The 72,089-nt window shown below is 43.4% G+C and overlaps 1 protein-coding gene across 1 annotated transcript; it reads right to left on the minus strand.

Annotated features, from left to right (window-relative positions):
- Positions 1–556: 556 nt before the first annotated feature.
- Positions 557–39,478, minus strand: SPTLC1 (serine palmitoyltransferase long chain base subunit 1). Its single transcript, XM_028748470.2, has 15 exons — positions 39,360–39,478; positions 36,992–37,099; positions 31,391–31,485; positions 28,804–28,897; positions 26,468–26,540; positions 19,975–20,107; positions 14,184–14,313; positions 13,412–13,501; positions 12,239–12,346; positions 10,901–10,996; positions 8,595–8,691; positions 7,001–7,055; positions 3,966–4,083; positions 2,787–2,860; positions 557–2,008 (listed from the first exon to the last, which is right to left on the minus strand). Exons 1-15 carry the CDS (start codon positions 39,420–39,422, stop codon positions 1,915–1,917), a joined length of 1,428 nt encoding a protein of 475 aa, XP_028604303.1. The 5' UTR covers positions 39,423–39,478; the 3' UTR covers positions 557–1,914.
- Positions 39,479–72,089: the final 32,611 nt, after the last annotated feature.

The following is a 72,089-nucleotide window of genomic DNA, read 5'->3' on the forward strand; positions in this document are numbered from 1 at the left end:
AAAAAAACAACCCAATTAATAAACCACATTAATAAAAAAAAAAAAAAATCAATACTAAAACACAGAGCAGCATAAAACCAAAGGCATGAAAACGATTGTGGAAAAGCAGGACACCCTGTTTTAAATGAGAAGTCCCAACCCTTTTCTGATCTCATTTGAAAGAGAGCTTGGGAGTCTACAGTCCTGAAAATATTTTCAGTTTACAATTAGCATAACTGTCGGCAGCTGATAAAGTTACACTGGACTATACCACATTTGGCCACAATCCTGAAACCGCATTTTGAAGAAAACCAGAAACTCATCAACGTAGCAAATTAAGTGGCTTGGGTACGGAAGGCAGCACAGCCTGAAGCATGATGGAAAAATTTATACCTTCAAGTACTGAGAGAGAAGCCTGATACCCACCTCAAGTTACCATGAAGCACTTTAAGCCGATTTAGCCCTACTGAGTTCAGGGACTGTAGCTCAAAATCCAATTACTTCCCCCTTAATGAGACTGTAGCTGATAGAGAAGATGGTGCAGTCGGAATATGAAGAAAGAAGGATAAAAACAGGATCAAATATATGCTTTTATTTTTTAAAAAAATTATGTGTCAAATAGAGCGCTGGAATATGTAGCAGCAACCAAAAAAGGCACAGGAGTGTAGAACAACCCAGACATAACAGAAAGTCTTTTAAAAATAGTATTCAGCAGAAATCTGAAACACTTATCATGGCAAATTCATTGAAGGGCGAAAGAGGTCCTCCTGACTCTAAGTGGCATACTGAAACTTCTACGGTATCAATGACAAGTCCCTTTTCTGCACATCTTTAGCAGAGACCTGAGTGGTGGTCTCAAGCAAGTAATTGAGAGAAAGAGAAAGAGAAAGAGAGAAAGAGAGAGAGAGAAATTGGAACTTCCTGATTACAGTAGGGATATGTGCCCATGCAACTAAATGTTAAGTATTTCTAATTTATTCATGGTTTTTAAAGGTATTCATGAGTAAACATGGACAATAAACATCATGAGTGAATTAGTTTTCCCTTTAATTTATGCATCCACCAGATTATGGTAAGAGATCGATATTTGTTTTGTTTGCTTGGCGGAAGAAATTCTACCAGCATTTCATCTGTGTGTGCATACAGATTGTACTGTACAATGCTGAACTCAATCCAATGGAGATTGAGACTGAAATTTAACTGAGAGCTCCAATGTGTGCACAGCACTGGCGATCACCGGTATAAAAGTTAAATGCGTGGTAAAATCACAGGAAAGGTCAACTTGTATAGAATAAAGGAACTGGAATGAGATAAGACATTTAATGGAAACCGGACAAATAGTTAGAAAAACAGCTCCTTCTGGGAATTTCAAAAACCAAAAGATCTTTTAAAAAAAGTGTACAAAATTCCCACATACCCAGTGTAATAAAAGCTACTTAAGTACATTATTCAAAAGCATAATTCCATAATACCGTTTAACTATCTGGTCTGACAGTAATAGGAACCTGTTTGGGGGAATGTTATTTAAAATAAGAGAGGTTAAATGAAGAATATCGTGTAAGTTTTCTCACCATTTTCATGTTCATTAGCGTTAAACACAAAACTCTCAAAAATAGCTTGGCTTCTTTTACACATTTAGAGCGCTAGGGAAAGGAATAAGGCCCTTTAAGAACAGAGGTGAAACTCATGTAAAATGCCAGTGATAACAATGATCTCCAATCGAAACAGTACTTATACAGTGAGCAGAGTTTCACATTCCCATATTTGTGACTTTTTTTTTGTTCTGGAATGACTCAGTGGAAGTTGAGCTTTCCACTCCATCAGAAGAGAAAGTCAATGAGCTTGAACCTTGGGAGCACAAGCCAATCCGCCATACAGTAGGAAAACCAGTATTCCCAGTGTTGGGTGAAGAACGAAGACTCAAGTATGCAGGCCTCAATTCAGCACTGACTCCGCAGCTTCCCTGATAAGCGAGGCAGCTTTGTCCAATTCCGGTTCTGTCTGTTCTACTGTCACTACGACTCGGATGCTGTCAGGGGCAAAAACACGGTAGTCGGTCAAAGTTGTTGTCTTTTTGTTGCGTGGCAAAATATGTGCAACCTTACAGCACAAACCAGACTCTTTAAGCTCCGGAACGCTGTTGCCAGTCAGAGAAGACATTATTGGCTTAGGCAGATCAGTGGCCTGACTTAGTAAATAAGACAGTTGCACATGTACTCAGTCTCCTAATATGTTCCTTTGCCCATCAATATTTTTTTGCTTCACATAACAGTAATGATAGCTTCCCCTGTCAATTCAGTAATAAGGATTATGAAGTCTAGATTTGGTGACTGGTATAGTTCAGTGGCTAGAAAAGGTACAGCGAGATGATGATGTTAATAATAATAATAATAATAATAATAATAATAATAATAATAATAATAATAATAATTTATTACTTATATCCCACCCATCTGGCTGGGCCTTGAGTCACTCTGTGGTTTCTAGTGACCACAGAATGTAAGTGACCTTATTCTCCCTCCCCATGCCTGATCTCAAGTAACCGTCAGACAGCATTTTATTAGCTATTCTTAAAAAAAACCTCACACATATTCCTGCCCTGAACGCTATTTAGGTATAGATGAGCAAGCCGTTTAGGACAGTCTGCCTGTTCAATAGACGAGCCCATGACTTATAAAACAACAGCGACCTTGAAAATCCAGAGGTTCCAACACAAGCTACGGCATGCTTCTCAACCCACCCATTCTGCCTGCCGTCAGAAGAACACAGTTTTGTTTTAATAGCAAGGTGAGCAAGTATCTACGAACCTGGGTGGTGGGAGAAATTTCTCTTCTTTCTCCAAATAGCGAGCCTGGGTTAATGCAATACCTCTGTTCATACACTGAGGAGAGAAACAGGAACATCAGGTGCCATGCTCACCGTGTTATCGGACTGTTAAGTAACATGTGATACCCTGCCACAAGGAGCTAAATACATTTTTAGTCCTGGTTTGTAATACTGTTCTCTCTCTTTTAGCCATCACCACGACTGCTCCTTGCTCTAGAGGGCAGTTTAATTGGCCCACAAGCCGCCCCCAAACCAAGCTGCCTGTTTGGCGAGTCCCCGTGCACTGCGCTAAACTGGTGCAGCATGGAGACTCGCTACCGCGGTGCCAGAAATCATGTTTGCATGTGTCTAGATGCCAGAAATTGTGTCTGCTCCCCCATCCCAGAACCCGGCAAGCCTTAAAAGTAGGAGAGCAAAGACAGACGGCATGTAGCAGCACCCGTAAAAGTGATGAATGAAGAAGTGAAGGAGACGGGTGTGTGTGTGTGTGGAGATTCACTCTGGACAATGCCATTATCCAAGAGGCTGGGTTCTACAGCCTCTCTCTGTAAATACTGAATAAAAAGCAGACGGTAAGAGACATTTCCTTATCTTCGTATGTTCCTGGGCAACCGACTGGGAGTCGCCTGTCATTGTGGGAGCACACGGCTCAAGAGCCAGGGAATTTAGAGACATTTGTCCAATGCTATCTTGCCCTCAATACCCATCTCCCATAGCGGGTACAATACTGCCTTTCATATGCCTTATTTTAAAAAGGGACCAATCCCAGATGATTGCTGTAGCAATCTTAGGGTTGCCATATTTCAAAGTGTGAAAATCCTTTTCGGCCAAAGTTGTTGAACTTTCCTTTTCTCTTTTTACAAAAGACAGTTCTGGAGTTATTTTTAAGGGAATCTGCCTAAATCTACACTTCTGGTATGGGCTGCCATACACCCGGATTTTCCCAGACGTTAAAGCGATTTCCACCCGGACACCATTTCCAACGGCCGAATCCCAGCTATGCCCAGGAAATTCCAGGTGTATGGCAACCCTACTTTTCAAATGTAACCTTGCAACCCAGCACATGGAGGAATTCTAGAAGGAAGTGCAACAGAGACTTCAATACAGAAGACCGCTCTTCTCATTGTTAGGCTTTGAGGACTGTAAAAAAGGACTCTTACATAATCAACAATTTCCTTCAGTAGCCTTGCATCACTCTCTCGAGAGCCAGTGCTTTCTTCTAAGCGGAGGTGTAATGCTGGAGAAATGGATTGCCCCACTACACGTAGACCAGGAATCCTAAAAAAAGAGGTCAACATATCAAAAACGCTGATATGGTCAGCAATCAAATGAAAGAAAAACTGGCAATGTGGATTAGCAGTCGCTTTGTAACAATAGTGAACTGAACGGAATGCATTCTTTGCTTTCCTGTAGGATTGCATGACTGAAACAGCCAACCACATGGTCAAGTCAGGAAGGCTGCCCCATCCAATGGAACTCCTTCCTTCCATCCATCCATTCCTATACCAACCCATGATGGATCACAAGCAGAGAGCAGAAGCAAACATCATGCATTATAGCAGGTTGCCTAAGCCAGTGTTTCCCAACCTTGGGCCTCCAGCTGTTTTTGAACTACAATTCCCATCATTCCTGACCACTGGTCTTGCTAGCTAGGGATGATGGGAGTTGTAGTCCAAAAACAGCTGGAGGCCCAAGGTTGGGAAACACTGGCCTAAGCAGCAGGTGGCCCAGCTGCAGACTACAGGCAAACTTCCCATCTCCCAAACCTTCAATTACTTTTCTTGGCCTCTGGATGTGATAGGACCAGTATCCAAATAAAATAATTTGAGAAATGGAACTACTTTCCTACATGGACAGAATCAAATGTTTAACCACAGCAAGAACAGCTTATCAGCACTGGATCAGCCAATTTCTACAGTATCGTCTAGTTCTGCGTAACCTGGAGTGTGGATGACAAAACATCTGGAAACGGCCATGTCAATTCTACCATTTTCTTTCAGCAACTTCCCATCCCACAGCTACATGGGTACTTGTTTTAGATGCTAAACAGCTAGACTCTAGCGTGCCAAAGAGTGTCTAGGAGGAACAAAGCAGAGACAACACTGACTTGATCAAATCTAGAAACAGAGATGACACATTCGACTTGGGGAGGCAGTTTCAACTCCTGTAAGAGTGCCGGTAGAATCTGCCTAAACTGCACTTCTAAATTAAGAGGTGAGGCACTTCCCTGAACTGTGGAAGAATATATTTTCCTCCAACTAGGTCAGCATAAAAGCCCTGCCAGCCACGAGTTTTTCACTGGGCAAGTGGACAATGCTGTCAATAGGACAAAGATATGCAAAAACAAATTAAGAGTTTTGCTCAATTTAATTTAGAATTTAATGTCTAGAAACATCTCAATTTTCAATTATTCCACATTAAAATTGCTGGAAAGCATCTTGTTAAGAGCCTGAAATCTAATGGAAGGCTATTTACTGGAAGGAAATCAATAACACGAGAGAGAGAAAGAAGCAGTGTTTGGAGATTAATTTCATAAAGCAAGCAATCATCTAGTCACAAGCAAAATCATGAATGCAACATACAGTTTACGAGGCAGATTTTTATGGAACCATGTGAGAGGCTTGCATGCTGAAAACTTACAAAATAACTTTAGATCATTTATGAAGAACTTAAAAAGCTCAGGTCCCAATACCAATGTTTCACGTCAAATTCTAACAGACAGTTTAAGTTATAAAATGGACCATTAGCACGTTTCAGAAATGAAGGCAACTAACTGCTACAAAAGGAAAAGGTGGTTTAATAAGAGAAACCGCCTTTGAATGCCAGCCAATTTAAAGCTTTGACATTTGCAGATTTCTCCCCAACTGCACTTTGTCACAAATGTACTGTACATTTCTAGAGGCTGCTTTAGAAGTCCCAAGTTGATATCCAAGTTCCTTTTGCCACTTACTTAAAATAAACCAACATCTGACTCAAGTACGCATCAAGCTAGAGAAGAACAATAAGCAAAGTGTCAGACAAAGCTCTTCCAGACAAAAGGTCAGTTAATGTTTGTGTTAAGAGAAGAGAGTCTGGCTTTGCTGGTATGGCAACCCTATTCGAAAGGATATTTTACATAGGCAGAGATGGGGAATTTGGCACAATGAAATGTATGGCTAATGAAAACTTGTGCTACAGAAGATGTGGTAAATGTATGAGGTGATAACTTATATGGAAAAGCTAAGGAAAGTATGTAAGATGCACCTGACTACAAAAAAAGAGAATTGCAGCGTCGCCTTCAAAAAAGGGAACAGATATTGTGCAACTGCCTAGGGCCAAGGCTCTTTTGTGATTTGAAAGAGGTGCTGAACACTGATGTGTTGAAGACGTTCAACACATCAGTGAATTCAGAGAGACTCATCTAAACTTGGATATATTAATTCACAACCTCTTGAGCTAACTAAAGTGAAATGCGCAGAAATTAATTTTGCACAAGAGGCTCAAACCTGAAGCATCCAAAATCTTGATGCTAGTCTTTGCAAATATTCCTGCATTAATACTTGGGAGTGAGTGCTCCATAGTGAGCACAGAGCAAAGTCTTGGGAACAGGGTCTCCCACAAGTATCTATTTTCTGCAATGCTTTTGGCCAGCTACATCTTAATTATGACCATATTTACAGACTCGGACTGCATCTTTGGTATCAATCGAAGACTATTCCCTGCTAATAATTCAATGTGCAAGTAAAAGAGCTAGAAGTGCCTAGGAACAAAGGCTATTTTACACATGGCATGTTTATTTACCCCAGCTATAAAATTTCATATAGCACTATTGGAGGGAGTATGATCTTTTAAACGCATGCCTGATATTGAAATGCCACAGAGAAGAATTTTAAACTGAAGATAAATTATGGCTAAACTGCCCATATTGTATTTCAAGAAATTGTTCCCTGCTTTAACTGTAACTGCAGTCAAACGCAGAAGCCGGATTTTCTAAAGTAGCTCAAACTTCAACAGAGCTGGGTGGGGGGGAAACCCCACTAGGAGGGGCAATCTTACACAATCCTCTATATGCCTATTCAGAAGCAAGCCCTATTCCACTCACTAGGGATTACTCCTGGATAATATGGTATAGGACGTTTGGAAAACTATGGCTTTTTAAAGAGGCATTTTCCATTCAACATGGAGTTCAAAGCAAGAAGGCAAAGCATTCACTTACCCTTGTAAAGCCTGGTGTATTCGCTTGCATTTTTGTCGTAAAATCTGAAAAATGCCTAGACAAAACAGTTTTAAGTTGGGGTATCTAATACTGAGCAGGATAAATATAAACAGCTGTTTAAGTCTTGTGCTAGAGTTGCCACTTCTACAAATCTGCCTTTCTACCACTCAAGAGGTTACAAGGAATTATACACAGAAACTAAATGCTTAGTGACACAAACATGGGGCCCCCATGCTACCTTAGACCATGGGGAACAGAGAACAGGCACCGTAGCACAGAAGAAGACCACATGGTCAACAGTGGGGCATTTTTGCCTCTTTTAAGTCAAGCTCATGAATGAATGAACTTCACCTTCTCTCAAAGGCAGAGCTGGAGAACTGAAAGAGAGCAAAAAGGCTTTCTCTTATCTCAACTTCTGGGTAAACAGAAGTGAAGGATGGTGGTAAAATAGTTCAGGCCTCTAAAGGAGAAATTCTCTTTCCTGGAGGGAGAACAACATAAGCCAGCGGAGGAGGCAAGGCTGAGAGGTGCTCTAACCCCTAGCCACTCAATTAATTCTGCTGTCATTTTCCCTACACCTTTTCCAACTGTAATCCAGTACAACTGGAATTGTGCACAATGAAATAGATTTGGCCATTCTGAGATTTACATGATGTCATTATGCTACTAGCTGTTTTCAATTCCCTTCGCAAGGATTTCCAACGCTGAATTTGCCTTTTTCTGGCACATTCAGAGTGACTTCTCGACTAGAGGGAATACTCTTTCCTGGTAGCCATTGCTATTGCCATTTATTTTTCTTTTATATTTATATGTGTATCTCTTTATTCCAAAAAATAAAAACTCATGGCAGCAGCAGAAGAGAAAGAATAAACACCACAATGATGGATCTGAAGGATCTCCCTCATCCCTTGCTTAAAGGTAAAGGGACTCCTGACCATTAGGTCCAGTCACGGACTTGCGGCGCTCATTTCGCTTTATTGGCCGAGGGAGCCGGCGTACAGCTTCCAGGTCATGTGGCCAGCATGACTAAGCCAATTCTGGAGAACCAGAGCAGCGCACAGAAACGCCATTTACCTTCCTGCCAACGCGGTACCTATTTATCTATTTGCACTTTGACATGCTTTCGAACTGCTAGGTTGGCAGGAACAGGGACCGAGCAACAGGAGCTCACCCTGTCGTGGGGATTCGAACCGCCGACCTCCCGATCGGCAAGCCCTAGGCTTAGTGCTTTAGACCACAGCGCCACTCGCCACACTTTTAATAGAACAAATCACTTATATCATTTGTGGCCCATTCAACTAGCCTGGCAAGATTTCTTAGGATTTCACCACTCTCAAAAAACTACAAACTTTCCTATTGCATTATGCACTAGGTGATATAGGACAACTATCCTTCAGATAACCTAGGCATCATTTAAAAAGAAGGGCTGAGTCAACTAACAAGCATATCAAAATGTGAACTGCAATTCCTACAGTGAACCTATGAACAATCTCTCACAAGAATAGGAAGTTAAATCCATCTCACAAGTCTGGCAGTTCAAAACTTTGCTGGCAGTTTATGCTAAACAGTTTTCTGCTCTTTAAAAAAAAGATACCTGGGTTTTCCTCCATGATATTGAGGCCCTCAATGGCGGCAGCAGCTAGGAGGGGAGGCAGAGAGGCTGAAAAGCAGTACCCTTGTCCAGATAATCTCTGGAAAGAAAAAACAGCATGGAGTGACCACACTTTATATAGATAATTCATTGGTAAACAAGTTGGAATTTATCTGGATGCTTAGTCTGCCCTTGTTCCAAAGACCTAATCTGAGATTATTTCCAACAGCTACATGTGGGCAACACAGCACAGTGGACCAACATCCATCTCACCAAGTTATCATTCTTAAGTAACAGTACTACTGTGAGCAGACAGCCTGGATTCTACTGTCACTATCAACATGCAGGACTTCAATTCTGGAAGGTGTTCTTAGCCACCTGCTGCCTTGATGACTCTGCGATCAGAAGCGGAGCAAGTTAACTGGCTCTCAGAATCAGAAGTATCTTTATTTGCATCAACCACTAGCCATAGCAATAAAATAAAATGTACAGAAGATAAGAGGTAAAAACTTAACTATACAAAATACATTTTAGAGGTTTACATCAATAATCAAAGAACAGATCTTAATCTAATTGCTCCCACTAAAAACATTGCAGTTTTTGCTGTCACCTGATCATCTTGATCTGCTAGAAGGAAGGACACAGTAGCAATGGTTGAGTGACCTGGCATGGACAATAATAGAGAGGTAATAACTTCACTCCTCAAATCTTTATATAATGAGTGCAAGACAGAAGCACATGAGCCACTGACTCAATACTGCCCTCTCCACAAGGACATAACCGTTTCCCCAGAGGGATTTTTCAAAATTGACCCTCAAGTACAGCCGAAGGCAGTATATTCAATCTTGCGAAAGTGAAAGCTCGTCTGTATTTTGGAATTGTTAAATTTTGCAAAGAGGGTGCCAAAGTGACTAGGTGGAAAACAATCATACCGTGGACAAAATGTCCTCGTTGTGGCCAAATTATTCTGTCGCTTGATATCATATAGGGAAAGGTAAAGGGACCCCTGACCATTAGGTCCAGTCGCGGACGACTCTGGGGTTGCAACGCTCATCTCACTTTACTGGTCAAGGAAGCTGGCGTACAGCTCCCGGGTCATGTGGCCAGCATGACTAAGCCGCTTCTGGCGAACCAGAGCAGCGCACGGAAACGCAGTTAACCTTCCCACCGGAGCTGTACCTATTTATCTACTTGCACTTTGTGCTTTCAAACTGCTAGGTTGGCAGGAGCAGGGACCGAGCAGCGAGAGCTCACCCCATTGCGGGGATTCGAACCGCCAACCTTCTGGTCGGCAAGCCCTAGGCTCTGTGGTTTAACCCACAGCACCACCTGCGTCCCTTTCGATATCATATAGGTGTTGTCTAATTAAATTATTTGCTTTACTGAAGCCCAGGCTCTCCTTTGCTCTAGGACTTTCATGCCTACTATCAACTACTTCTCCCCAACTCTTCCCCGGTCAGCCACCTTCCTTTATGTATACTGGGCACCAATTCAGCTGCATCCAGTGAAACCTTTGCCCCATTCCGCAGCAATAGCTGCTGATGCTCCTTGTTTGCTGCGGCTCCCTTGGATGGTCATAATAAATAACAAGATGAAAGAGGAAAAAATATTTTAGTAATTCCAGTGGCACCTTAAAGATCAACTAAATATAAGCTTTTAAGGTATGAGCTTTCGGTGTATAATACACACTTTGTCAGATGCTCTGAAGCAGAGGTCGCTTCAGCCTTATAACTGTTCATGACTGTTATGGCAGTTGGTTCCACAGGGAAGGGCAAGGGATTTTTAAAGGGAAAGATGACCAAAATTAGCTTTAGTGTATATAATGGGACATGAATCCAATATCTGTATTCAGACCAAGTCTCTCCATAGTTTTTAGTTTGGTAATGAGTTGTAATTCAGCAACTTCTCTTTCAAGTGTATTTCTAAAATTCTTTTGCAATAAGACAGCTACTTTTAAGATCTTGTACAGAATGTCCTGGGAGATTAAAGTCTTCTCCTATTGGTTTCTCTGTTTCTTTATGTCAGATTTATGCCCATTTATCATTTGGCGTAAAGTTTGTCCTGTTTGTCCAATACAGAGAGCTGAAGGACACTGTTGGCATTTGATAGCATATATAATGTTGGAAGATGAACAAGATGGTGTTATTCTCAACTGACAACATGAAGAGGAGATGCTCCCGCCAGCCTACAAACGTCTGCCAGACTGGCTAAGTGTGACTCCCCTCTGTCCAATACCTGCCTTGGTCACAGTATTCTACTGGAACAACAAAACATACAATATATCATGCATTTCCGGTTTTTACACCTACCTGGTGATCAATAACAAAGGATCGCCCGCAGCAAAACCCTCCAATAGAAGCCAGGGAGTTTTCCATGTTTGCACTTATAAGATCAATGTCATCCATCTGTTGCACAAACAGGGCAATACCAGAGATAGTTAAAAACAGCATGTTTGGTAACCAGCCATATAGCTGTAGAAAGGTTAGATTGGCTTCTGAATTATTTAACCCTCCCAAACGTGCCCATAATTAATAAAGACACAAACTCTTTAAATTCATCTAGAGAATGACCGACAGCAAAATACAAGAGAAATTATTAGAGTGGCACTCAATGCAAATTTCTCGTGTCAGTGGATATCCTACAAAGTACAGTGGTACCTTGGTTCTTGAACTTATTCCGTTTCGGGAGTCCATGGAAGCTGCATTGGATGTTCTGCTTCCGAAAAATGTTCGCAAACTGAAACACTTACTTTTGGGTTTGCGGCATTCGGGAGCCGATTTGTTTGGCAACTAAGCTGTTTGGGAACCAAGGTACCACTGTATCCACAATTTAAGTTTTCCTGTTTTTATCCACTGAGATCTAAAAGAGCAAAGTAGATCTGAAGCAGCTCTCAACTTAACTCTGGAATACATTCAGTTAACACATTTGACCCGAGTGTCAATATTAGTGTAAATTTCTACATGCACTTTCCAGAATGATTACAATGACACAACTCATCTGGAATAAAAATGCTCTAGGAATCAAAAGATGAACAGGGAGCAGGATTTTTTTCCCTTTCCAAGATTAGCTCCTTGCATCTTTCCAAGTTCTACTTTATGAGCTCTTTTCCTCTTTGTGGATAAACAGTTCCTGAACATGTAGAGGACACTACCAAGTAGCACCCTGAATCCTAGCCAGTAATTTGTAAAACGTTCTGAAGGATTTATATAAAGTTATGTGTTAATTTGCCTCATGCGGGTATATTAATGTATACGGCATCTTTGTGTTAAGTATGTTCGTTCATATCAGAAAATTCACCCATTCATTTGTCCGATCCCAAAGCAGATTCTTGACAAATTCAGAAAAAGGCAAAGCAGTAACAAAAACCTGCAAACTGGGTAAGCTGCAGTAGGTTGTTTTAAAAGGAAAATGATTTTGATAACTTGAAGATGCTTTACATATTTGTTGCTAGTAATAATCCCGCCTATATTTAAATTTTCTTTGCAAAGCCAATATTTAAGGGATTATGCAAGAGACAAGATTGCCATGCACAGAATTTGCATATAATGGCTGCTAAGCCACTGCTATAAACATGACAAGTGTATCAAAGGTTGTTTTTTCCTTTTGGCACAAAAAAGCATTGTCATCTAAGAAAGGCATGCACTTACATTTATTCCAAAATGTTCTGTAACTCCTCGTCCATGTTCTCCCAGCACTCCGAAGGAAAGACTTTCTTCCAAAAACAACCTCACTTTGTATTTGTATTTCAATTTCACCTACATATTTATTCAATTGCAAGTGACACAAGAAAGCACAAGATTATCGAGTGCTCAGGACAAGAAACCAGATTCATGCACAAGTTGTCAAGTGTTCAATCAGATTGTTGTTCAGTCAACTTCATTCTAAAAACGCAAACCTCCATGCACTTTAATTCCTTGACATTGTTGTAAGATATGGAACATATTTAGCCTGATTATGCACACGGTAAAATTTTCTGTGCGCTGGAGCCTCACTGAGTAGCTGCACTTTTGGGAGTCCAGAGTGTGTGTGCGGTGAAATATCGAAATATAGAACTAGTACCCTTAAAACTTTGGGAGTAGGAACAGACTTCCTTGAAGGAACAAATAGAAAGCCTTCTTACTGAGAAATTGCCCAAATGCATTGTAATAAAACTTTGCCCAGTTATAGCACCACTAGTAAGAGTTATCAATGCACAACTAGGCAGAACACAGCAGCACCAATATAACACGCCTCATTCCCAGTGTGAGAATATTGTCTCCTGCCTCAAAATTGCTGCATCCCATTCTTCTGACCCCTGCACCAGCCAAGTGTCCTCATATATAAGGGGTGAAGCCCTCAATCCCTATCTAAGGTAAAGGTAAAGGACCCCTGGATGGTTAAGTCCAGTCAAAGGCAACTATGGGGTTGCGGCGCTCATCTCGCTTTCAGGCCGAGAGGTGGCCAGCGTTTGTCCGCAGGCGGCTTTCTGGGTCATGTGGTGCGCATGACTAAACCGCTTCTGGCTCAACTGAACACCGTGACGGAAACCAGAGCGCACGCAAACCCCGTTAACCTTCCCGCCACAGTGGTACCTATTTATCTACTCACACTGGTATGCTTTTGAACTGCTAGATTGGCAGGAGCTGGGACAGAGCAACATGAGCTCACCCCGTTGTGCAGATTCAAACCACCAACCTTCTGATCAGCAAGCCCAAGAGAGGCTCAGTGGTTTAGGTCAAACACACATATCATTAAACAGTCTAGTATTTTTCTGTTCGTTCTTCACATAGCACATAATGACTGGTAAGGAAAATACTTATAGACAAAAACTACCTACTCACCAATTCCGGAAGAGGACAAATATCTCCAGCGTTAACATACAAACCCTCAACCACGATAAAGCGCCGGGTTACACGAGCTTTACGAGGGTTCTGCAGGGGAACAAAAGTTTTGTACGGATGCTTCTTAACAGATGCTTGTTATGAGATAATCTCACTTAGGTTACTATTAAAATGCCATCAAAAGTTGACAGAATGTATGGAAGAAAAGCTTGAGCTTATGCCAGCAGAAATCAATGGCCTTAAACACATTTTTAACAATATAATACTTTGCGGTTAAGCATTCTTTATAGACAGTAAGCTCTGCAGCCAGGATAAAGGCTTAATGCTATTAACTCCGAGCCTTTAACACAAATGTTGATGTATAAAGAAATGTGCATGGCTCTGTTTTGATACTACTTAAATACAAAAATGGTGCTTACAGTGTGGCTGTGAAACAAAATGGAACTCTTGAGTATTTTTTTTACACTGCACTGATATTGCGGTGTGTGTGTTCTGGTTATTTTGAGGGTTTTTTTTTAAAAAAAGAAAAAGTGGGTGAACTGCATATATTACAGTTCCATCTGTAGATTTTTCAAAAGTTAAGTGAAAGTTGCAGACACCAAGGACTGCTATCTGAATAAATGAAACACAGCTGCCAAACCTACTTCAAAAGATACACAACACTTCATTTTCAGAATGGACTAGAAGATAAATAATGAGCAATGAAGGCGTCAAAATATGTTAGCTTAAAAATACACCCTACAACACGTCAATGACTTCAAAAATACCGTACCTTCTGGTCTTCAATCTCCTGCTCTTTGAGTAGATGCTCAAGGTCAGCCATATCATTATGTTTAAAAAACTTAATGTTGCTTCTGGATGCCTGTAAGCCTTTCTGAATAGCAAAGCACGCTGCTTCATCACTGTGAATACACAGAATTGTGTCAGTTCACTCTTAGCATGAGCTGCCTTTTTGAAGTCTGATTTCTCTCCATAACGTACTTTTCATGAACAGCTACACAATATACATTTTTGACCATATGAGCAGCCTCAACCACCTCCAGCTACAGAAGTGAACAGCAAGGCTGAATTCGATTAGCAATATCGTCACATGATGAGGCTCTTGCATTCTTCTCTCTCTGAAATGGCCACAAGGAGATGACATGTTTTTGCTTCTATTTCCAATTTCAGTTTAACTGTTATTTTTATCTGCGGTTTATTGAAACAAGCCAGCTTCATGAACAATGTTTCCCGGTTTGCCTGTTTTAGCAAACCATAGTAAACATTCATGGCAGCTTCCCTAGGTTTCGCTACAACACTAAAATGTGAAGCTTCCAATCTTCTTCATCGGTCACAGAAAGGAAAATGAATGCGCCTGAGGCTCATTCACATAATGATTAAACCATAATTTGTTATGTTTGAATGCAGCCAGTGTATGAGAGCTGCCCAATCAATAGCCAACAATTTTGTTTTCCCTGTGTTCACAAGGAACTGTTACTAACATCATTTTGTTTATTAAAATGTTTCTGTCCCTCTGTATGAATCAAAAAGATCCCCAAGGTGTAAACACACACACACACACACACACACACACACACACACCACTTTTTTCTGGGGGGACGCATACCCCTAAGCATTCTGTGACTCTTTGTACTTTTGTCCATTAACTGTATTTATTTTTTCTGATTTGAACAATAAAATGGTGGTTTTCTTAAGTCAAAATGAGAGTACCCCTAAATATTTTTTGAGAAAAAAAGGACACACACAAAAAATAGCTATAGCAGACATCACACAATAAGCAAACAGCAGAATAAAAGCAAAAAAATAGGTTACAGTAAAAATCAACAGAAAGAGTGTAAGTTTTCTTCTTATGCCCTAATAAAGTATTTTTTGAAAAAGAATACCCTTCACTATCTAAAGCCCAAACAGAAAAGGAGCTGAATGCATCTCTTAAGAGACTGTAAAAAAAAAGCCCCTTTCTTGGATGACCTTCCTCCATATCCCTGACAGCAAGCTGACCCAAAACAAGGTCTCTGAAAGGGCAGATCCTATGTAAAAGAAGGCAGGAGAACTGGATTGATACAGTTTATAGAGGTGAAAACCAACACTCTGAATTGGCTCAGAAGCCGCCTAGAAATCACAGAAGCCACCTTAAAACCAGTATCATACATTTCCTATGGGTCACTCCAGTCAACAAAATGGTGGCTACATGGAATCATATGATCCTTTCAGAGAACTCTTCAAATGAATTTCTATTTAATGTTACTGACTGTCAGGGAACTGCCATCGGGAGGACAGGGGGTGGAAGGGCTCACAGAGGTTAGGAAAGACTTAGAAGCCGAAGAGGGTACCAGCAGGGGGAGAGAAGGAGCTCTGAGGGAAAGTGAGTCGGAGGGATGGCTCAGAGACACTACCAGCGAAAACAGTGGGGAGGTTTCAGGACCTCCTATAGGGACACCCACTCCTCGCCGGAAACTGTCGTGCCGAGAGTCCAGAAGACGCGTTTCCGTTAAGGAGCTTTTATGTTGGAAGAGATTCCGTAGGCGCCCACTGTCGGACTCTGCCAGCGACTGACGGAGCCATGCTTAAGGGGCTCCGTTATAGACAGAGGTTTGCTGACTTGGGCAAACTCTGAGGGACTAGGATTTTACGCACAAGCAGCTCATCATCCCATCACACTGACTTTCAGGCACATGGCCAGTCATACTCCATGGCAAATGAACAACCCAATCAGTGTTAGAAACTCATTGATATATAAGCTAGTTGCCAAATGGCTCCTTAAACCAGGGTTACAGTCGCCAAAACAGGATGCTAGCTTTCATTTCCATCTTTTGATGCAATGGAAGTTCTAAACTGGTGAGTTTTGGAGTAGATTAAGGTGAACAAACTGAAGCTTAATCCAGACAAGGCAGAGGTGCTGCTAGATGGACATTCTGGCAGCCTGGAAGAGGTTTGGGAGAGGCGTTCCTCTTTAAAAAAAGAAATCTGGTTTGCAGCTTGGCAGTGCTCTTAGGTAAAGCCTTGCTTAAGGATGTTCAGATAGCAGAAGTGGTTACGGCTGCCTTTTGCCAGATCTGGCTAGTGGAGCTGCTGTGCCCTTATCTCAGAAACCAGACTCAGACATATCCTAGTCACTTCTAGCCGATCATTGTAACACTATGTTAGGGCTGCCTTTGATGGCAGAGCAAAAACTTCAAATAGACCACAATCCCTCTGGCCCAGCGCTGACAGGAGATAGCAGTTTGCAGCATAAAACTGCAATACTGCATCATCTGAACTGTCTACCTATTTGTTTCTATACTCAACTCAAACTCCAGTCAGTAGGTCTATAGACAACACCTAAAACTGAGCCCAGCGACAAACTGGTACCTAGTGAAGATGGAACATGTATCAGGGTTTTATGGTTTGTTTTTTCAGTCATTTTTATTAGTTTTGGATAGGATTCCATGGTTTTGAACTTTAGAGCCCTATTTAGCCTGGGAACAGAGCACCAACTATCTCCACCCATATGAATCTGCCTAACCCCAGAGATTAGCTCCATGGGTTTGAAACGTGGACAGAAAATTTTCTGAGCTGATGGCAAGATAACCACATCCTTCCAAAAGGCTCAAACTGAGCTTGTCTTCTGAAGAGCAGCTAAGACATTAGGACTGGGGCAGGGGGACCACAGACATCTTTAGGCATTACTCCTTGAATTAGTTATTTGATTACACTGCTCATAATCTCTTAATTGTAATTTTAAACATAAAGGCTATTTTAATGTTCTTTTATTCATTGTTTTAAATTTTTTTAAAAGTTTGCTTGCCACCTTCAATAATTTTTTTTTTAAAAGGAAGCTAGTATATTAATAGGGCGTGGGTGGCGCTGTGGGTAAAAGCCTCAGCGCCTAGGGCTTGCCGATCGCAAGGTCGGCGGTTCGAATCCCCGCGGCGGGGTGCGCTCCCGTTGCTCGGTCTCAGCGCCTGCCAACCTAGCAGTTCGAAAGCACCCCCGGGTGCAAGTAGATAAATAGGGACCGCTTACTAGCGGGAAGGTAAACGGCGTTTCCGTGTGCTGCGCTGGCTCGCCAGATGCAGCTTGTCACGCTGGCCACGTGACCCGGAAGTGTCTTCGGACAGCGCTGGCTCCCGGCCTCTTAAGTGAGATGGGCGCACAACCCTAGAGTCTGTCAAGACTGGCCCGTACGGGCAGGGGTACCTTTACCTTTACCTTTTAGTATATTAATAAGGAGAAAACTGCCAGGGCTAGGTAATTCCTAGCCATTGAACTCACTCAGTTCATAGGTTACGTGGGGGGAAAATGGAAAGGGAAAAAATCTGACTACTTATGCTGCAGAAACATTTATCTGGGAATGTCTCATTGAGTTCAATGAGATTTACACACGCACACACACGATTTCAGTTAGTATCAACTAACACATAACAAGCACAAGCTCCGTAAGAGTGCTCTAGAGGAGATTTTTGTCTGACATTAAGTAAATTCATTCCAACCACTCATCAAGTGCATTTCTTTGCTTGGCTGTAACCTATGGGGGATACTGACGAAACGTTTCAACAGCTGCTAGCAATTTTTAAAGAGTTTATTCTGAAGCAGCAATTGATCGTTAAAACCAAGTAGTCATTTTGAAAGCATTTCATAAGCAATTAAAACTACCCCTTAATAGGCATTTAAAATGGTATCAAGAGACAGCTTTGAAAATGACAAGATCATATAAGCGATCCTACACTGGGGCTGAAAAATTGTGCATAGCCACTTTCCTAACAATCACGTTCAGCCCTTCTTCTAGGAGAAGGCCTATTAAAGCGCTTTTATAACTGTCCCAGTTAATCTCATTTTTAAACAATTGAGATTGATAGCTCATAATGCATGTTCACTAAAACAGACCACAGAACCCACTAAGAGCTGGTAACCAGAAGCAACGGCTTGTAGGTTGTCCCTTTGAGAGAAATATCTATGGTTAACTTGGGTGTACACAGATTGCTGGCAACAAATCCCGGATTGCAACAGCTGGGAAAAGTGTCACTACAACAGGGGAGATTGTCCCTATCAGGTATATGAGATGCCGCCATCTACAGCCCAGCTCATAGGCTTCTTCCTCCAAGCAGTTTTGCATTTGTAAGCCATTGGTAGAGACTGCACGAGGAAGGCACGCAATGCATATATTCACTGGCCACCTTACTGTACTCTAGCCCAGTTTGGAAATCTCTTCCCCAAAGGCTCAACCAAACCTCAAACATGCACAACTGTTATAAGACCACCAAGACAAATTTGTTTGAAAAGGGTTCGAGTTGAAGTGGTTCAAGCACGAAGAATAAGTTCTGTTTTAGTTTAAACCGATTCTCTCTGGTTATCTCCTGCTTGGACTACTACAATGTGCTCTATATGGGGTTACCTTTGAAGGTGACTCGGAAACTACAACTAATCCAGAATGAGGCAGCTAGACTGGTGACTGGGAGTGGCCGCCGAGACCATATAACACTGGTCCTAAAGCATCTTCACTGGCTCCTAATACATTTCTGAGCACAATTCAAAGTGTTGGTACTGACCATTAAAGCCCTAAATGGCCTCAGTCCAGTAGACCTGAAGTAGCGTCTCCACCACCATTGTTCAGCCCAGACACTGAGATCCAGCTCTGAGGGCCTCCTGACGGTTCCCTCATTGCGACAAGTGAGGTTGCAGGGAACAGGCAGAGGGCCTTGTGGCGCCTGCCCTGTGGAATGCCCTCCCATCAGATGTCAAGGAAATAAACAACTATCTGACTTTTAGAAGACATCTGAAGGCAACCCTGAATCAGGAAATTTTTAATGTCTAATATTTTACCATTTTTTATGTGCTGTAGGCCACCCAGAATTGCTGGGAGAACCAAGCCAGATGGGCGGGGTATAAATGATAAAATTAATGTTGTTGTTAAGCCAGATAGGCGGGTTTAAACAATAAAATTATTGTTTTATGATGATGATGATGTAGTAATAGTAGTAGTAGTGGGGTTAACTACCACACACAGGATTCTATGATTCTTGCATTTGAAGGAAGAAAATTAGGTGAATAAGGCAAGTCACAGGATAGAAATAGCCACATCTGCATTGGCACTCCCCCCACCTCCAAGTGCTGCAGTTCCAGGAATTGCTATCAACTGGAATGTTCCTTGCTCACGAACACACAGTCTAGGTTGGTAGGGATTCCTCTTTTGATAGAGAGAGTGTAAACTGGCTCTAAGATTTTTACCCTTTGTGGAATATGGTACCTAGAAACAAGTGGATTTTGCTATGAAGAACCTCAACCTTACAGAGAGGAGAAGAAATACTACAGAGGTTCTGAAGGAGCCTCTTCAGAAAGTCCCACGTACAGTCGTACCTCTACTTACGTATCCCTCTGGATACAGAATCTTTGGGTTACAGCCACGGCAAACCCAGAAGTGTATACTTCCGGGTTTCGCCCCACGCACAAGCGCTCTGCGTGCCTTGCGCATGCGCAGAAGCGCGTCTCTAATTACATAATTTTTGGGGTGCAAACAGACCCCCGGAACAAATTAAGTTTGTATCCGGAGGGTCCACTGTAATATAGAAAAAGTGAAGATTACGTACACAAAAACAATGTCTCCTCGTTTTGAATAGGCAGGAATAGCACTGGCAATTGTAGCAAATCCATAGGAATATATGATTGCTTCCTCGGTCCTCATAAATTTGGCAAGTCGTTCCTCCAGTTCCAGATGTACATCTGTTTGAGAAGGGTAGTTTATATTTTAGAAAAGTCATACAAAGATGCAAAGTCATTAACAGCACGAAAATCTATTCAACTTTGCCCAGGTTATTTTCTCCTTCACACACACACACACAAAGGGAACCAGTACAGGCTGACAATCCTGTCATTCTAACCAGGTGCAAAGTAACTCATCTGAGTGTTTGACTGCATTACCTTAAAAGGGCACTTATGTTTTGTGAGTAAAAGTAAGCAAGCCACACTCAGATACCTGTCAGAAATATTCCAGAAACGAATACCAAAACGTGTCTGTTGTTGGGAAACTAGAAACAGAGGGAATCAACACTGCCAAGTTTCAGAGGCTTGTTTAGAAAGCTAAGGGGTAATTATCTTAGCTCTATATTAACATAGTGCATTCCAAGTGGAATTCCCCAAGCAGTTTTCAGGCTCGATAAACCAACAAAGCAATCAGTGGAGTTAAATCTCTTCTCCTGACACTTATTCCTATCTTGCATTTTTCCAGTTTTTTGTTTGCCTTCTCTCATACCCTACCTTCCTACTCCTCCCCAACTCCTCATTTTCTTAACGTCCCTCATTTCGAATGAAACATTTGCATCTATCACTTACTGAGCACTATTTTACAGATTCATCCATTATCATTTTTAAAATGTTTTTATTGAATATTTCCTGGGGTTACCAAAGTACATACATCACTTCTATTTTCAGATTCTAAAGTTCTTTCTGCAGATCAGTGAGACTTTAATATTGCATATTGCATACAAGGGTGGGGGAGAAGGGAGGTAGTAAACTTTCATTGTTTTACATGGTATATGTGCAAGGTTTGTGTGTCAGCGTCACGTGGGTAGGTTCTCTTTCTATTCCTTTATCAGTTTTCGTTGGCATTGAGAGCGGTTGGGGGCCCAAGGCATGGATGGTCACCTACAGTTGACTGCAGTGTGTGTGGTGTTGTTGGGTCAAGCTAACCATCGATTCATATGCTGCGAGTGGGCTCACCTTTATTACACACACAACCCAGCAAGATCCATCCATTTAAGAAGAATTAACCGTTGTCCCCAAATATAATTTCAACCATGGTGAAAAACGTGAATTAAGATCCATCTCATTTTGGGGGTGGTTGCTGGAGGGGCTCAATCCAGCGTAGCACGAGTGACTATAGTGTGCACAAATGAGTGCCACAGAGCCCAATATTTCTACTTTCTCCCACCCATCTTCCATCAAATATGAAAAAGGATAGCAAGCTCATTGTTTTGTTTACGTATACACCGCTTACATAGGGACATGGGTGGCACTGTGGGTTAAACCACAGAGCCTAGGGCTTGCTGATCAGAAGGTCGGCAGTTCGAATCCCCGTGACGGGGTGAGCTCCCGTTGCTCGGTCCCTGCTCCTGCCAACCTAGCAGTTCAAAAGCATGCAGTAGATAAATAGGTACCGCTCTGGCGGGAAGGTAAATGGCATTTCTATGTGCTGCTCTGGTTCGCCAGAAGCGGCTTAGCCATGCTGGCCACATGACCCGGAAGCTGTACGCCGGCTCTCTTGGCCAATAAAGCAAGATGAGCGCCGCAACCCCAGAGTCGTCCACAACTGGACCTAATGGTCAGGGGTTCCTTTACCTTTATACCGCTTACATGGTAAAATGGCTTCTAAGTGGTTTAAGGCAGCACAAGCAAGCACTGCAAGGAATGGGGTATCTATTTCTCCAAGGACAAGTGGCGGGGAAGAAAGTTTTACTGAGCGTCATGAGAGCCCTCCAGGAGTGGCCACTGTGTCTGTGTCAGGGCAGAGGAGAAATGGTGGAGACCACCTCCCCATCCTGACCCTTCCAGGGAGGAGGAGGAAGAAGACAGTACAGATTTACAACAGGGGTTTGAGGAAGGTCACAGCTCAGAGGCAGATGAGGGGGAAAGTTGGGAAATCATGGGAGAGCCAGAACAACACTCGGCAAACACGTTGTCATTAGAAAGCATTGCAGACCCTCCATCTTCCAGAACCCGGCGAGCCTTAAAAGTGGGAGAGCAAAGAGCTCAAAGACAGAGGGCATGTAGCAGCACTCGCAGAGATGTTGAGAACAACGAATGAAAAAGTGGGAGAGATTTGGGGGGTGAAGATTCACTCAGGACAACACCATTATCCAAGAGGCTGGGGTCTATAGCCTCTCTCTGTAAAGATTGAAATAAAAAAGGAAAGCAATAAACTTTTCCTTGTCTTTATACTTTCCTAGGCAACCAGCCGGGAGCCGGTGCCAGCATCCTGAGAGACTGATAGGATGAAACCTATTAGTTCAGACCATCTCCTTTCAATATAAAGAAAGTTGCCAGGATCAGAGAGACTGGGGAACTGGTAACAGGCCAAATTAAGGAACCTCATCTCCCAACTTTTCCAGCTCAAAATCTCTCATTATCACATCGGGAGGGGGGCAGTTTGGACCCAATTTAGTGACCAACATTCCTAAGAGAATCTGCTGTTAAAATCCAAGGGAAAGGGGCAGGGCGTAAACCTTTCTCTTCTCGTATTCCTATGCACCCTAGGTATTAAGCAGGAGCCTGAGAAGATGACACATACACTGGAAAGAACAGCCAAACCTTCAGAGTAAGAAGTCTTTCACCATACTGAAAACCACATGGCTTTAAAGTTAAGTAGTCAGGATATCTAGATGGGAATCTAGTCAAAACATCATCAGTTATGGTCATGGATAGTGTTTCGCCACAATCTTCCACTAACAAGGAAGGTAAGAGAATTCTAGCACCACCACTGAAATGATTAAAAGGAGGAGCATGGAAGACATTGTTCTCATATGGTAAACTATCAAATCACAGTGCCCAAAATGCCGACGATAAGATGAACAGTTTGCCTTGTGAAACCTGAACAGTCCCAAGTGGCTTCCTGGAAGCCATTCCCAATCCTCTAGGTAAAAACACCAGCAAGTTAAGCAACTCCCACCAGAAAGTCATACAGGGGAGATAAAGGAAAACATTTAGGCTCACTGCATTGCTGTCTCTATAGCGCTCTGCAGAGACAGGAGAGGAATGTGAAACACCCTCACTCTGTGATTAAATGCAGACTAGGAGCTTCACAGCAGGATTTGTATTACAAAAACCCTCCGCTTGAGGTTTGAATCCAAACCTCTTGATTACCACACAGATATAGTATGTTGGCAATATCTACATTACTGTGTTCGCAAGTGCTCAAGATGTTTCGGCCAGAAATCAAACTGCCCCCTCGTGGCCTCTTTGGAAAGCTCAGTATTTAGTCTTTGCTTCAGCTCTGCCAATTATCCCTGTATGACATTTGAATAACAGCGAAAAGAAGCTGTGAATACATGCGGGTGTATCCCAAGAAGCATTCTTGAAACAAGCTGAAGGCATCATCCAGCAATGTATTCTGCTCAAACAAGATAGATTCTGTAACCGATACACACTGGAGAATCTAACGAAGCTTCTGTAAATAATCGGCTGTAATGGTTTCATGACCCTGGAAAAAGCTGCAACTTCTATTGCAAGCAGAGATTGTGTGAAGGCTGCTGCTGTGGAAAAAAAAAATCAGGAACTGATTGGGAAAGTTTAAGGGAAGCACAGGGAAAAGATGGAAGTTAGGATGCTGTTGCAACTGTCCTGCCCAGATGGGTCTGCCTTCAGGTCCAGTTGATGTGGCCAGAGGCAGTCTGAGAATGGTCAGAGGCAAGTCATAGGAATTCTTTTAAAAAATTATGTCAAGGCAATAGCTGAATTCTTTAACGAAAGGCTTCACAGTTCCTATTTCTTGCTACTGGCATTACAGAATATTCAAAGACTAGGATTGCCAGTGGAAATCTGAGCAGCCCCTCAGACCAATGTGGAAGTAGCTCTAGGGTCCTGGATGTCAATCTTTCAAGGAGAATATGTGTCTCATCCATCATAAGTACATTTATGCCCAACTTGCTTTTGTCTGGATCATGTTGCATTGGCATGGTTAAAAAGTTGTGTTTCTGTATCTGTAGGGCAATGAGTGCTCTAGAGCAGTGTTCCCCAACCTTGGGCCTCCAGCTGTTTTTGGACTACAATTCCCATCATCCTTGACCACTGGTCTTGCTAGTGAGGGATGATGGGAGTTGTAGTCCAAAAACAGCTGGAGGCCCAAGGTTGGGGAACTCTGCTCTAGAGCATTAAGAAGCATTTTGCTTTGCTAGTGTTGGAGTGGCATACAAAAGATGAACAAGTTAAATCTGTGATGATAGATTGGGCAAGAGATGTAGGACATAATATAATGTTTGAGGATTGGGAAAGATTGTGGAAGAAAGGGGTCAAGTTCACCGCATGTACTTTGCTAAAGGAAAATATAATGAAAATGATGTATAGATGGTATTTGACTCCTGTAAAATTAGCAAAGATATATCATAATTGTGACAATATATGTTGGAAATGTAAAGAAAAGGAAGGAACCTTTTAGCATATGTGGTGGACCTGTCCCAAGGTGAAAGAGTTTTGGGAAAAGATTTATAATGAATTGAAAAAAATGTTGAAATATACATTTATAAAGAAATCAGAGACCTTTCTTCTTGGAATAACAGGTTTGGAATTGCCCAAGAAAGATGTTAAATTATTTTTGTATGCCACAACTGCTGCTCGTATTTTGTTAGCTAAAAAGTGGAAAACCCAAGAATTACCAACAACAGAAGAATGGCAGATGAAGATGATGGATTTTTCGGAAGAGTCCGCGACCAGAAGGAGGAGGAGTATAAGGAAGAATGGAATAAATTTAATGATTATTTAGTTAAATTTGTAAAGTTAAACTAACTGGAAATAGCTTGCAGATACTTAATGGGCTTAGGATTTTATTTATGTTAAGTGATGAATTAATATGTTTAATTCTATAAGGTGAAGATTTAAGGATGTTAATGTTTAAGTTAAATTTCAAAAAAAACTGGGATTTGGAAAACCGTTAAAAGGACCTGCAATGAAATTCAACCAACGGAAAACGAGGAAGTCACTTAACAAAGTTAATAACTGTAATTTTCAATAAGGCTACAATTTATGTATGTCTTGTTTGTTTGTCTTGTGTGTTTGTCTTGTGTGTTTGTTTGTTTATAATATTGTGAAAACCAATAAAAAAATTTGGGGGGGAAAGAAGCATTTTGCTTAATTTTGAGTGAGAATTCCTCTCGCTTCTTTTAAGCATTACAATCCAACTGGGCTCTAGTTTATCCTAATTGTAATACTTTGTTAAGTATTGTAGCGTCACTTTCACAAGATGCAAAAGTGATCTCTTTTCACTCAAAAAGTACAAAACTGCCCAGAAAAGTACTCTCTGAAAAGACTGAGTATGCAACCATGGATGTACTTCTGGATGCAGACAAAGAGCTGCTTCTGATTTTTTAGCGGGGCCTGCTCAAACTCATGTGGATAATTCCAGTCTTGGAAATATCTTCTAAGCAGCAGCAGCCCCCCCCCCAAAGGAGACAGAAATGTGGACTTTCCAGCAGTTACTCTTTCCCTTCAAATCCCTCCTGTGAACTCACTTTTTCTCTGATGTCTTTGGCAGAACCTCTTAAGCTCTCATTTGCTACTGATGCAATTCTGTACCTAGTTTCCCTTTCTGTACCTAGTAAAGCCCCTCAAACTCCGTGAGCAGACATGTGTATTGTGTTTGTGTGTATCTATAGAAATATCTATATATCTCGTCTTCCAAAGCAACTACTCTATGGAAAGTGTAATGCTGGTGGTCAACAAAAGAGATTTAAAGACTGGCTCAAGGCAAATCTTTAAAAAATGTATTATAAGCACTGACAACTGGGAAACACTGGCCTGCAAGAGCTACAACTGGAGAATAGCCTTGACCAAAGGTGTCATGGGCTTTGAAGACACTCAAACTCAGGACAAAAGGGAGAAACATGCTAAGAGAAAGGCACACTTGGCAAACCCCCACTGTGATCAACTCCTGTCCGGAAACCTATGTCCCCACTGTGGAAGGATGTGTGGATCCAGAATTGGCCTCCACAGTCACTTACGGACTCACTGTTAAGACTGTGTTCATGGAAGACAATCTTACTCACCAAAGAAGAAGGAGGATTGAGTTGTAGTATGTGCAACTGAACTGAATGGAAACTCCTTTTCTGTTTATGCTCAGTTGCAGCTTTCTTTCTGCCACCTCCCCATGCCAAACTCTAGATTGTGTGCTTCTCAGGAAAGGGACCATGTGCTCTTGCTATTACTCCATGTGTGTGCATGTATATGACACTATGCAAAAAAACAAGCTTACATGACAATTCATCTGAATGAGGAATACGTCAGCATTGGTTGACATCTCCCAATTCCTTTATGTGACGTCAACATTCAATTAGCTACCTTTAATGCTCTACTGGAAAAAAAACAGGTTATACATACCAAAGGTTCCATAAAATCCCCTTGGGCCACAGGTGCCAACACCGTATTTTGTCAGAGAATTCTGGGCTGCATTCTTTGAATAAGCATAACAGGAGAAGAGTTGTTAAGTACAGTTAGAAAAGAAATGATTTCTAAAGTATTCATAGAATCACAAAATTGACTAAGAGGACCAGCATTGGATACGGCTATTGTTCCAGTCGCATTTTGCCACTGGCAACCCACCTTTTGCGACTGGACGGAGATGTCTGTGAGCCTCTATTGCGTCAAGGTATCTCCACCCCGGCCTGGCTGCAGCCCGCTGGTCTGCAGGGTGCAGCGGCAGAAAAGACTACCACTCTACCTCGCAAAACACCTGATTCGCCCCTGCAGAGCAGCAGCAAAAGACTGTCTCTCTCCACCCCCCCACCCCTGCCATGCTGCTGGGAGAATCAGGTGTTTTATACCAATTTGTTTAAAAAATTATTAACTGCTGATCTTAGAATGCTAAGTCAGGACACTTGATTAAAAAAACCCAACCAGGTTACATTTTTGTTTTTACTGGATTATTTTTGTTTATTTTAAATCAAAAGATAAAGTTTAAAACACCCACCTTTCTTAATTGACCTGACTTGAACCCCTCCCCAAAATGTTTTCTCAAAGGCTCTATCTGCACCTACTTCTTACAAAATACTTTTGCTTGCTGTATTGGGCACTTTAACATAGACAGCACTGCTTGTGTGATAATATAATGTCCCTTTATAATGTGGCTAGGGATATCAGATTGCCTTCAAAGAGGGCCTGCAAAGGCACCAGGAAGCATCAGTGCTTTTGGGCTTCCTGTTGTATCATCTCCCCCCACCGTACTGTTTCCAAGGAATCACTTGCATCTCCCCTAGCAGGTTCTCTTCCACAAATATTCCTGTAGGGAAATTGGTGGGTAGGCTGCTTATTATTGGAAAGGGCAGTGTCCTCCTTATGGGATTCCCCTCTGTTGCTCTTGCCAGGTAGCTATGACACTTACATAGCTGCATTTAAAAAATCCCTCCTAAGCTATTATTTCTCTCATGTTATTAAACCTGCCTGGATTAAATGTGTGCCAAAATCTGGTTTTTAAAACAGAAAACTTTTAGTATCTTTAAAAAAGAAATCCCTATATAAATAAAAAAGTGGCATCTAGACATTCTGTTTTTGCACGTACAATTCCAGCCCCAGGAGCAATGTGGCTCCTAGCTTTTGTATCCCAGATCCTAACACTGATGAGAACCATCTAGTCCAACTCCCTGCAATGCAGGAATCTTTGGCTCAACAAGGGGCACAAACCCATGACCCTGAAATTAAGAATCTCATGTTACTGAGCAGGGGTCGGCAAAGTTTTTGTGGCTTGGGCCGGATCGCAGTCCCGCAGACTGGGCTGGAGTACGTAAATGCACGTGCTATTTCCGGCGCTCCTTCCAGTGCAGAGGAGGTGTGCACAGCTTCCCATTGGTTGCAGGAGCTTCCTGCAGCCAATGGGAAGCCGGCCAGAGTCGCACAAGGCGGTCCCTGCTCTGCTCCGTGTCCTATTTAGCGAGGTGCACAGAAGCCAGCCGGGCAGGCGGCGGGGGTCCATGGGTTGGTTAAACGACCTCCATGGGCCGCTTGTGGCCCATAGGCCTTAGGTTGCCGACCCCTGCTACTGAGCTACCCCTTGGGACATTCAATAGCTATTCCTTGGGACATTCAACAGTATTAGTATTGGCACTTTCGTGTCCCAGCGAGTACAGATGAATGCAACACAGTTGCCCTACAAACAAGATGCTAGACAAGGGTTTGAAAGCATACTGTATTTATTTACAGGTAGGTAGCCTTGTTGGTCTGCCGTAGTCAAAACAAAATTAAAAAAATCCTTCCAGTAGCATCTTAGAGACCAACTAAGTTAGTTATTGGTATGAGCTTTCGTGTATCTGAAGAAGTGTGCATGCACACGAAACCTCATACCAATAACAAACTTAGTTGGTCTCTAAGGTACTACTGGAAAGAATATATTTATTTAGATCTCTAAATCCAAGCAGGTCTTTTGCCAGGGGTTCGGCACCTAAAAGGGAGATTTTGACTAGGATTCTCATGTAGACTTTTCAAGCACAGTATGAACAGCAGTATTATAAAACTGTGGTATTGAGTTCAAGATTAAACTGCAGTTGCCCCTTTGGGGAACTTTAAACTATGGCTTAAAGTAAACAGCACTAACTGAATCTGGTATGCAAAGTATACAACAGTGACAGGATGCTCCCTCCCTGCTTAATAAACCGTAGATTATTAAGGCAGGATTGTTACACCTGAGCCAATACCTACAGATGAGCAACAGTGCAGACACTTACCTTGACCCTTTCATTATCCAAAAGCCCAAGAAAATTAAATGATGCAAAGTTTATGCATTCCTTGCCATTCACGACAATGTTATGAATTGGAGGCCTGAAAAGAAAAGAAAACCAAACTTTTCTTAGCTTACTAATAATCCTAACTTTGTTTCAGGCACATGGTAAGAGAACAGCACTTTTAAAAATTCTGCACAACACTGTAAGCACAACTAATTTGAAAATACATATTGCAATGGTGGAAACTGTACAGTCTTTGTGGTGTGGGGATTCCTTTTTTAGTATTTATATCATGTTTCAAATAGCTGCATTCCTGTTGATGAAACCATGCCTTTGAAGGTAAGGTAAAGGACTCCTGGATGGTTAAGTCCAGTCAAAGGCGACTATGGGGTTGTGGCACTCATCTCGCACAGAATTTGGCATTTTCAGACTCTAACTACTTTCAAGAACCCATATCTGAAACTCTGGAATATGCAGTGGGGAGGAAAATTTAAGAGGGATCTTGGGAAACACAGAACTACCTTATGACAATCAGAAATTAAGACTGCCCTAGTTAGGGATTGCTTTGCCTTCAACAGAGCTTAATAATAATAATAATAATAATAATAATAATAATAATAATAATTTATTTATACACCGCCCATCTGGCTGAGTTTTCCCAGCCACTCTGGGTGGCTTCCAGTTGAGTGTTAAAAACAATACAGCATTAAATATTAAAACAGGGCTGTTTCAGATGTCTTTTAAAGATGAGATAGCTACTTATTTCCTTCACATCTGAAGGGAGGGCGTTCCACAGGGCGGGCGCCACTACTGAGAAGGCCCTCTGGTTCCCTGTGACCTCACTTCTCACTGCGAGGGAACCGCCAGAAGGCCCTCAGAGCTGGACCTCAGTGTCCGGGCTGAACGATGGGGGTGGAGACACTCCTTCAGGTATACAGGGCCGAGGTTTCTTACCTTTCCTCAATGATCAAATATCTTTTTCTTTTATTTTATTACTGAATACTATTGCAGGACATGCAAGATAGAAAACAAATATTTATGCCTAACTACTAGTTTTAGGATAACCTACTTTGGGGTCAACATTAGCATTCAAGAACATTATAGGCTTTGCTTCTTAACCGGGGTGTATGGGGAGGGGCGGTGAGAGACACGTTAGGCTCCTTCTGGGGCAGTCTGTCCACATTTGGTGCCCAACCTGCACTCAGCTCTCACCAGCGGCTCCTAGGAGCTGTCAGAATGTGGCAGCAGCAACACCCTGGGAATGGCTTTGACTGGCCGGCTAAACCAGGTGAGAGCAGCCAATGTCCTTAGTCAGTTAGGGACCCTTAGTCAGTTAGGGACTTCCTCTGCATGTGAAAACAGGCTCCAGCAAACTGAGTGGACGAGGCCAATAAATAGTGGGTTCAATGGTCAAGAAGGCGGTTTCTGCACATGCTGTAGAGGGAACTGAGGGGCAGATGGGGCTCATCAACTTGGGAAGGAAAACTCTGATCCTAAACCTCTGCTGCCTTGCAGGATATCTTTGGGAGAAGAAAAGGCGAAGGAGTAAACCCGACACAAATCTAGAGTCCCTAAGGTGGTTGGATGGCACCTTGTCCGCCTCCTTCTGGCAACTCCTGCAGCCAAGCTGGTACCAAACATATTGCTTTCCTTTCGTTTGGACCACATCAGTGCGGCCGAGAGTGGGGTCTTGTCGTCTGGGCAGCCCAGGGCCCCCATACACACTGAGCAGGGTTGCATCCCAGAGATATCACTTTGGTATTGCTAACACTGTGGTTTGCTTTCACTCTCAGAGGCGCACAAAAGCCAGCAACCATTTCTTAACCACTGAAATCTCCCCAGCTTGAAAAGTTTAGATCTGACAAGCTTTCACAATAACACTTCTGAAAAGTCAGCGGGCAAGTCTCTAATATCAATTAAGCAGCTGAATGCTAACTAAGTGAACCAGATACCAAGCATCCTCATGAGGTTTTGTTTTTTTTTTTACAAAATTTTGTTGTGAGCTAAAAGTTCAATCCATTCTGTAACCTGGTTATCAAAATCTGCAAGAGAACAAATCACGATTTCCCCTGAAAGTAATCAAAGCTGCAATATTAAGCATACTAACTGTGAAGCAATAGGGACGCGGGTGGCGCTGTGGGTAAAAGCCTCAGTGCCTAGGACTTGCCGATCGAAAGGTCGGCGGTTCGAATCCCCGCGGCGGGGTGCGCTCCCGTTGCTCGGTCCCAGCGCCTGCCAACCTAGCAGTTCGAAAGCACTCCTGGGTGCAAGTAGATAAATAGGGACCGCTTACTGGCGGGAAGGTAAACGGCGTTTCCGTGAGCTGCGCTGGCTCGGCAGATGCAGCTTTGTCATGCTGGCCACATGACCCGGAAGTGTCTCTGGACAGCGCTGGCCCCCGGCCTCTTAAGTGAGATGGGCGCACAACCCTAGAGTCGGACACGACTGGCCCGTATGGGCAGGGGTACCTTTACCTTTACCTTTAAATATGAAGCAAGCACCTTTGAAGTCAGGAGGACTGACTTTCAAGTAAGCATGCAAGGGATTGGGCTGTTTAGTCAAACATGAAATTGATTTATTCTAGGATTACCCTGAAACAACATTGTAGTTGAGAGCTGGATGGTCTTTGGATACAGGAGGAACAAGTGGTTCTGGTTGCCATTCTTCAATCAATTCTTCCTTTTCCTAAAACAGAAAGAAGCCAAAATATTGGTTGTTAATAATTTTATTGAGAAAATCAGGAAGAGATTTTTGATGTAAGGAGATGGATTTTACACGCATGTCTGGTAAGTTAAATGGATACAAAAATGTAATTCATTCATATTAATATGCTTCCCATTTTCTAATCCACATATGTATTTCATGTTCTATGCATGCCAGTTGGCACTGTAACTATTGCCACATATTTGTTTGCGCTGGGAAAACATACGATTATGCTGACAACATGTTTTTCCAAGAGCAATATAGACATTAAAAGGATCATTATGAAATTAATAGACGTCTCTGTACAGATGCACCAAGCAAGTCCACCCACCTGAATATTGGTTTTATTATCACCTTTATTTATTCATTGTCCAGTATACCTGAAGGAGCGTCTCCACCCCCATCGTTCTGCCCGGACACTGAGGTCCAGTGCTGAGGGCCTTCTGGCAGTTCACTTGCTGCGAGAAGCCACGTTACAGGGAACCAGGCAGAGGGCCTTCTCGGTAGTGGCACCCGCCCTGTGGAACACCCTCCCACCAGATGTGAAAGAGAAAAACGACTACCAGACTTTTATAAGACATCTGAAGGCAGCCCTGTTCAGGGAAGCTTTTAATGTTTAATATACTATTGTATTTTAATATTCTGTTGGAAGCTGCCCAGAGTGGCTGGGGAAACCCAGACAGATGGGCGGGGTATAAATAAATTATTATTATTATTATTATTATTATTATTATTATTATTATTATGCCAAAAAGGCCTCAGGGCAACGTACCGCCTGGATACAGTGGTGGGATGGATGAGGGAAAGTAAGCAGAACTTGAATCCTGGCAACACACTGTGGGTGAGTGGTTCTTGTGTCTGAGAAACTGGTCAAGTGCCTGGCCTGGGTGGGTCTGTACTCCCCCCTAAAGGAGCAGGCAGGCTGTTTAGGGGTGCTCCTGACCCAACTCTGACACAGACGGCCCAAGACGTTTCAGTGGCTAGAATTCCTTTTATCAGCTGTGTGACAGCTAAAATCATGCCTGAACTGGGACAGCTTCACTTCAGGCTTTGGTGCTATCAAGACTGGATCACTGCAATGCACTCTATGTGAGGCTTCCTTTGCAGCAGGAAAATGCAGGTGGGGCAGAATACTGCGGCATGGTTGCTGACAGGTAAAAAAGGACCCCTGGATGGTTAAGTCCAGTCAAAATCAACTTTGGCAGGGGTGCCCAAACTTTTTTCAAAGAGGGCCAGATTTGATGAAGTGAACGTGTGTGAGGGCCGACCAAAGCTGTTGAGCTTTTTTTACAATCTTACACCAAAGTAGTTGAGCTTTGTAGGATTGAAGTTGCTGAGCTTCTCTTAGGATTTTATCCCAGGACATATAATGCTTCGGGGGCCAGATTAAATTAACCGGTGGGCCGGATTAGGCCCCCGAAACGGACTTTAGACACGCCTGGACTACAGGGTGCAGCGCTCATCTTGCTTTTCAGGCCGAGGGAGCCGGCGCTTGTCCACAGTCAGCTTTCCGGGTAATGTGGCCAGCATGACTAAACCGCTTCTGGCTCAACAGGACACCATGACGAATGCCAGAGCGCACAGAAACTGTGCTCACCTTCCTGCCGCAGCAGTACCTATTGATCTACTTGCACTGGAGTACTTTCGAACTGCTAGGTTAGCAGAAACTGGGACAGAGCAATGGGAGCTCACCCAGTCGTGGATTCAAACGGCTGACCTTCCAATCAACAAGCCAAAGTGGTTTAGACCACTGCGCCACCATCAACATTTGGCCACAGGTTCCTAACCCACACTGTTTTTGAACTGCTAGGTTGGCAGGAGCTGGGACAGAGCAACAGGAGCTCACCTCATCACACGGATTCAAACAGCCAGCCTTATGATCGGCAAGCCCAAGAGACCCAGTGGTTTAGCTCAGTGTTTCCCAACCTTTGGTCTCCATCTGTTTTCAGACTACAATCCCATCGTCCCTGACCACTGGTCTTGCTAGCTAGGGATGTTGGGAGTTGTAGTCCAAAAATAGCTGGAGACCCAAGGTTGGGAAACACTGGCTTAGACCACAGCACCACCCGCATCCCTGACAGGAGAGACATCTTGCCCACTCAGATTTCTGTACTGGTTGCCCATACACTACCGAGCCAAGTTCAAAGTGTTAGTATATTAAGCCCTTAACAGCTTGGAATCAGTTTACTTACAGGACCATTTTACTCCATATATGTCCAATTGACTGGTTGGGGCTGTGGGCCACTTAATATTTGCTCCACACTTGTAAGAAATCTGTATTTTAGTGGGGGTGTCTTTGTTATACTTTTTCCAACACCTGCTGAAAACATTTTTGTTTAGGCAAGCCTCTCCTGGCATGTAGAACTTATGTGTGTTTTGTATTTTTATCTACTGCTGATTTTAATAACCTTTTGAATGTTTTTAAATACCTATTTTAAACTGTTTATTGAGAATTGTAATGTTTTAGTTTACATTTTTGCAAACTGCTTCAAAGTTTTCTTATAACCAAGCAATACTCTCAAACCTTGGTTGTCAAACATAATCTGTTCCAGATCTATTTGGATATATATTGCACAAACAACTTAATTAAAGAAGAGCACACAACCAGGGTTTGGATGTGATTTAATAAACGCAACTAGTTATGAAAGCGGAAATGATTCATTTTGTTGTTGCTATAACGTGAACACAAGTTGTGCTTAGAATGCCCCATCTCACTTGTGAGCAAGTAGTCATTACTATTCATTACACTAAAGGAAAAGCAGAGATGGAAGCTTCCCAGGGGCTAAGAAACATCATTGGATCTCTGAGGTACTTTTAGTTCCTTCCATTTCAATGCTAACTCCTGCTTTCAAATGAGTAAGATAGATAAATATAGCATTTACAGTACCCTAGATCTCACTAACCACAAAGCAGTCATAAATGCCCTACCTTTTCCAACCTATTTAATACCACAAATTGTAATAACCACTAAATTAGATGGTTTTTTAAAAAAACCTGCATCGTGAACAATTATTTCACAATGGATGCTTAACATTAGAGGCAGGCTACCCCTGAGCATTCTATACTGAAGTCAACTTCGTATCATGCTTGTGAGCTTTCCAGAGATATCTGGCTGGCTACTGTTGGAAGCAGATGAAAGACTAGATGGACCTTTGGCAAGGGATCTTTATGCAGTTAAAGGAGAGAAAAAGCATACTGCCTCGCAAATCTCCCCGTCAAACGAAAACCAAATCACAGCCCAATGTGTGTAAGAAGACTATGGACCCAACCATAGTAGCATCTACTACTAGAGGGATGGGGCCCTCTAGATGTTGCTGAACTACAACTCCCATCATCCTTTGCCATGCTAACAGGGGGCTGTTTTGAGCTGGAGTCCAAAAACATCTAGAGTAGACATGTACAACCGGGCGACAGCAAACAACAAGTAGATCTCCAGGCTATCGTGGTGAATTGCGGGATCGTATTCGATCACCAAATATGAAACAAAGGGGAATGGAATATTCCCCTGCCTGCCCCCCTCGCTGTATTCCTCTGTCGTGTCCTATGTGCAGTCCCCTGGTGCTGTGTCCAGTTGCCGCTGCAGCTGCGAAAGCTATCATGTCATGCATTGACTGAGTGTTGTAGGTAGCTATTGCTGCGGACTTAAGTAATAGTGAATTAAAACATTCTCAACAACCCTGGTAGTCTCTCCTTCCCAAAAAAATGACAGTGGGTAGATCACTCCCAGTGTTGTTTTACTGGGAGTAGATCACAGTCTCTAGAGTTGGATGTGCCTGATCTAGAGGTTAAATGTAAAGAGACCCCGACCATTAGGTCCAGTCGTGGCCAACTCTGGGGTTGCGGCGCTCATCTTGCTTTATTGGCCGAGGGAGCCGGCGTACAGCTTCCGGGTCATGTGGCCCCCATGACTAAGCCCCTTCTGGCGAACTAGAGCAGTGCACGGAAATACCGTTTACCTTCCCGCTGGAGCGGTACCTATTTATCTACTTGCACTTCGTGCTTACGAACTGCTAGGTTGGCAGGAGCAGGGACCGAGCAACATTGTGGGGATTTGAACTGCTGACCTTCTGATCGGCAAGTCCTAGGCTCTGTGGTTTAACCCACAGCACCACCCGCGTCCCAATCTAGAGGTTTGCCACTCTTTAAAAGCCATCATAGACTGGCCCTCCAAGACTACCTCATTCCCTATGAGACCCTGTCCACAAGTCAGGCTCTGCTCCAAATATATTTGCTTTACCAACTAATAATCCACTGAAGGGAGCTGGATATAGTGAAACGATTGCTTTCTGTAGTGGTTATGATCTGCTTCGGAAGGCTGATACTTTTTGCTGTTGCTAGCTGCCTTGACCCTTGGAAAGGTGAACTAAGCGTATTTTAAAATAAAAAGCAAGTTACATCTCCACTTCATTATGAGTGACAGCTGTGAAGAAACTAGTCGTCTGGATCAGTAAAGAAAAGGTAGAGCATTTTCCAGCCATATTGCAATCATATCTGTTCTCCTGTGGAAAACTGCTGTACGACACACAGGGTTATTAAACTGGGCAATCAGCTTTCAGAATAACTTTGGAATCAGGTGGGGAACTGGATCCAGCCAGCCTTGTCATTATAGCCCCTCCCCTTCTGCAACCCAACATGGCTCAGCCATGACTATCACCTTGCATCACAATGACATAATGGCTTGAAATCAACCTGTGTACTCCTAATGCTGATCAGCTGATTGTTAGATTTTGGGAAGTAATGTGCACTGGGCCTCGCAAGTGCCACCAATCAACAGACTTTTAGATCTTCCAAAGCCCTGGGTACAGAAGTGCTGCCAATCAGCTGATCAATAGAACTTGCCAAGGTAAGCACATAGCACCACTTTCAAAGAGTTATCGTCATAGGAACTTTTTTTTTTTGCTACACAGAAACCAACATCACTCTTCAAAACAGCATCCCTAAATACCACAACTTATTAAACAGGCTTGGAGCCAGAGAAAAACATGGGCTGTGGGTGTCCTAAACAGCACCCCACACAGTGTGTCTGTCAGCCACAAACTCCCTGCTTATGCAATCATACTTCTCTAGAGCCAAGTCATTAGTAATACGAATTAACTTAACACAGTCCATAATCGAGCAGGGCTGTGTGTGTTTTTGGGAGACTTTAAGAAAAACAATCACACTTGTATATACAACTATGATTAGACAGTCCCCTCTTCTCCCCCCCCCCCCCTTCTCTCTTCCTACGTCTCTTCTCCCCCAATCTTATATTGTATACATTAAAGTTTCACGTCGAATATAACTGATATGTAAAAGGGACTTTATGATCTGAAAATAGAGGTGATGTATGTACTTTTGTAACCCAAGAAAATCTTTAATAAAAACATGTTTTTTTTAAAAAAAAAAGGATGATTAGACTGAAGTGCTTATTTCCAGCATTACAGCAATTAATCATATTGACTTTTAGTTTTTTGTCAGAGCATATTGAGGCTATTTTGGAACATCAAACCTTAGGTGTGAGGTCCGATCGCTCCTGAAGCTTGTACGTCTTGGAGAAAAGAAGTCTGATTATCCATAGGATTAGAATACCTTCCAAAATAAGATGGTAAGTTGGAGCCTGGAAAGTAAACAAAAATACCAGCTGCACATTAATCATTTCTCTAAGTTTGCCATCTCTTTAAAAGTGTACAAGTTAAATTCACCACTTTTTGCTGTTTTAACCAAACCTGACTGAAATGCCTAGGAAGCCCAGCACTGCCCAATTGGAAGGTTTCAAAAGAGAAAATGGACAAAGGCTGGATTTATTCTCTTGGATCCAATAACACAGCCTTGTAAACAAGCCTGCAAAGGTTCGGAAGTCCCCTCCACTGCACTGAACATGGAAATTCAGGGCACTAGCAAAAGAGAATACCTTCTCCCAAGAAGGTTGCTGTTGGAGACAGTGGTCCATTCTTTCTCCACTCGTTGATGTTATGGAACTGCTGGCTGCCAAACAAGTTCTTACATTTCCTAATAGGCAACTTTATGCAACTGGTATAGCTCAGAACAAGTGTTCTATACACTTAGCTATGTCTCCATACACAGAGTATCTTTCTTACTTAAGATCTCTACTCTCCCATTAGAGCGGTGTTATGTGGACATGTTGTAGACACACAGGATCTTCAAAGAGTTCAACAGTCTCTTCTCTGGGAAGATTGCTTCAACAAGCATCAGGTCAATGGGTTTGAACAGAATAGGTACACACCACTCCCTTAGAAGCATAGGCCAAAAGGTTAATCTGCTCCCTCAAAGTGTCACATCCATGCCATTTCCACCCCCAGCATTACTTAGAACTATAAATCATGTGGTTAGATTTCTGAACTTACCACTCGCCTACAGAAGTATAACTATGCCAGGCCAACCAAACTGCTCTGCCAATCCGAATTAAAAGATGCAGTCTCTGAATACAGACAGCGCTAGAAACATGGTACAGTCATACCTCGGGTTACAGACGCTTCGGTTTACGCGTTTTCAGGTTACGGACATGCCAAAACCCGGAAGTACCAGAACGGGTTACTTCTGGGTTTTGGCGCATGCGCATAAGCACTAAATCGCGATCCGCACATGCACAGATGCGGCACTGCAGGTTGCAAACATGCCTCCCGCATGGATCGTGCTCGCAACCCGAGCGTCCACTGTATTATGGGTAAGCCAACCAATGGCAATGGGATTTTGTACTAGGTATTAAGACTACCCAATGCAGCACTGTCTGTTCTGAGTGAAAGCCAGAAGGCTTGGGAGATGGGGTACGAGCTCTGTCACCAACCCACGCTATAAACAAACAGAAGCCTATTCATTTAAAACATAATGTCCTTCATCAAAACTAATTTCAGAGTGGCTTATTAGGTTAAAAAATACAAATAATAAAAAAGTAAGCCAGGAAATAAAAATTAAGAATACTTAAGTGTATGTAAAATACTTTAAGACACCTGAATAAGAAGGTGTGTGTTTGCCTAAAGCAAAAAATAAGTCCATGTTGGAGAACTGGGAATTAATTCAGCAGAGCGTTCTAGACAGACACCCACTGAAAGATAACCAAGATTATGCACATTTACCCCACATTTATAAGCGAAACTTATAAACAGAACCTATACGTTTGCTCAGAATTCAATGGTGCTCATGCCTAAATAACCCTTATAACTGCAATATTTAATGACACCTGATATCTTGATGGGAGCTATGGGGTGGGAACCCAAAGCCATCTAAATCAAGTTTGCCCCACAGCAGGAAACAGTAATAAGAATAAGAATAATGTGGCACACACACACCATTTAAATGGGAATTCCCCTGAACTTTGGGGGCCCAGCTCCAACAATAATAATAATAATAATAATAATAACAACAACAATAATAATGATGATGATGATGATGTTGCACAGACACACCGTTTGAATGGGAGCTCCCCTGAACTTGGGGGGCCCAGCTCCCTCAATAATAATACTCATGTTGCACAGACACACACCATTTGAATGGGAATTCCCCTCAACTTTGGACGCCCGGCCCCCTCAAGTTTTTATTTTTATTTTCTTGGGAGGGGGGCTGCGAAGGGAACTCTGCCCCTTGTTGTTGTTAGCTCCTATGCGTCTTCCTGACGGCCAGGCGCGGCGGCCCCTTTCCCCTCCCCGCCCACGGGCCTCTCCCCCGGGCAGCCACCCTCCAACCGGCGCCCCACCCCGGCCTCAGCCTCCCTCTTCGGCCGGGGTGGCGGGCGAGAGGAGACCCCCGGCGGCCCCTGCTCCTTCCCCGACCCCTCGGGAAGCCTCCAGCCTCTCCTCGCTCCGTTCCGCGGAGCCCTGCGGCGACCCACCCGGCCCCCCACCGCCTCCCGGCCCGCTCACCTCATAGAAGGCCTGGACCATCTCCACCAGCACCCACTGCTGCCCCGCGCCCTCCGCCGCCATCGCCGAGAGATGCTTCCGGGTCCCGGCGCGCGCCGCGACGTCACGCCGCGTGTGGGGGCGGGGCTGGGAGCCCGAGGCGGACCCGCCCGTCGCCACGCCCCCTTTTAACCCCTTCCACTCCCCGGAGGAGCCTGCCTGATAGAGACGAGGAGTGGGGAGCGCAGGTGGAGGCGGCGGGTCTTCTCACTCGCTGACACCCCCCCCCCCCGGGAGGTGGGTGGGTGGGAATCCAGTTTATGGCCCTGTGGCTAATCCTATGCGTGTTTACCAACCACCGGTGGTGGAGGACACATCTTGCGGAAATAAAGTATTGGAAGGGTTGCAAAGATGCCCCACCCCATAGGATCGGTCGCAAGATGCAGAATATTGGAAGGGTTGCAAGGATGTCCCACCCCATAGGATTGGTCGCAAGATGCAGCAGTGCACGCACGCCATTGGAATGGCAATGCCATTTCTTAATTTACAAAAATAGGTGCATTATCTCTTTTTTTCAAGTTGTGCTTTTACAGATCAGTTTCAATTGTTGTGAGACATGTGTGTTGCATTAGATTCAGCAGGGCTTACTCTCAGGTAAGTGCAGCTGCAGCCTTTGTGACCCAAGTCCTGGGTCCTTTTTAGGTTCAGGATGTCAATGCTTTACACTCACCCCCACCCCTCACAGTACTGTATTTGAAAACGTACACTTTGTACTTAAACACAAATTGGCCGGGAAATTCATTCTCGGTGTCTTTTATCAGTTTATTTAAAGAACAACAAACTGGTGATTGCTTTAACTTTTGGATATGTGGTGATTTGAATCATGAGGATGAATTAGAAGATCTGCTGAGTCTTGAATGAGTCTTGCTTTGGAACTGAGGACTTCATTAGATTTTCTTCTGCCTTTTATTTTGTTCTAAAATGTGTAAGCGTGGTCAGCTTCCTAAAAAAAAGTCAGCAACTCTGGGGAACCTTTCCTAAAAAAAGGTCAACAACTTTGGGGTCCCCCCCTTTAAAAAGATGGACAACTTTGGGGGGCACTGGAGGGATCTTTGAACCACGGCGCCGGATATGTTTAAGACGGCCTTCCGGCTGCTCTCCAGTAGTTCTCTTAAACCTCCGTCGCAAAGCTATCGCTGCCCCCTTATTATTTTAAGAGGATGGTTCCAACTTGTGTTCTCACATTTTTTCAATGGGCCCTAGGTGGTCCTGTCCTATTGGTTCAAAACGCCAGTGGTGTAGGACACAAAGCTTGCTGTGAAAGAACGAGAACAAGAGCATCATAATTCACAAGAATTACTTGCGAGTTGCAGTTCAGCACCATCTGGAGGGTCAAAGGTTCCCCACACGGCCTCACCTGATTCTAAATGGTCTCTGTTTACTCTTTTATACAGCAACTTGAATTCACAGCACTCTGTGTAGAAACATAAAGGGGTTCACGAGTCTTTGCCGCATGACGCTTCCGGGAGATCATTTAGCAGGAAGTTTTGGATTGAGGGTGGCGCTGTGGGTAAAACCTCAGCGCCTAGGGCTTGCCAATTGCATGGTTGGCGGTTCGAATCCCCGCGGCGGGGTGAGCTCCCGTCTTCGGTCCCAGTTCCTGCCCACCTAGCAGTTCGAAAGCACCCCTAAAGTGCAAGTAGATAAATAGGTACCGCTTTCTAGTGGGAAGGTAAACGGCGTTTCCGTGTGCTGAGCTGGCTCGCCAGAGCAGCTTCGTCACGCTGGCCACGTGACCCGGAAGTGTCTCCGGACAGCGCTGGCCCTCGGCCTCTTAAGTGAGATGGGCACACAACCCTAGAGTCGGACACGACTGTCCCGTACGGGCAGGGGTACCTTTACCTTTTACCTTTGGATTGAGCCAGGGGAGGTCACAGGATCGCCTAAATCAGGGTTTCCCAAACATGCGTCTACAGCTGTTTTTGGACTACAACTCCTGTCATCACTAGCTAGCAAGACCAGTGGTAGCCCCAAAACAGCTGGAGACCCAAGTTTTGAAAACCCAGGCCCAAATTGTGGACCAAAGCAGATGTGACATCAGATACTTCTTCCAAAATGACATCAGCGTATATAGGTATAAGCTGTCTCTCCCCAGCTGCAATCCCAACCATCTCCACCACCCACTGACATGGCTATGAGTTAGGGTGCCAATGGGAGCCCTCTGCCCTCTGGATTTGATGCGGTTTCTAAGTACGCATTTAGCACCATGCTCTAGCTTGGACCCTGAGTTATTAACATTTATTATTATTATTATTTATTGAATTTATATACCACCCTATACCTGGAGGTCTCAGGGCGGTTCACAAAACAAGATCAACATATAAAACCAAAATATATATAATCAAAATAAAAACAGGTTACCTCTATAATTATTACAGTGGTACCTCGGGTTACAGACTCGAGCTTCAGGTTACAGACTCAGCTAACCCAGAAATAGTACCTTGGGTTAAGAACTTTGCTTCAGGATGAGAACAGAAATTGCGCAGTAGCAACGGGAGGCCCCATTAGCTAAAGTGGTGCTTCAGGTTAAGAACAGACCTCCAGAACGAATTAAGTTCTTAACCTGAGGTACCACCGTATTATTATTATTATTATTATTATTATTATTATTATTACTACTACTACTATTATTATTAGGGACGTGGGTGGCGCTGTGGGTAAAAGCCTCAGCGCCTAGGGCTTGCCGATCAAAAGGTTGGCGGTTCAAATCCCCGCGGCGGCGTGCGCTCTCGTCGTTCGGTCCCAGCGCCTGCCAACCTAGCAGTTCGAAAGCACCCCCGGGTGCAAGTAGATAAATAGGGACCGCTTACTAGCGGGAAGGTAAACGGCGTTCCGTGTGCGGCTCTGGCTCGCCAGAGCAGCGATGTCACGCTGGCCACGTGACCCGGAAGTGTCTCCGGACAGCGCTGGCCCCCAGCCTCTTGAGTGAGATGGGCGCACAACCCTAGAGTCTGGCAAGACTGGCCCGTACGGGCAGGGGTACCTTTACCTTTACTATTATTATTATTATTACTATGCCACCCATCTGACATCATCATCATCATCATCATCATTATTATTTTGCCACCCACTCTGGGCAGTTTCCAACAAGGTAAAACACAATTCAAGCAGACAAAGTCTACGCATGGATGTGTGGGAGTCACATGCCAACAATAAGGGAAGAAAGGAGGAGAACCAGCTTCAGTTCTGCACTTCTTGTTCTTCCTGCTACAATCTAGAGAAGGTATTTTGCTCATCTCATTGACACTTCCTCTGTTGGCTCGCATGGCAGGCTTAGCCCAGAACTGTGGCATGAGGAATCAGTGAGTCAACACCTAACCAAACTGATTCAATATTCTCTCCTCCTATTTCTCTTCCGGAAAATGGCGAGAAACAAATATTACAAAACGTTCAAGTTGCAATCGTTCGTACGGTCACGTTTGCAACACTGACATTGAGCATATTTCCTAGGAAGTAGGTGCCTATGAGCCCAGGGGGACTTTACTTCTGTGTAAATCTGCCATCCTAATCCCGTTTACCTGCAACTGGGAGTAAATGTCTCAGAATTCAATATGACTTAATTCATGGCTGTGGTAGCAAAGCAACCCATAAATGCAAAGTTACTTATACATTGAGGGCAAGTGAGAAATTGTATGAATTAATTCTGAGTAGATATGGTTAGGACTGACTAAGAGATGACTGTGTTAGCATTTTAATTAGGAATAATTTAAAGCAAAGCAAAGGAACTTGTTTATTCAGATGACTTTGGGCACACCCAGAAGGGATTGCTGATTTTGCCTGGTCCCTTATAACACCTTGAAGAGAGGCACATCCTTAAATTGGGAAAAAGGAGGATGGGCCGTGGAAGCATAATAATGCAAATCTACAGCTGCTGCGCCACCTGAGTCTTGAAGGAGTGGACTGTCCCACGCCTTCCGTCCACCTGTGCAGTATTTCCTAAGAGAAGGGAAAAAGTGGAACCAATGCTACCATCACGGTTGTGATAAATTCACTCTGTACGCAACTCCCAGCACTTTATGAAACACTATTTGCCACAACACCAGATGGGAAGCAAATTGTACGGTGGGGGTGGGGGGGGGAAGAGTGAAGTAATAATGCTTTTCAGCTGGTGGCCACGGGCGAAGCAAGTAGAAAAACAGGACTTCAGTTTTGTACTTTCAGCCACACCCTTCTTTAGCACGTCCTGGATTGCATTTTCGGTAAACACCAACCAGAATAAATAATGCACGCTCCAATTTACATAATCCTACGGGTCTTGGGGTGTGAGTGTGTCGTCGTCTCCCAGTTTTATTTTGTCATAACTTGCAAAGAGCAGCGTGAAAAAGGAGTAGCAGTGAAACAATAGCGGAGAAAGGTTTTGAGAATACAGAAAAGTAGTTCACTGAAAAGGGGAAGAAAGGGGCTGTAACAGGTTTAGGGAAAACAGGTAATAATAATGATGATGGTGATGATGATGATGTTTTATTTATACCCCGCCCTCCCCAGCCAAGACCGGGCTCAGGGCGGCTAACCAGGTACAGTGGTACCTCAGGTTAAGTACTTAATTCGTTCCGGAGGTCCGTTCTTAACCTGAAACTGTTCTTAACCTGAAGCACCACTTTAGCTAATGGGGCCTCCTGCTGCCACTGTGCCGCCGGAGCACGATTTCTGTTCTCATCCTGAAGCCAAGTTCTTAACCCGAGGTAATATTTCTGGGTTAGCGGAGTCTGTAACCTGAAGCGTATGTAACCCAAGGTACCACTGTATAAAACAAGATTAGAATAGAACATTAAAATCTAGCCTCATTTCAGTAGAAACTCAAATCAAAAACTTTTGGGGGATGAAAATGTCAAATCTTCACCAAGGCAAACTATCCAGACTGGTCCTACGTGGGCCAGAAAAAAGCCAGGGAAGTCCCCAAATAGGAGATCAGAGGAGGAAATTCGGAGAGAGCGTTCCACTCTGACCATTGCAGAGTTGGCATAAAGAAGGAAATCAAAGGAGCTTCGTTACCATGTGGCCTTGAAATTCTGGATACCCCCCCAAAAAACTGATGCCAAAGTTTTGTGCTGCGAACCCCACTTTTCGTGTTGCCCCCTGCCACCAGGTAATTGGCTCAGCAAATCGGGGTCACAGGTTAATTCCCCCAAATCTAACCTTGTCCGATGGACTCCAAACAAGTGTCACAGTTTTCTGCCAGTTTTGTGCCACAACCCCCACGTTGATGAAGCTGATCAAAGGAGTTGGCCAAAAAGAGAAAGCTCAAGGCTGGGGATAGATAGAAGGATAATGAGCACTAGGATTGAAATCCCGCAAGACTACCGTATTTTTTTGCTCTATAAGACTCACTTTTCCCCTCCTAAAAAGTAAGGGGAAATGTGTGTGCGTCTTATGGAGTGAATGCAGGCTGTGCAACTATCCCCGAAGCCAGAACAGCAAGAGGGATTGCTGCTTTCAATAAGGCATGAACCAGACTACCATGAATCTTTCACAACAAACATTTTTTGGTACAGTCATACCTCATGTTATGTTCGCTTCATGTTACGTTCTTTCAGGTTACGTCCCGTGGCGACCTGGAAGTACCGGAAAGGGTTACTTCCGGGTTTCGCCGCTCACGCATGCGCAGATGCGCAAATGCGCAAAATGACATCACACGCATGCACAGAAGCATTGAATCGCAACCCACACATGCGCAAATGCGCTGCTGCAAGTTGCATTCTTTTCATGTTGCGAACGGGCCTCTGGAACAGATCCCGTTCGCAACCAGAGGTACCACTGTATTCATATTTTATTGAAAAGGTTTCCATTATAAAGAAATAAAGCGATACAAAGAAAATAAAAGCAAAAATACAAACATAAGGATAACCCACAAGCATTGTATAAAGAAGCTGTAAGGTTGTTCTTTTCCGGGAGAGAACTGTGATGTTCAGTGCCACCAATCGTACAGAATAAAAGGTCCTAGGAGTTAACAGTACAGTATATATGTCCACAGTGCTGGAATGCCAGCGCACAGTCTCAGGTTTTTCCCATGGTGCCAAAATACTCTGTGATTTTCAATGCTGTATAGTTGCTTAAAACCTGAGGTCTGCAGAGCTGATGCTGAAACCACCAGACCAGCCTTGATATCCTTAAAACCCATTTGTCAACTAGAAAAATGTTAAGCAGTCGATCCCGCCGTCTTGCTGAAGTTCATAAGGGCATTGCTGTGTTTACAGATCATGTAATCCAGACCAGAAGGCAAACAGGAATTCCTTCTACTTATGGGTAAAACATGCGTGAAGGTGATGGCAGAACACTTCGAGCCTGACAGGCATAGCCACAACAATTTAGGATGCTGAGAAAATCAGAGATTTTCACTGTCTCTGGTCTTGGGAAATACAGGAGTCATCCTTAGTAAGGTCTGAGCAATGAGTTATGGATTTGATGCCAGAAGTACGCACTGCCCAATAAATTACAAAGATCTGGTGTGTTGCCATAGATCTGCATCACTCCATTGCAACAATACCTTGAACTCTTTGTAATTGAGGGACTATTTGTAATTAATTTGGGTAGGGTGAGTTTGCTTGCTCAATTTGCAGTCTACTGTATACTAAATATGCATATGTGGAAATGATTCACAGGCAAGTCGTATCCCTCTACTGTGTCAGGAAAGGGAAACAACAATTGTTTCAACGATAAGCAAATCTTGGGTCCAAATAAGTATTTGCAGCCTTTTCTGCCTCTAAAAAGCCTCTCTGAAGGTCTATGGGCCTCCCCAGAATAGCTTGTAATGTAGCATGGAAAGTTCCTACATAGAAATTGTCTTCAGAAAAGGTACATTACAGAATTAGTTGCAAGAAAGAAAAATATCTGACCCTATAAACCCTGTCCCTATTTATTATTGTTGTGGTATATTTAATTGTTCTCTATTCCTCTTAGTATTTCCCCAATTTAAATAACTCAGTTTCCTCTTTGTTGTTATGCAGTACCTAATTTGTGGCTTGCCGTAGTTTGAAATGTTTAAATTGCAAAACTACCCCATGACAAATGCATACATACATGAGCTTATGAGCCAGCTATTGAATTTAGGCTTGTAAAGATAGTGCTCAGTACCTTTTGTGCAGATATTTTTCTGTCAATAAAAGAAAAAAAGAGGATACTTAGGGAAGCTGTAAACAAAACAGGGCATTGTGGCTTGGGCGGTATACAAATGATGTAAAATAAGCAAATAAATACAATTTTCATATGCAGTAAAAACTTGAGGTAAGAGAATTTCCACATGTTCTTTTAAAATTTGAGATTCCAGGATGTTCGTAAGATTTATTTTGTTTGAAGTTTGAATGCTAACGCAATAGATCACTTTTGGTGAAAGAAAGAAAGAAAGAAAGAAAGAAAGAGGGAAGGAGGGAGAAAGGAAGGAAGGAAGGAAGGAAGGAAGGAAGGAAGGAAGGAAGGAGGGAGGGATGGAGGGAAGGAAGGAAGGAAGGAAGGAAGGAAGGAAGGAAGGAAGGAAGGAAGGAAGGAAGGGGGGGACTCATAATATCGCCAGATACATTAGTCTAGGATTGGAGAACCTATGATCCTCCAGATGTTGATGGATTCCAAATCCTGTCAGCCCCAGCCAGCTTGATTGACAGTCAGGGAAAAGGAGAGTTGTATTTCAGCAACATCTGGGGAGGTCACAGGTTCCCCATCCCTACCTTCTTCAATGGTTCTCTGACCTACCACCGGGTTTTGCCCATACAAGTTTTAGGCTACAGCCTTATACACACTTTTCTGGGAACAAGTCCCATTGAACACCGTGGCTTCACTTCTGTGGAAAAACGAATAGGATCTCCATCTTCATTAGCATGAAGTTGACCCGCAACAAGATTAAAGCAGGACCTTTCCAAGGAGTAGACTAAATATGTGCAAACTTGTTTCATGAATCATACATCCCAGGGCACTGGTAATAATAAAAAAGGTCTTTACTGAGCGCAGAAGGAAATACATTGAACGTGATTCATTGGGTTTATTGCCTTCTCCATATTCAATGAGGCAAAGCAGGTAAGGCAATTACTTTTATTGGACCAGCCCCTGATGGCGAGAGTTCATAAACTTCCAAAGCTCACAGTTCTGTTCTTCTGGCATGGACTGAGTAGTATGCTATTGAGGCAGTAAAATTAATGGCAATGTGGAGAGCATATCTACCCATGGGACAGACGGGATATTTATTCTGCATATTGGCCCTTCAGGAGGTACTAGCTACCTTTGGGATCCAGGAGAAAGAAAGAGAAGCATGGATGTTACTAAGCAAACACAGTCCTGGGTTTCCCTGAGTGAGGGAGCCTGACCCAGCAAAATGGCTGAACTGGGGACAGAGGCGTCAGGCTGCCCCCAAGATTGAGGGGGGGGGGGCTGTCGCACGCTGCATGCGTGTGATGTCATGTGGACAACGTCACATTGTCTGCAGAGGTCATATTAACAACAACAACAACAACAATCTATTATTTATACCCCACCCATCTGGCTGGGTTTCCCCAGCCGCTCTGGGCGGCTTCCAACAAAATATTAAAATACTGTAGTCCAAACATTAAAAGCTCCCCTAATCAGGGCTGCCTTCAGATGTCTTCTAAAAGTCTGGTAGTTATTGTTCTTTTTGACATCTGGTGGGAGGGCATTCCACAGGGCGGGTGCCACTACCGAGAAGGCCCTCTGCCTGTTTCGCTGTAACTTGGCTTCTCGCAGTGAGGGAACCACCAGAAGGCCCTTGGCGCTGGACCTCAGTGTCCAGGTAGAACGATGAGGTGGAGACACTCCTGAAGGTATACTGGACCAAGGCCGTTTAGGGCTTTAAAGGTCAGCACCAACACTTTGAATTGTGCTCGGAAACGAACTGGGAGCCAATGTAGGTCTTTCAAGACCGGCGTTATGTGGTCCCAGTGGCCACTCCCAGTCACCAGTCTAGCTGCCGCATTCTGGATTAGTTGTAGTTTCCGGGTCACCTTCAAAGGTAGCCCCACATAGAGCTCATTGCAGTAGTCCAAGCGGGAGATAACCAGAGGAGCTGACCACTGAAACGGTAATGTGTGTGATGCGCATTGCGCATGACATGCAGGCACCACACTCCCCAGGCCCCCTCAACATTGAGTCATGGTGGGTAAAGTAATCTAGTAAACGTTAATCTCAACTGGATTTTAGAAGAACAAATCACAGAAATTCCATTTCCTCCCCAAATTTGCAGAAGCCCAGCATCATATTACTTATCGTGAATAAATAAATCCAGCTACAGATTGTTTGACATTCTGATGGCAACATGCTTAACCGACTTAAATATCTTATGTCACAGCTAGGCATAGAAATAATCTGCAGTGGTATATCTTTTCCACTAGGGAGCAGTTATGTACTAGCTACAACAATGCTTGCAAATTGGAAAGCTTCCAAAATCTGAAAGGCCACCAGTATTGTTCAAAGTGGCAACATATGTAAGTTTCCTGTTTGTTATCTCTGAACTGGTTTGACCTGAGATATTATTACTACCACTACTGTAGGTTATTTACATTTGAGAGAGGATAGCTCCAAAATCAGATATTTTAAGGACACTTAGGCAATCCAGAGATATGAGGAAAACCTATTACATTAGTAAACATAATTTCTTTCTCAGGTGCCAGATCTGATAAAGATAAATTTTAATTAAGATTAATGAGATCTTGTCAGCTTGTACACTGTATATCTATTATTTATATTTATTGAATTTATATACCGCCCTATACCCGGAGGTCACAGGGAGGTTCACAGAACAAAATATAAAACCGCAAAATATATAATCAAAATAAAAACAAATAACGCCCCCCAAAAACACATTTAAAAAGGGCATATCTACGATTCATCGAACAATCGTGTATCTATGATTCATTGAACAATACGGCTGATGCTTTCAATGGTTTATTTTTAAACACACCCATAATAATGCTAGTATTGCAGGTATTTATGTGGCATATGCAATGGTCGATTCCCCTTGGCACTACATAGCTTTAAATTCAAATTGCATATGCAGCCAGCTTGGGATGTGATTGTGCTAAGACTATGAAGAGAATTATTAGTTAATGGTAATTAAGAGTAATAGAGAAATTAAGAAATGCAGAAGAAGTGATAAAGAATGGAAAATCATCAGAGGTTGTTGACGGAAGTCCAAAACATTGTGTAAGATAAGAATTTATGTTAAATGATTGTTGGAAATGATATGTTAAAAAAACCCCAATAATAAATACACACACACACACACACACACACACACACACACACACAGTGTCTCTGTCTTATCTGGATTGAGCTTCAGTTTGGTGGCTCTCATCCAGTCCAAGCACTGGTCCAGCACTTCCACTGCCTCACCTGCAGATATAAAGGAGAAATCGAGCTGAGTGTCTTTAGTGTACTGCTGACAACATACTCCGAACCGCCCGATAACCCTACCCAGCGGTTTCACGTAGACGTCAAACAACATGGGGGATAGGATTGAGCCTTGCGGAACCCCACATTGAAGGTTCCATGGGGAATTGACCGAGATCCTTGCAACATAGAACCACTTTTGCCCTGATTTCAGATGTGGCTTTGTGATGCGGGTTCTGCACTCCACCGAGTCCCTCACTCAGACAGGTGCTGTTTTCCTCTTTAGGGCTCGCGCATAGGCAATTGCTATTCCTCCCAGGTGAACAGGTAATTGGCAGACCGTAATACATGAAACTCGTAATCCGGCTGAGCAATAAAATATTATTGAAAAATAATGAGAAATTTAAAGGGGTCAGAGTAATGAAACCCTGACCAAAAAAACCCACACCCTATTAATATGAAGATTGACTTAAAGGGAGAGCACCTGTTCCTTTTACAGTCACCTGGAGAAATATTTGGGCTGTAACATCTTCCAGTCCTGCTTTGCCACGTGACGGGGCGGACGGCGGACTGCAGCCGTCAAATCTCACCGTCAACCAAATGTTAAAGGTAAAAGAGTATTCCTAAAAGCAAAGGATTTAGCATCGATATTGGCTTTTGGGATTAACTAAATTATGAGTGTGCAGAGTCTCTGGCTGTGCCATTGCCGCTCTTGCTTTTGTTGGAAGGAAGACAGGAATGAGAACAGCTTGAGGCAGCCCAACCATCTTTCTCTGGGAAGGAGAAGATGCACAGCTCACCTGGCTATCTTCCAGTATAAACCCTGCTTACATTTCACATTCTTCAGTGTCCTATCCTTTTTTTAAACAGGGAGGCTGAGATCAGGGTAAATAATGGGAAGAGAACGATGACGTTCCTGCCCAACAAGAAACAAAAGAAGAAAGTTGCGCTCAGACACATCAGTCATATCAAATGGAGGTATGAGGGCTAGACCTGACCTTTTGGTCTCAAGGCGAGGAAGTATTGGAGAGATAAGGACAGGAGACTCCTGTGATGTGCTGTCCCTCAAAATTTACAGTCTCACATTTTTGTGGCTTGTTAAGCTGCTGTTTTCTTTTGTTAAAAGCAGCTGTGAAAGGGGAGGCTTTGGATGAAGGCTGCAGTGCCTGGAGAAATATATCCACAATATGGATATCCCCTCCGTCGCATCTAGCTTCACCATTAAGCAGGAACGTATTGTGGCTACAATCCTTGCACAAATTAGAAAACACTTTCATTTTAAATTTGTTTGCTTGGTTTTCAGATCAAAGTTTTACAATCACATATCCAATATAAAACATAAAAAACAAGATTCCAAGGAATCTTCTGGACTTCTCCCCTCTCCTTTGTGGGTCCTATTGTTAATCATTTTCTCCTGCATCTTTTATAATAATCCAAATCTTTTACATCTCCATTACGTCCACCATTAAACTACAAGTTTATTCCAGTCCTGCTAACTGTTTTAACTGTTTGCAATGGTTTTTAAGATAAATTATAAATTTTCCCATTCCTTATTGAAATTTTGGTCTTCCTGATTTCTGATTCTTCCAGTCATAGAATCATAGAATCATAGAATCATAGAGTTGGAAGAGACCACAAGGGCCATCGAGTCCAACCCCCTGCCAAGCAAATTTTGGCATTTTTGCCAAAATTAGAAAACACATTCAGACACCCAGGGCTGGTGCTGGACTTCACGGAGCCCGTGGTTTGGTGCTGCTGATGTCCCCCCACTCAACATCAGGCTCTGCTCTTCTTGTGGCAACCTTGGCCATCACAAGCTTTCTCTGATGTCACATCCATCAACCTCCACCAGCCTCCCAGACATGCTTCAGTGGTAGATGGGAAACAGAACTTTCAATGAGAGCTAAGGTCAGCTCTCATCTGTGGTAGCAACCAACATCTTAATTCACCCAGAATGCAATGCCCTGGCCTATAAAATGTCTAGATGTAGCCCTACCTGGACTATACTCTATGGAATCAATGAATTTAATAGATCTAGGTATCAGGGCATTGAATTTTAGGTAATTTAAAATGGTGTTTGGTCCATGTGGATGGGACCACCTGAGCTTGGCTTCTGTTCTAAACTGGCACTGCCACCTACCACTGAAAACCATCTTGGGTCCAGGCAGGGAAAGCAATGGCTGGCAGTGCATCTAATTTGAACTGGTGAGGGGCCCTGCCAAGCCCTGAAGGCCTCAGCTTCCAACTTCCAAACACTCTCTTCTTGCCAATGTAGCTCAGTTTCATGCCACAAAGATGTACACATTCACTGTGCATACGTTACTAACTTTTGATTTTGAAATGACTTAATCTCCCTTCCAGGACTTGGTCAGGCATGTAGAAGCAGCTGGTGACTCAGCAGAAGAGGCTGAGGAAACCCGAAGGATCAAAGGAGCGCTAGGAGCAAAAATTGACGTATTGGGTCAGGGTGAGATCTGAAACGATGTGGATTTTTACAGCTTCTTCAGACCTTAGTAGTAGTTCATAAAATACTCCTTGGATGGCAAGACAAGCTATAAAACCACAACTCTACCAGTCTTGTAAGGGCTTTCAGCAGCAGATGCAAGCAGATGTAGGCATAATGCTATGTTTAGGTACTCTCAAGTTGCTTCTTTTTAACATCAGTAATAAGTGGCACATAGCTCAAATGTCTGTTGTCTTTGTCCATGGAGTTTTCTTGGCAGGGATACTGGAGTAGCTTGCCGGTTCCTGCTCCAGGTGGATCACGTTTGGTCAAAACTCTCCACTATGACCATCTTGGGTGGCCCTGCATGGCATAGCTCATAGCTTCTCTGAGTTATTCAAGCCCCTTCGCCATGGCAAGGAGAGTCCCATGGACTGCAAGAAGATCAAACTATCCATTCTTAAGGAAATTAGCCCTGAGTGCTCACTGGAAGGACAGATCGTGAAGCTGAGGCTCCAATACTTTGGCCACCTCATGAGAAGACTCCCTGGAAAAGACCCTGATGTTGAGAAAGATGGAGGGCACAAGGAGAAGGGGACAACAGAGGACAAGATGGACAGTGTTCTCGAAGCTACCAGCATGAGTTTGACCAAATTGCGGGAGACAGTGGAAGACAGGAGTGCCCTGGTCCATGGGGTCACGAAGAGTCGGACACGACTAAACGACTAAACAACAACAACAACAAGCTCAAATGCAATATGTTTCACACTGTTTTCTTTTTGTGTACAGGAGAACCTTGAACCCAACTGTGGGCAGCCAGGTCCAGAGTGTGGCCAGAATCAGCCAAATTCAAAGAGAGGGTAATAAGAAGCTGCCGTTGCAATGAAGATATCTGCCAACACAGCCCAACTAAACAGATCAGGATGAGTGGAGGGTTGCAGAGCTCTGTTGGCACTGCTGGAGGAACAGAGACACTATACCCTGGCCTATATCCTTATGAGATGGAGCTCCTCATCAGGTAAGGCAGCCTATGTCATCCTTCTGAAGCCTTGACCAATCTATAGGCCAAGGAGGACCATTCTGGAGGTGAGTCAGGAGCCGGAAAGACAGAAGAGAATCCTGGGTGAAATTTAAAGCACTCTTAGGATGAAGCCTGCAGGGTGGACAGACAAGGCACAGCCTCAACCCCCATGTGGGTAGGGACCAGAAGCAGACGTGGCATCATAATTTATCTTCAATTTTAAACATCTGCGTTGATTGCTTCAGAGGACGAGCAGGCAAATAATCATGTAAAAGCAGCCCTTGAATTCTGGGCACCACAGTTCAAGAAGGACACTGACAAACTGGAACGTGTCCAGAGGAGGGCAACCAAAATGGTCAAAGGCCTGGAAACGATGCCTTATGAGGAACGGCTAAGGGAGCTGGGCATGTTTAGCCTGGAGAAGAGGAGGTTAAGGGGTGATATGATAGCCATGTTCAAATATATAAAAGGATGTCATATAGAGGAGGGAGAAAGGTTGTTTTCTGCTGCCCCAGAGAAGCGGACATGGAGCAATGGATCCAAACTACAAGAAAGAAGATTCCACCTAAACATTAGGAAGAACTTCCAGACAGTAAGAGCTGTTCGACAGTGGAATTTGCTGCCAAGGAGTGTGGTGGAGTCTCCTTCTTTGGAGGTCTTTAAGCAGAGGCTTGACAACCATATGTCAGGAGTGCTCTGATGGTGTTTCCTGCTTGGCAGGGGGTTGGACTCGATGGCCCTTGTGGTCTATTCCAACTCTATGATTCTATGATTCTATTCTATGATTCTTGAATCACCATGCCAAATATATTTTGACTGAGCAGTTAGTGTCACCGCAAAGCTAGAGAAATAACTGAAGGGTGATCAAAACCTCAAAGTAATTATTCCATGAGGAATTGATGTAAGGAGAAGCCCTGATGCAACATTCCAGCATATATTAGTAAGCTTGGCCACTTGAATAAGCAGATGGTGCAAGATGCTCTAGAACAGGAATGGTGACCAGTACACAGAGCGGCACTTTGTTCTCCAGACCTTTGCCAGGGTGAGGCTCAATTTGAAAAGTTTTTGCTATCAAGCCTAAATGGTTTGTGTGCTCACTCGGGTATAGAACAATATACAAACACACACATTTATATATCACATACACTATTCAAATGAGAGATGGAACACTAAAATTATTTATTAAATAAATAAATAAATAAATAAATAAATAAATAAATAAATAAATAAATAAATATGTGCTGTGATCTAAACCACTGAGCCTCTTGGGCTCGCTGATCAGAAGGTCGGTGGTTTGAATCCCCACAACAGGGTGAGATCGCGTTCCCTGTCCCAGCTCCTGCCAAGCTAGCAGTTCAGAAGCACGCCAGTGGGTTTGAGCCCCACTATTGGCAAAAGATTCCTGCATTGTAAGGGGTTGGGCTAGATGACCCTCATGGTCCCTCCCAAACTCGATTCCCTGATTCTCTGATTCCATGAAACCAATATCCCCCCTCCCCTGGGTTCCATCTATTCATGAATATCTACCTTTCACACATCACATTCGTGAACATGCAAACACCATTCTGCCTCAAACACATTTGAAACCTCCCATGTACCCACACAAACATATACTAGCCGACATCCAAAAACATGACATCCACTCACATTCATGCCCTGGCTTCAGTCCACAAATATCCACTGGCTTCTGTTGACTGTCTTCCAAAGGTGAACTTCCATCAACCGACATCCACAAACATCAGTCTGCTTTAGCCTTGCAGTGTCCACCAACTTCTGAATCCAAAAGCCACTGGCTTCCATCCACCAACATCTGCCAGCTTCTCTTAGGTCCATCATGAGACACCAGCCAGCTTCCAACCACAGATACCGGCAGCCTTCAAGCAAGCAAACTTGCCTTATTATCACTCCTTAGCATCTCACTGCCAGAGGGTTGCCTCCTTCCATTCGTCAGTTTGCCTCCTCCAAGTGGAAGAAACCTGGGCAGCGCTGAATGTCACATCCATTGCCAGGTGTGTCCTGCTGGAAACAGAGAAGGGCTTTCCCCTTGGCCTGCCTTTATATCCACTCAGTTGCCAAGTGCTTTTGTGACATCACAAGAAACCCACAGCCAATGGCAACAGCTGGGGAGGCATCATCTTCATTGCTTTGAGCCTCACAATGGCAGGTGGACCTATCAGTGTTTGTGTGCTTGTTTATTCTGGAAGCGGGTGGCGCTGTGGTCTAAACCACTAAGCCTCTTAGGCTTGCCAATCAGAAGGTCAGCAGTTCCATTCGCCTTGATGGGGTGAGCTCCTGTTGCTCTGTCCCAGGGCAGTTTACAATATAATAACACAAAAATACATACCATAAGGGTAAAGGTAAAAGGTAAAGGGACCCCTGGACGGTTTAGTCCAGTCAAAGGCGACTATGGGGTGCTGCTGCGAGGAACGAAAAGGGGCGAGCACGGGCTGCCTCAACCTTAAGTGCCCCCTGGTAAGCCCTCCTCCACCGCCAGCCGATTGGCTGGCGGAGCGGTCAATGAATAATAATGTGATCTCGGGAATCCTGAGTCTCGCGGGGCTGCAGCCAGCCCCGCGAGGATGTAGATGGGGGCGTGAGCCCGCAACCCCCCCTCCTTATGTCGGGAGTGGCTTTGCAGCGCTCATCTCACTTTCAGGCCGAGCAGCCTTCAGATGAACTTGATAATCTTTTAGGTATATTTTAGATACCAAAACATCTGCCTCAATCGAGGCATTAAAAAATCCCAACAGTCATTAACTTTCAGTAGTGTGGGATTAGTTTTTTCGAAATGTCCAAGAGATTAGATTCTTTATTATATCCTCTGCCTTTTTCCTATGTAAGAAGTTACAAAAATGCCTTTATGTGCTAGTATTAGAGTAACTGAGTGGGCCTCTATACTTCTTAGGCTAAGGTGAGCACTAGCCAAATAAATGTGTTTGGTTTGGCACATTTCGAGTCTGCATCGCTGCTAAAGGCTGAATCTGGATCTTGTCTCATTGCAGTTATTAGTGAGGTCATGTCCTGAGTTTTCAATTACAGCTTCATCAAATGGGTCGAAGTGTGCCCTGGCCTTGCACAAATCATCATCTGTTCGATAGAGTCCTACTAAATTGTCAATATACTTCTTGTCTTTCCTTCAGCAAACCTTATTTTTAAACCATTTTTTATCTTTCTGAAGTGTTGTCTTGTGAACCAAACACTATGAAGCTACCAGAAGAGAACATCACACCCTCAGTCTACACCCATTAGTCAGACTCAGAGACTTCTCCTACGCAGTAGGATTGTTATCGAAGCTGCATATGTTTCTCACCACTAAAGGCATTTAGGCATCCACACGGATGTATCATTCACAAGTTTTTGTGAGGTTTTGGCTAAGATCCACGTGAACAATGAGATCACAAAAGCAGTCAGTTCTCTGAATTGAAGTTTGGTCTGTGCCATAGACACTGAAAAAGCAGAGATCGCCAGTGTCAAAGCAATGATTCTTCAACATCAACTTCGTTGGTCTGGTCATGTTGTTCGGATGCCTGATTATCATCTTCCAAAGCAACTACAGTGGTACCTCAGGTTAAGTACTTATTTCGTTCTGGATATCTGTTCTTAACCTGAAACTGTTCTTAACCTGAAGCACCACTTTAGCTAATGGGGCCTCCTGCTGCCGCCACTCCGCCGGAGCACGATTTCTGTTCTCATCCTGAAGCAAAGTTCTTAACCTGAGGTACTATTTCTGGATTAGCGGAGTCTGTAACCTGAAGTGTATGTATCCTGAAGCGTATGTAACCCGAGGTACCACTGTACTCTATTCAAAACTTAAAAATGGAAAGCTGGAGGTCAACAAAAGAGGTTTAAAGATTCTTGCAGGGCAAATCTAAAAAAATGTAGTATAAACACTGACAACTGGGAAACACTGGTCTGCAAGTGCTCCAATTAGAGAACAGTCTTTACCAAAGGTGTCATGGGCTTTGAAGACACTCAAACTCAGGAAGAAAGGAGAAACATGCTAAGAGGAAGGCACACTTGGCAAACCCTCACCGTGATCAACTCCCACCCGGAAACCTATGTCCCTACTGTGGAAGGATGTGTGGATCCAGAATTAGCCTCCACAATCACTTACAGAATCACTGTTCAAACCGTGTTTATGGAAGACAATCTTACTTGGCTACAAGGGATTGCCGAAGAAGATGTGAAACTGCTGTTTTCTGGCTTCTCCACGGCACTGTCATGAATTATCACCACGCCAAAGAGTGACAGATCCTGTCACGATCCCTGTTGAGACATCCAGGAGGGGCTGGTTGGATCAGGACATGGAGTGAGAGGAGCTCAAAGCGTTGGAGACCAATGATCCCACGGAGAGACCCTTCTCCAAGATAGGAGGACAAAAACAGCATGCAGTGGGTTGGTAACAATGGCGTCAGGAGACTCTAAAAATGAAGTCAGCTGAAGATGCAGTGAGGAACCTAAGCTGAGGTGACAATTTTGTGCATGCTTACCTGAAAGAAAGGTTAGCTGAAGATTGCAGGACTTCTTTCTGAGTAAACATGAATGGGATTGGCTGTTAGAAATACAAAAAGAAAGAGAGATTTGAAAAATCCAAATACTGAGTGATGCCTTGCTTTGTTTTAAAATGGTGTCTGGGGACATACTGGTAACTTTCAGCTATTTCAACAGAAAATTCTGTAGTGCTGACTTTTCCCTGGTGTCCTCTGCCAGCCCCCCATGCCTAGAAATAAACTTGGCAATACTTTTGTCTTTTCCCATACATGCTGAATTCACTACTCTCTCTCGTGCAAAAACTTTGATACAAGTCTAATGAGGCCGAGAAGTGTGAAGACTATGAAAGAATGTTGTTTTAGAAAAGGTATAAAACAGCTGGAAAAATAAATTGCCAGACATTTTACAGCTGAACAAAAATGTAACTTTAAAAATGGATTGCAGTGTTGCTGGCTTGAAATGTGCCAGAAAACCATGAAACCAAACACAAGCCCCTTCTGATAGTCTTTGTGCCAAGATAGTGCTCCGAATCACGGGTCTTCCTATCTATCAATAAAAGAATGCTGCAAATATCGACACATTCGAGAAGGAAATGTCTTTATCTTTTCATTTCTAATTGACCTTCCTAGGTTAGTATACCTGAAGGAGTGTATCCACCCCCATCCTTCAGCCCGGACACTGAGGTCCAGCGCCGAGGGCCGTCTGGCGGTTCCCTCACTGTGAGAAGTGAGGTTACAGGAAACCAGCAGAGGGCCTTCTCGGTAGTGGTGCCAGCCCTGTAGAATGTCCACCCATCAGATGTCAAGGAAATAAACAACTATCTGACTTTTAGAAGACATCTGAAGGCAGCCCTGTTTAGGGAAGTTTTTAATGTTTGATGTTTTATCGCGTTTTTAATATTCTGTTGGAAGCCACCCAGGGTGGCTGGGGAAACCCAGCCAAATGGGTGGGGTATAAATAATAAATCATTTTTATTATAGTTGCACTCTTCTTTATTTTCCCATCAATAGCCTGTATGCAACAATTTTAGCCAATATCTTCATTTCAACAGACATTCGTACATGAAAGCATGGTGCAATTTCCCTCCACCACCGCCTAGCGAGGAAGGGAAAGGACTATCAGCCATCATTGATAGCAGTGCACAAACTGAGTTGTCCAGTTTGTGCACTGCTATCAATGATGGCTGATAGTTACTGGGAATCCCAAGTGGAGAATCTGCTTCTCTGCTCAGTTCCTACTTTTGAGCTTCCCGTAGGCATCGCTGGTGGAACAAGATGCTAGATCCTTCACTAGAGGTATTTAGAAAGAGGTTGGATGGCCATCTGTTAGGAGCTTTTAAGCTAAAATTCCTGCATTGGTGCGGATTGGACTACAGTATATGATTCTTGGGTTACCGTCCAAGTCTAGAATTCTGTGATTCTGAGGTCAAGTATTCTTTAGTCTGAGCCAACAAAGTTCTTCTTACATTCTGGAGACCTGAGATTGTATAAAGGCTTATAGATGGCCCTGTCAGCATGAACCTATTCTACCCAGCAAGAGGATGGATGATGTTCTCTCTCTTCTTCTTTTTTTGAAATATTTTTTATTTGATTTTACAAGTATAAATTTAGAAAAATAACATAACACATATCCACAATTAAGAGATTCCTCCGAATCTCTGGACTTCCCACCTTCCCCTCCATGGGTTCTATTATTAAATCTTTTCTACTGCATCTTTTTCAGTACTCCATATATATATATATATATATATATATATATATATATATATATATATGCAGGTTTTGGTGTCCTCGGGTGTCTTCCCGTGTAAAAGTTGGGGTGTCTAGGCGACGTTTCGACGAGGTCTCACTCGTCATCTTCAGGCTGGTGCTTTCGGCTTCTTGTTACTGGAACAGAGCAGGATCTCAGTGTTTGAGTTCCTATAAATACTGTTGAGGAGGTGTGGTGTATAGCCTCCAATGTTCTGGGCAGAGAGGAAGTTCCCAGGCTAGTGTGCCTTTTCTTCTTTTGTTCCTTAATTGCTTGAGGGATATCTTGAGTGATTTCTTGAGTGATATCCTGAGTACCACTTAGGTGGGTCATTAGGTGTGGATTAGTTGCTAAAGCCTTTGTGTCTTGACCTCTTGAACTTTGTGAAGAGTTTTTCTGAGAAGATGGCTGTACTGCACTTAGTTGTGCTCTGGCTTGGCTTCGTGTATAGGGGCGAGCTGTGGTTTTGTGGCCTGTGCCAGCCAGATCTGTGTAGGGATTGCAGGGGGGTGCAGCATCCGGAGGTGCCACCATGGTTTGGCTACTGGATGGTGTCTGTAATTTATCTGTGGAGAGGGTCTGGGTTTGGGTCTGGTGTGGTTGATTGGTGATGGCGTTCTGTGTGCCTCTGGATCTGGTGTCAGTTTTTGTGGGGAGGGCTAATTTCCAGATGTCTGGCAAGCGGGATGTGTCGTCACGCTTGTTCATGTTGTGAGGGTGTTTCTCTATCTCGATGGCTTCCATGATTATTCTCTTGTGGTGATGTTCCATGTTAGAGAGCAATTTGGAATCTGCAAAATTAATTTCGTGTCCTGTTTCTTTCATGTGTTGGAAAAGAGAGGAAGTTTTTTCTTCTTTTTTGACGGCATTCTTGTGTTCTGCGATACGTGCATTTATTCGTCTGTTTGTTTGTCCAATGTACGTGGCTGGGCAGACTTTGCAGGGTATTTCATAGACCCCTTGGTTTTCCAACTGGATTTTATCCTTGGGGTTTCTGAGGATATTGGCTATTTTTTGGTTGGCGCAAAAGGCTGTTTTGATATTGTGTTTATGGAGGATTTTGCTAATTTTATCTGTAGTGCCCTTGATATAAGGAAAAACTGGACAGCTTCCTCACACATCTCAACAGCCTACACCCCAAAATACAATTCACTATGGAAATAGAAGCCAACAACCAACTTCCCTTCCTTGACGTCCTAATCTACAAAAAACCTGATGGCTCCCTAGGACACACTATCTACCGGAAAAAAACACACACCAACCGCTACTTACATGCACAATCACACCACCACCCTGCACAAATAAACTCCGTAGCCAAGACTCTCATCTCCAGAACCAAACGCCTGGCTGACAAAGACCACTTGACAACTGAGTTACAGAATCTCTCAAATGTGTTAATTGCCAATGGATACCAGCAAAACAGGGTTAAGAAGCTAATCCAAAAAGAAACACCCCCCAAAAACCAAGACACAGAAGAAAACAATGGCATGGCCCTCCTTCCTTATATCAAGGGCACTACAGATAAAATTAGCAAAATCCTCCATAAACACAATATCAAAACAGCCTTTTGCGCCAACCAAAAAATAGCCAATATCCTCAGAAACCCCAAGGATAAAATCCAGTTGGAAAACCAAGGGGTCTATGAAATACCCTGCAAAGTCTGCCCAGCCACGTACATTGGACAAACAAACAGACGAATAAATGCACGTATCGCAGAACACAAGAATGCCGTCAAAAAAGAAGAAAAAACTTCCTCTCTTTTCCAACACATGAAAGAAACAGGACACGAAATTAATTTTGCAGATTCCAAATTGCTCTCTAACATGGAACATCACCACAAGAGAATAATCATGGAAGCCATCGAGATAGAGAAACACCCTCACAACATGAACAAGCGTGACGACACATCCCGCTTGCCAGACATCTGGAAATTAGCCCTCCCCACAAAAACTGACACCAGATCCAGAGGCACACAGAACGCCATCACCAATCAACCACACCAGACCCAAACCCAGACCCTCTCCACAGATAAATTACAGACACCATCCAGTAGCCAAACCATGGTGGCACCTCCGGATGCTGCACCCCCCTGCAATCCCTACACAGATCTGGCTGGCACAGGCCACAAAACCACAGCTCGCCCCTATACACGAAGCCAAGCCAGAGCACAACTAAGTGCAGTACAGCCATCTTCTCAGAAAAACTCTTCACAAAGTTCAAGAGGTCAAGACACAAAGGCTTTAGCAACTAATCCACACCTAATGACCCACCTAAGTGGTACTCAGGATATCACTCAAGAAATCACTCAAGATATCCCTCAAGCAATTAAGGAACAAAAGAAGAAAAGGCACACTAGCCTGGGAACTTCCTCTCTGCCCAGAACATTGGAGGCTATACACCACACCTCCTCAACAGTATTTATAGGAACTCAAACACTGAGATCCTGCTCTGTTCCAGTAACAAGAAGCCGAAAGCACCAGCCTGAAGATGACGAGTGAGACCTCGTCGAAACGTCGCCTAGACACCCCAACTTTTACACGGGAAGACACCCGAGGACACCAAAACCTGCATTCCTGTACCCGTGAAAATCTACGAAAGCATATATATATATATATATATATATATATATATATATATATATATATATATATATATTCCTTCATTCTCTTCACAATACCCATTATATTACAAGTGTTATTGCAATCCTGCTAATGTTTTCATCTGTTTACAGTGGTCCCCAAGATAAATTATAATTTCCCCCCATTCCTTATTAAAGTTTTGGTCTTCTTGGTTCCTGAACTTTCCAGTCAATTTTGCCATTTTGGCATAGTCCAACAGTTTAATTTGCCATTCTTCTCTGGTAGGGACTTTATTTCCTTCCCGTCTCTGGGCTAATAGCATCCATGCTGCTGTCATCACGTACATAAAAAGTCGTTTCTGCTCAGGACGGATTATGTTCTCAGTCCGTGTGAGCAAAGGCAGAGGAAAAAGCATTTATCCTTTAGCACTGGCTGCTGTGAAAACTTCACACGAAGTCTTCCTCTTCCTTGTTGACTTGCCTCCAGCTAGGGGGTGAAATGTGATGCTCAGCTTGTTTTGGCTTGGGATTCAAAAATTAAGATAGGAGATGGGATTGAGTTACTCCTGGCATGCTAAAAAAAGGTTTCTTTGTCAGCCTGAATGCAAAGCTGTCCCTCCCCGCTCTTGTTAAATGTCACCACACTCTTCCTTGTTAAAAATAACGGATGTGTTTCATGCAGATAGTGCCCTTAAGTTGAAATATGTGGTAACCTTGAGGGGATCATTTGTGTGTGTGTGTGTGTCTTGAAAAGAATTCCCCCACCCCCTCCGATTTGAGGTATGCATCTATCATCAATACTGCATCAATATTGACTAATAAATGAGGAGGATGTCTGAAGCTTATTTTTCAATGCAGGCAAGCTGATATAACTTCAGGTGGTCCTTCAAGTACTCTGGTCCCAAAGCTGTTATGGCTTTATAGGCTAACACCAGCATCTTGAACCTGCAAGTGTACTAGCAGACTGTCTCGCCAGAGTGGTGCATGCTCTAGTTATCTCCCGCTTGGACTACTCTTCGTGGGGCTACCTTTGAAGGTGACCTGGAAACTACAACTAATCCAGAATGCAGCAGCTAGACTGGTGACTGGGAGCAGCCACTGGGATCATATAACACCGGTCCTGAGAGATCTGCATTGGCTCCCAGTACGTTTCCGAGCACAATTCAAAGTGTTGGTGCTGATCTTTAAAGCCCTAAACAGCCTCTGTCCTGTAGACCTGAAGGAGCGTCTCCACCCTCATCATTCAGCCCGGACACTGAGATCCAGCGGCGAGGGCCTTTTGGCGGTTCCCTCATTGTGAGAAGTGAGGTTACAGAGGGAACCAGACAGAGGGCCTTCTCGGTGGTGGCGCCCGCCCTGTGGAACACCCTCCCATCAGATGTCAAAGAAATAAGCAGCTACCCTATTTTTAAAAGACATCTGAAGGCAGTCCTGTTTAGGAAGTTTTTAATATTTAATGCTGTATTGTTTTTAATACTCAACTGGGAGCCGCCCAGAGTGGCTGGGGAAACTCAACCACATGGGCAGGGTATAAATAAATAATAATAATAATAATAATAATAATAATAATAATAATAGCCACACCTCTACAAACATGCGAACAGCCTCATTTTGCACAGTAAAATTTGGCACCACAGCTAGTGTTGAGGCATCTGAATATAGACTGCATTTTTAATCAAGGCTTATATTGGCTTATATTTTGATCAGATACCTGTATTCTTAAAATGAGCTTAAAATATATTTTAAAATATCTGTATCTCTCATGCCAGGCAGCATTTCTCGTGCCAGGCAGTGAGTGCATCGGCAGATGTGCTCATCTTAAAGAGGGCCCCTTTGGTTTATTGGTTTATTGCGGTCATAAAAAGGCTGAGAAGCAAGGTCACTGAACTTACAAATTACAGAATAATCAAGTTGCAAAAACACAATTAAGCTGGTAAATAGTAAGAGTATTGTGCCACAAATAGGACAAACGGCAAGAGCTAATGGAAACAGCAACTGGCTAGGGAAAGGGGGGCTTCTCTCTGAAGAAAGTGTTTTTAAGTTTTTTCTTACTGTGAACGTCTTTGCTTATAAAAAAAACTATATATGTTATGTATTAAATATATTGGCTTAAATGTAATTATGCAAAGGATTTAGAAATTTAGATTCTTATGTTAGATTCTTATTTCATAGAATCATGGAATCATAGAGTTGGAAGAGACTACAGACCCTGCCAGGCAGGAAACACCATCAGAGCGCTCCTGACGTGTGGTGGCCGAGCCTCTGTTTAAAATGAGATTAAAAACCATCTGGTTTGTAGGGAATAGGGAAAGAGGGGCCAAAGGTTATCTGGTAATTAAGGTGCCTTGTAGAGGTTAATGGCTACTTGTTTGCCATTTATAAATAGAAGAAAATATAGCTCTCTGTCTCCCATAAAAGGTAATAGGAAATGGGTGTATCTTTTGTGATTGGATATAGCAGGCAGCCAATAGGAATTTCAACCAGGCTGATTGGACAGATGCAGCCACAGGAGGAGCAAAGGGGGCTGGATTAAGGGAATATAAGTGCTGGCCATAATGGCAGGAGGCCAGGCCAGAGCTTGGTAACCATATACCACTGTGCCTCTCATTTATTTGTCTGACAAATAAATTATTATTTTAATTTCTCTATTGCTGCGTTGAATATTTCATTCCAGCTAAGCGTTAACCACAAGCAGGGTGCTACATTTTATGGTGCGCCTGTGACTCGGATAAGTGGTCTGCTGGAACGCAGCCCCTTCGCCCTATTGGACAGGGTACAAGAGAGAAGACAACTGATTGCCTACCCAGCGCGCATGGGAAAATTTTTTCCAGGGGAACGCAGCAGTCTCGTCTGTCTGATACCCTGCTCACTGGCGGCGACGGACCGGGGGGAAACGGAACCAACCAAGGGTAAGTGCACAAAGGGATTTTTGGCCCTCCAATTAATTGGGAGGAAGAGAAGTCTTGATCAAACTTCTGCGTCTCAGTAAGTGGGAACTGAGTACGCTAGGTGGTTGGGTATATCAGATGGTGGTCTGGTGGGGGAAAAGGGAAGAATGGGAGGTAGAGTGTGGTGAAGTATCTTGCGCATTGTATGTGTGAGAAAGTACAGAGCAATCTGTAGCTGACCTGAGTGTGGAGTGGGTAGTACTTCGGTTCCCAGTGAGGCGACTCCATCTGGGCAAGAAACCCCACGAAGCGTGTGTGTGAGTGACTGAGTGGATACTTCACAGGGCCATACAATGGGAGTTGGGGGTTCAAAGGGGGGAAATACACCTCTTGAATGTATGTTAAATAATTTTAAGAAAGCCTTCTCAGGGGCATATGGAGTCAAAATGACGCCAGAGCGCTTGAGAACGTTATGTGAATTAGAGTGGCCGAAACAAAATACTGGATGGCCATCTCAGGGAACTTTTGATATAAATTTAGTAAGCAAACTTTGGTCTAACATCACCAAAGAAACTGGAGGGTGCCCAGAACAATTTTCATATATAGATTCCTGGCTGAGCACATTAAATAAAAATCCTCCATGGATAAGGGAATGCAAAGTCCAACGATGCAAATTATTGGCTGTAAAAGCCGAAGCTAGGAAAGGAATCTTGCCAAATAAACTCAAACCCATTTTTGAGGGACCAGAGGAAGAGGTGCTTCCACCTCCACCCTATGCTCCACATCGAAGGGAGCCTAATCCAAACCCTCCACCAGTTGTAACCCCAAGGCAAGAAAGTGGAACGAATAATGGGGGTGGAGTCACAGAACTTGATTCCTTGATAGATTATGATAAATATCTTCAGGAGGCATTGGAGTCCTATAATGAAGCCCAAGCAGAAGTGGTTATTCCACCTGTGAGTCCCAGTAGAACTCCATCTACAGTCTCTTTTAATGGAACAACTGATTGCCTACCCCAAACCCCTGTACATCCAAGTCCTAGAGAATTATTACAGAAGTTACAGGGAGACCTTAATCGGTCAGCAAGCAATACAGCCAGGCGTATTAAGCTGCTAAAAGAACGCCTTGGGACAAATACCATCCCCTATGATTTGAGGCCCCTAGAGCAAAGTGAAGAAAAAGGTCATGTAGTAGCCCCTCTCAGAAGAGTATTTGATGCACTTGAGGAGCCTGTGCTGGTTAATGGGCAACCTGGACCACGGCCACCTCGAACTTCGACCCTGCAATGTATTCCATTCACAACTACAGATCTGATGAATTGGAAAACACCCCATCTTTCGCAGAAAAACCTCAGGCTATGATGGACTTGGTGACCTCAATAGTAAATACTCATAGTCCTACTTGGACAGATTGTCGCCAGCTCCTGAATACTCTCTTCACCACTGAGGAAAGAAGAGACATAATTGAAAAGGCACAGATATATTTGCGTGAGCAGGCCAGAGTGGGAAATATTTTTAATATTGACCGTCATCTCCAAGACAACTTTCCCTTGGAAGATCCTAATTGGGATCCAAACAATGCAATTCACCTGGCCAGGCTTACCACCTACTGCCAGACGCTTGTGCAAGGTATCTGCAGGGCATGCCAGAAGCCCACTAATATGTCTAAAGTCTCAGGAGGGTAGATGTGTTACCCATAACACTGTTTCGTGTTCGGTGCGCACCCACAAAAAGACTTAAGTTGTCACCTTTTGAGCTCCTGTATGGGAGGCCGCCCTCCTTTGTTCAGGATATTCCAGCTGACCTCAAACAAATAGGAGACCATGTGACACAGGGACAAGTGCAATCTCTCTCCCGTGTTTTTGTCTCTCTCCCGTGTTTGTTTGTTTGTTTTTTATCTTAACAGGTGGGCCCTCAAGCACACGCCGTGCAGCATTGCCGTGCCGATTCATCAGTTCCAGGCTGGCGATAGCGTATGGGTGAAAGAGTGGAAACGTGATCCACTTGCACCTAAGTGGCGTGGACCTTACACCGTCTTGCTCTCTACTCCAACAGCGGTGAAGGTAGCTGAGGTGACCCCCTGGATTCATCACTCCCGTTTGAAGAAGTCCGAAGGCAGTTGGACGTGCAAAGGTGACCCCTCTAATCCTTTAAAACTGACTCTCTCCAAAAACCCCTGTATCTAGCCCTACCGGGAACGGGCTAGGTCACGGGCAACATTAGACGACCGGCCTGCTGCAGCCACAACCTGGAAGCTGGCTGACCTGCGCACGCCTGAAGCTTGAGGAGCATCTGAACCAGTGATTGTGAAAGGGAAGATTCTCTTATACAATTGATTGACTGCCCCCCCTTGTGGAACAATTATCAGAGATATTACTCATTGGGGATCCTCGGGATATATGTTTTGGTCTTGGTGGTTCCCCATTTCTGTCACTGGGGGAATTATATTGGGACTAATATTTATTTGCTATCACAATAAGGTAATCTTTTGTGGAAGGAATGCATATGCTAGACATCAACATGATTTTATTATTAATCCTGATCCCTTGGGAAGGGGAAGGGTCCTTGAATCTGACCAAATTTGCTAAATATGGATTCAGCCATGACCACAATATGTGGGTAGGTTTAGCTGAAATGGTAGCCAATGTTGCAAATAGGACCAATTGCCTTGTTTGCTCTCTTGGGCCAGATGATTCAGAGGGAGGTATGCCCTTATTACCGATACCATTAGATGCCATTGGTATGGTAAGCGAAATGCCACACCAAACAGAAATACAGAATTTCCCCGGATGGAACTCAACTAAACCATTACGAGTTATACCTGTACAAGGGGAATTCTGTGTACATAAATCATCAGATGCAGCTGATTCTACCATGATAGGCTCTTCTCATTGTCACTATACTTGGGATTATATTAAGAATAGTCATACCTGGGCACACGGTACTACCTATCGAACTCGGAATACCTTGCCCTGTGCACCTCCTTTTATTCATGCATGGAAAGCGGTATGGAACATAACTGTGACAGAAAAAGGCAATCTAACATACTGCACTGTGAACTCTCTACCTCTTTTGATATTTCGCCTTCTGTACTCCACGTACCAAAAACCTCAGACCCGATGGTTGTGGTGGATATGTGGAGAATGGGCATACAAGAAACTCCCTTCCAAATGGAGTGGGACTTGTTTCCTGGGATGGGTATTACCACCAATGTGGATTATGCCCACTAGTTCGGCCAAGCGAACACGAAGGAATGCTGATATTTCTCGTATAGCAGGAGGAAGTACCCAAAGTTGGAGCGGTACTGATGATTGGCCGCCAGAGCGCATTATAGCCTATTATGATCCTGCCTCCTGGAATCCTGGTGAGCTCATACAAGGGGCACGGGATCCTATTTATAATCTAAACAGAATAATTCGATTGCAAGCAGTAGTGGAACTTGTAACCAATGCAACGGCCCAGAGTTTGAGACTTATTGCACAACAGTTGGATGAAAGTAGAGCCGCCATTTTGCAGCTGAAAATGGGAATGGATTATGTACTTGCCAGGCAGGGAGGCCTATGTGGAGTCTTGAACTTGACAGGGAATGCCTGTTGCTTTAACATTTCTGATAATGGTGAGGCAATCCGTGTGTTGGCTACAAAGATGGAGAATATAGCACATGTACCAGTACAAACATGGGAAGGATGGGATATGGGATGGCTCACCAATTGGTTACCTAATGTCACAGGACTCAAAGGGATACTATTGTCTTGCTTGTTTTTCTTGACAGTAGTGGTAATGGTTTTATGTATGATGCCATGTATCATTTCATGTTTTAGAAGTACAATTAGCAAGATGGTTTCAAATGAAACTCTACCTCATATCATGGCCCTATACAGAGCTTTACCTCAGGAATATGATGAAGGTCAAGCTATCAAGGACACTTGGTATGAAGGTCCTTGAGCTTGAAAGGGGGGAATGAGGCATCTGAATATAGACTGCATTTTTAATCAAGGCTTATATTGGCTTATATTTTGATCAGATACCTGTATTCTTAAAATGAGCTTAAAATATATTTTAAAATATCTGTATCTCTCATGCCAGGCAGCATTTCTCGTGCCAGGCAGTGAGTGCATCGGCAGATGTGCTCATCTTAAAGAGGGCCCCTTTGGTTTATTGGTTTATTGCGGTCATAAAAAGGCTGAGAAGCAAGGTCACTGAACTTACAAATTACAGAATAATCAAGTTGCAAAAACACAATTAAGCTGGTAAATAGTAAGAGTATTGTGCCACAAATAGGACAAACGGCAAGAGCTAATGGAAACAGCAACTGGCTAGGGAAAGGGGGGCTTCTCTCTGAAGAAAGTGTTTTTAAGTTTTTTCTTACTGTGAACGTCTTTGCTTATAAAAAAAACTATATATGTTATGTATTAAATATATTGGCTTAAATGTAATTATGCAAAGGATTTAGAAATTTAGATTCTTATGTTAGATTCTTATTTCATAGAATCATGGAATCATAGAGTTGGAAGAGACTACAGACCCTGCCAGGCAGGAAACACCATCAGAGCGCTCCTGACGTGTGGTGGCCGAGCCTCTGTTTAAAATGAGATTAAAAACCATCTGGTTTGTAGGGAATAGGGAAAGAGGGGCCAAAGGTTATCTGGTAATTAAGGTGCCTTGTAGAGGTTAATGGCTACTTGTTTGCCATTTATAAATAGAAGAAAATATAGCTCTCTGTCTCCCATAAAAGGTAATAGGAAATGGGTGTATCTTTTGTGATTGGATATAGCAGGCAGCCAATAGGAATTTCAACCAGGCTGATTGGACAGATGCAGCCACAGGAGGAGCAAAGGGGGCTGGATTAAGGGAATATAAGTGCTGGCCATAATGGCAGGAGGCCAGGCCAGAGCTTGGTAACCATATACCACTGTGCCTCTCATTTATTTGTCTGACAAATAAATTATTATTTTAATTTCTCTATTGCTGCGTTGAATATTTCATTCCAGCTAAGCGTTAACCACAAGCAGGGTGCTACAGTGTAATCAGGAAAGGATATTTGTGTTAGGGAATTGTGACACCTTCTTTTCCCTATTGTCTCCTCCAACCTGCCAAATCGTCTCCCAAGAGTCCCACCTGGTACGTGGGAGCTGCTGAAAGAGGGAGAGGAATCTGGTAGAGATACCCTCCCTGAGAAGAGCAGATGTAATCTGGAAATACTGAAATATATTTATGGTTTTATATCGCTATTATATCCATCACCAGTTTATGTAACACAATTTGTCAATTGCTCATCCCCCCGCCCTCCCCCAAGAAGGAAGTACAGTGGTACTTCGGGTTACATACGCTTCAGGTTACAGACTCCAAAAACCCAGAAATATTACTTTGGCTTAAGAACTTTGCTTCAGGATGACAACAGAAATTGTGCGGTGGTGGCGCGGCAGCAGCGGGAGGCCCCATTAGCTAAAGTGGTGCTTCAGGTTAAGAACAGTTTCAGGTTAATTCTGGAATGAATTAAGTACGTAACCAGAGGTACCACTGTATCGGCCTTCAAATATCTTACAGAGATTGATAAGTTGCACACACACAATATAAGTTAACGGTGGTAAACCCAGGCTCAGGGTTGGTTTAATTTTTTTTCATGCAGAAAGACTAACCATGACCCAAAGGATCTTAGGAAATCTATGAGACCGTGACCCTTCCTATAACATGGATTCTGCTACTCAAGGTCCATAGACTTTTCGGGATGTGATGATTCATGTAGGCATGTTTCTGCTTGCCCTGGACCTCTTAACCACAGGTGGCTGTTTCGTATACCTGTGGGTTTTAAAAACACCTCCTAGCAAGTAAAAAAAGCCCACCTTAATAACACATCAGGCAGAGGATGTGCTAGATTTATACTGTTATATTGATATGTCCGTGACATATTGACAAAACGGAACTCTCAGCATCCCTGTTTGTGTCGAGATTTCTGCAGGTATTTCATGGCCCTGCCTAGGTATGCTGCTGGTTTCTCTAACGCAGAGCTCAGCAAACTTTTTCAGCCATGGGCCAGTCCACTGTCCCTCAGACCATGTGGTGGGGTGGACTATTTTTCTTTGGGGGGGAATGAATGGATTCCTATGCCCCGCAAATAACCCAGAGATGCATTTTAAAGAAAAGGACACATTCAACTCATGTAAAAACACGCAGATTCCCAGACTGTTTGTGGGCCAGATTGATAAGGCGATTGGGCCGCATCCGGCCCCCGGGGCCTTAGGTTGCTATCCCCTGCTCTAACGCATTGCCATGTTTCAGAATGTTAACGTTTCAAGCCACTTCAATCTCTTAAGAGCTTGTTTCTCTTTATAAAAGGAGACAGAATTTGCTGGGAGAAAGGCCCCTGCAGATGGCATGATATAGAACGGTCTCCTTAACACCAGCATGCAACTCAGCGTTCGATTTAAGCGCTACAAATCTTCAGACACATGTTTTGCATTAGGCCCAAGTGATTGCCGTAGCTGCCAAATGTCATAAAAATCCACTCTATATTATTTTAGCCAATGGATTCCACCCCACCCCCCCCAAATTATGATGTCAGTGAGAAATCCTGATAGACCTTGAGCTAGATTCAATGTAAAACTGCATGCATAAGGATTTTAATGGATTTTAAAATTATTATTAAAACTAATTAAGTGTTAAGTGTAGAGATTGGGACCAATCACAATTCAGAACTCATGGTTCTGTTTTTGTTCTTTAAAAGTTCCTCTGTTTATTAGGTACCGTCCCTGGATTCAGCAATTAGTTGCACGCCAAGCAGTTCAGAAATTTGTGCTATGAGGCTGTGAATCCATTAGCAGGGAAATGGCCTTTTCCTTCTATCTTTCCCAAATACAAGGTGGGAGAAACTCTCTTCGGTCATCTTCACAGATCAGATTTGTTTGCTCAAGTTGAAAAGGGGAAGCTTAGAAAAATGGTCTGTTTCAAAAGCGATGAAGGGAGGTTGAATTTCAAATTCTATATGCATGTTTGGACGTTGAAGTTTCAGCTCCCCCTAGAGGTATATTTAAGCAAGGTCTCAGTTTGGAAGCAGAGTGTCAAAATAATATCCATTCTAAGCCCTTTGTTATTAACTTCTGTAGTAGCTGTGATGATGCCGATGATAAATATGGGCACAAATCATTTCATGCGCTAAAGATGCCCACATGATATGCAATAATTAATGTTTTTTACAC

Source organism: Podarcis muralis, chromosome 11 (assembly GCF_964188315.1).
Source record: "Podarcis muralis chromosome 11, rPodMur119.hap1.1, whole genome shotgun sequence".
Lineage (NCBI taxonomy): Eukaryota > Metazoa > Chordata > Lepidosauria > Squamata > Lacertidae > Podarcis > Podarcis muralis.

Bases quoted from the DNA above. Each gene is read 5' to 3' on its own strand.
- SPTLC1 (XM_028748470.2), bottom strand. From the start codon at position 39,422: ATGGCGGCGGAGGGCGCGGGGCAGCAGTGGGTGCTGGTGGAGATGGTC. The intron at 20,108-26,467 runs GTATGTATAACC...CTTCTCAAACAG, and splicing joins GGGATTTTATGGAACCTTTG to ATGTACATCTGGAACTGGAG. The intron at 2,861-3,965 runs GTAAGAGTCCTT...TTCTCTCCTCAG, and splicing joins TGAAGGAAATTGTTGATTAT to TGTATGAACAGAGGTATTGC.